Here is a 72,089-nt window from a genome sequence, read left to right on the forward strand (position 1 = left end):
GCTAGTCTGCCATTTTTGTGTGCCGAATAGAGTCATCACCGACAAAGACACACGGTTCATGAGCCACACCTTCATGCAGTATATCCAAGACCTCGGTGGCAAGGTTTGTTTTGGTTCTGTTGCTCATCCTAGAAGTAACGACCAGGATAAGAGGGCGAATGCAGAAGTGTTGCGAGGCCTCAAGACCAGAACTTTTGACAGGCTACACTGATAACCCGCAAGTATAGGGGATCGCAACAGTTTTCGAGGGTAAAGTATTCAACCCAAATTTATTAATTCGACACAAGGGGAGCCAAAGAATACTCTCAAGTATTAGCAGCTGAGTTGTCAATTCAACCACACCTGGAAACTTAGTATCTGCAACAAAGTATTTAGTAGCAAAGTAATATGATAGTAGTGGTAACGGTAGCAAAAGGTAACAGTAGTAAAAGTAATGTTTTTGGTATTTTGTAGTGATGATAGCAATAGCAACGGGAAAGTAAATAAGCGATGAACAATATATGGAAAGCTCGTAGGCAATGGATCAGTGATAGAGAATTATGTCGGATGCGGTTCATCATGTAACAGTCATAACCTAGGGTGACACAGAACTAGCTCCAGTTCATTGATATAATGTAGGCATGTATTCCGAACATAGTCATACGTGCTTATGGAAAAGAACTTGCATGACATCTTTTGTCCTACCCTCCCGTGGCAGCAGGGTCCTTATGGAAACTAAGGGATATTAAGGCCTCCTTTTAACAGAGTACCGGAACAAAGCATTAACACATAGTGAACATGAACCCCTCAAACAACGGTCATCACCGGTAAGTATCCTGATTATTGTCACTTCGGGGTTAACGGATCATAACACATAATATGTGACTATAAACTTGCAAGATAGGATCAAGAACACTCATATATTGATGAAAACATAATAGGTTCACATCTGAAATCATGGCACTCGGGCCCTAGTGACAAGCATTAAGCATAGCAAAGTCATAGCAACATCAATCTCAGAACATAGTGGATACTAGGGATCAAACCCTAACAAAACTGACTCGATTACATGATAGATTCCATCCAACCCATCACCGTCCAGCAAGCCTACGATGGAATTACTCACGCACGGCAGTGAGCATCATGAAATTGGTGATGGAGGATGGTTGATGATGACGATGGCGACGGATTCCCCTCTTCGGAGCCCCGAACGGACTCCAGATCAGCCCTCCCGAGAGGTTTTAGGGCTTGGCGGCGGCTCCGTATCGTAAAACACGATGAATTCTTCCCTCTGATTTTTTTCTCCCCGAAACACAATATATAGAGTTGGAGTTGGAGTCGGAGAGGCACGAGGGGGCCCACGAGGTAGGGGGGCGCGCCCCCCACCCTTGTGGAGAGGTGGTGGGCCCCCTGGCCTTCATCTTTTGCAGGTATTTTTTATATTTTTCAAAAAGTTGCTCCGTGAAGTTTCAGGTCATTCTGAGAACGTTTGTTTCTGCACATAAATAACACCATGGTAATTCTGCCGAAAACAACGTCAGTTCGGGTTAGTTCCATTCAAATCATGCAAGTTAGAGTCCAAAACAAGGGCAAAAGTGTTTGGAAAAGTAGATACGACGGAGACATATCAACTCCCCCAAGCTTAAACCTTTGCTTGTCCTCAAGAAATTCAGTTGACAAACTGAAAGTGATAAAGAAAAACTTTTACAAACTCTATTTACTCTTGTTGTTGTAAATATGTAAAGCCAGCATTTCAAGTTTTCAGCAAAGATTATAACTAACCACATTCGCAATAACGCTCAGGTCTCAAGTTTACTCATATCAATAGCATAATCAATTAGCAAGCAATAATAATAGATTTCGGATGACAACACTTTCTCAAAACAATCATAATATGATATAACAAGATGGTATCTCGCTAGCCCTTTCTAAGACCGCAAAACATAAATGCAGAGCACCTTTAAAGACCAAGGACTGACTAGACATTGTAATTCTTGGTAAAAGAGATCCAGTCAAGTCATACTCAATGTAAACTAATGGTAATGAATGCAAATGACAGCGGTGCTCTCCAACTGGTGCTTTTTAATAAGAGGATGATGACTTAGCATGAAAGTAAATAGATAGGCCCTTCACAGAGGGAAGCAGGGATTTGTAGAGGTGCCAGAGCTCGGTTTTAAAATAGAGATGAATAATATTTTGAGCGGTATACTTTCACTGTCAACATAACAACCAAGAGATGGTGATATCTTCCATGCTACACACATTATAGGCGGTTCCCAAACAGAATGGTAAAGTTTATACTCCCCCTTCCACCAACAAGCATCAATCCATGGCTTGCTCGAAACAACAAGTGCCTCCAACTAACAAGTGTCCCAGGGGGAGTTTTGTTTGCAATTATTTTGATTTAGTTTGCATAAAGCATGGGACTGGGCATCCCGGTGACCAGCCATTTATCTCATGAGTGAGGAGCAGAGTCCACTCCTCTTGAGAATAACCCGCCTGTCGGTGTCAAAACCGGTGGATCTCGGGTAGGGGGTCCCGAACTGTGCGTCTAAGGCGGATGGTAACAGGAGGCAGGGGACACGATGTTTTACCCAGGTTCGGGCCCTCTTGATGGAGGTAAAACCCTACGTCCTGCTTGATTTATTCTTGATGATATGGGTATTACAAGAGTTGATCTACCACGAGATCCGAGAGGTTAAACCCAAGAAGCTAGCCTACGGTATGATTGTATGTTGTCCTACGGACTAAAACCCTCCGGTTTATATAGACACCAGGGGCTAGGGTTACACAAGGTCGGTTACAAAGGAGGATATATACATATCCGTATTGCCTAGCTTGCCTTCCACGCCAAGTAGAGTCCCATCCGGACACAAGACAAAGTCTTCAATTTTGTATCTTCATAGTCCAACAGTCCGGCCAAAGGATAGAGTCTGGCTGTCCGAAGACCCCCTAATCCAGGACTCCTTCAGTAGCCCGTAAACCAGGCTTCAATGACGACGAGTCCGGCGCGCAGTGTTATCTTCGGCATTGCAAGGTGGGTTCCTCCTCCAGATATACCACAGAAGAGTTCAAATAAAGGATAGTGTCCGACCCTGCAAAATAAGTTCCACATACCACCATAGAGAGAATAATATTTCCACAAATCTAATCTGCTGACACGTTTAGGCAACATGACATCATGCCATGGCTCAGTGATTATTCGAACCATTTTTCTTTAACTAGCCCCACACATAACGTGAGGAAGTTTCTTGACACGTCTTGTCAAAGCAGAGATCGTGTTCCCCTTATTATGGGATTCTCATCAATACGGACGTGGGTAACCCAACCGCGCCATCAATTACGGCGCTTGGTGGATAAGCGAGTTTTACCAGGCTAGTGGAGGTGCATAGTTTAGTCCGCCCTTATAAAGGGACAAGGTCTCACCTTTTCTACCCTCGCCTTCTTCCTCCTCGCTCATCCATTCTTGCGCACTCGAGCTCCAATGCCCAAGTCCACATCCATCCCCTCAACCTTCTCCAATCATGTCCAGAGCGGGAGGCAAATGGATGGCTTCCTCCGTTATGGAGGGACATGATACGTCCATTCTGCATCATGCTTTTATATCGATATTTATTGCATTGTGAACTGTTATTTCACTTTATGTCACAATACTTATGGCTATTCTCTCTTATTTTACAAGGTTTACACAAGGAGGGAGAATGCCGGCAGCTGGAATTCTGGGCTAGAAAAGGAGCAAATATTAGAGACCTATTCTACGCAACTCCAAAAGTCCTGAAAATCCACGGAACATCTTAAAATAAATAAAGAAAAATCCTCGCCAAAGATGAAGGCCAGGGGGCCCACACCCTGCTCACGAGGGTGGGGGGCTCCCCCCTAGGGCGCGTCCCCCTACCTCGTGGCGCCCCTGGTGGCTCTCCGACGTCCACCTTCTCCTATATGAAGTCTTTCGATGAGAAGTGGTTTATGTTGATCTTTCTGTGAATCTTTTGCTACTTATGTTGATCTCCCCAAGGAGAAGTGGTTTAAATATCATCCTCCCATAGAAGTAAAAGTAGCTGCACCTATTAAAGTTGAAGAAAAGACTTTCACTTATAATGATCCTATTGTTCCTACTTCTTATGTTGAGAAACCACCTTTCCCTGTTAGAATAAAGGATCATGCTAAAGCTTCAACTGTTGTTCGTAAAAGCAATATTAGAACTTATACACCTCCCGAGCAAGTTAAAGTAGAACCTAATATTGCTATTGTTAAAGATCTATTATCTGATAATATTGATGGGCATGTTATTCAGTTCGAAGGTAAAACTGCTAGAATTGCTAAACCTTGTGATAAAGATAAACATAGACCTGTGGTAGGCGTGCCTGTTATTTCTGTTAAAATAGGAGATCATTGTTATCATGGCTTATGTGATATGGGTGCTAGTGCTAGTGTAATACCCATTGACTTATACGAAGAAATTAAGAATGAAATTGCACCTGCTGAGTTAGAAGATATTGTTGTCACAATTAAACTTGCCAATAGAGATACTATTTCACCAATTGGTATTGTTAGAGATGTTGAAGTCTTGTGTGGGAAAACTAAATATCCTGCTGATTTTCTTGTTCTTACTTCTCCGCAAGATAGCTTTTGCCCCATTATATTTGGTAGACCCTTCTTAAATAATGTCAATGCTACCATAGATTGCAAAAAGAATGTTGTTACTGTTGGCTTGGATGATATGGTTCATGAGTTTAATTTCTCTAAATTTAATAAACAACATCGTGAGGAAGAATTACCTAGTAAGGATGAAATTATTGGTCTTGCTTCTATTGCCGTGCCTCCTAGTGATCCTTTAGAACACTATTTGCTAGACCATGAAAATGATATGTTCATGAATGAAAGAAGGGAAATAGATGAAGTATTCTTTAAACAGGAACCTATTCCACAACATAATTTTCCTGTTGAAATTTTAGGGGATCCACCTCCACCCAAGGGTGATCCCGTGTTTGAGCTTAAACCTTTGCCTGATAATCTCAAATATGCTTATCTTGATGAAAAGAAGATATATCCTGTTATTATTAGTGCTAACCTTTCAGAGCATGAAGAAGAAAGATTATTGAGAACTCTGAAGAAGCATCGTGCTGCTATTGGATATACTCTTGATGATCTTAAGGGCATTAGTCCCACTCTATGTCAACATAAAATAAATTTGGAAGCAGATGCCAAACCAGTTCGTGATCCTCAACGACGTCTGAATCATAAAATGAAAGAAGTGGTAAGGAAAGAAATACTAAAGCTTCTGGAGGTAGGTATAATCTATCCCGTTGCTAATAGTGAGTGGGTAAGTCCTGCCCATTGTGTCCCTAAGAAGGGAGGTATTACTGTTGTTCCTAATGATAAAGATGAATTGATTCCACAAAGAATTATCACATGTTATAGGATGGTAATTGATTTCCGCAAATTAAATAAAGCTACTAAGAAAGATCATTACCCCTTACCTTTTATTGATCAAATGCTAGAAAGATTATGCAAACATACACACTATTGCTTTCTAGATGGTTATTCTGGTTTCTCTCAAATACCTGTGTCGGCTAGAGATCAATCAAAGACTACTTTTACATGCCCTTTTGGTACTTTTGCTTATAGATGTATGCCTTTTGGTTTATGTAATGCATGATGGTTATATTCTCTGACTTTTGTTAAAAGATTTGTGAGGTTTTCATGGACGACTTTTCCGTCTATGGTTCCTCTTTTGATGATTGCTTGAGCAATCTTGATCGAGTTTTGCAGAGATGTGAAGAAACTAATCTTGTCTTGAATTGGGAAAAGTGCCACTTTATGGTTAATGAAGGTATTGTCTTGGGGCACAAAGTTTCTGAAAGAGGTATCGAAGTTGATAAATCCAAGGTTGATGCTATTGAAAAGATGCCATGTCCCAAGGACATCAAGGGTATAAGAAGTTTCATTGGTCACGCCGGATTTTACAGGAGGTTCATTAAGGACTTCTCAAAAATTTCTGAGCCTCTAACTAATTTATTGCAAAAAGATATACCATTTGTCTTTGATGATGATTGTGTAGAAGCATTTGAATACTTAAGAAAGCATTAGTCACTGCACCTGTTGTTCAACCACCTGATTGGAACCTACCCTTTGAAATTATGTGTGATGCTAGTGATTATGCTGTAGGTGCTGTTCTAGGGCAAAGAGTTGATAAGAAATTAAATGTTATTCATTATGCTAGTAAGACTCTAGACAAAGCTCAAAGAAATTATGCTACTACTGAAAAGGAGCTTTTAGCAGTTTGTATTTGCTTGTGATAAGTTCAGATCTTATATTGTTGATTCTAAAGTAACTATTCAAACTGATCATGCTGCTATTAAATATCTTATGGAAAAGAAAGATGCTAAACCTAGACTTATTAGATGGGTTCTCTTGCTACAAGAATTTGATTTGCATATTGTTGATAGAAAGGGAGCTGAGAACCCCGTTGCAGACAACTTGTCTAGGTTAGAAAATATTCTTGATGACCCACTACCTATTAATGATAGCTTTCCTGATGAACAATTAAATGTTATAAGTACTTCTCGTAGTACTCCATGGTATGTTGATTATGCTAATTATATTGTTGCTAAATTTATACCACCTAGCTTCACATACCAACAAAAGAAAAAGTTTTTCTATGATTTAAGACATTACTATTGGGATGACCCACATCTTTATAAAGAAGGAGTAGATGGTGTTATTAGACATTGTGTACCTGAGCATGAACAGGAATAGATCCTACGCAAGTGTCATTCCGGGGCTTATGGAGGACACCACGCTGGAGATAGAACTGCACATAAGGTATTGCAATCTGGTTTTTATTGGCCTACTCTCTTCAAGGATGCTCGTAAGTTTGTCTTGTCTTGTGATGAATGTCAAAGAATTGGTAATATTAGTAGACGTCAAGAAATGCCTATGAATTATTCTCTTGTTATTGAACCATTTGATGTTTGGGGCTTTGATTATATGGGACCTTTTCCTGCCTCTAATGGATACACACATATTCTAGTTGCTGTTGATTATGTTACTAAGTGGGTAGAAGCTATTCCAACTAGTAGTGCTGATCATAACACTTTTTCTATTAAAATGCTTAAAGAAGTTATTTTCCCGAGGTTTGGAGTCCCTAGATATTTAATGACTGATGGTGGTTCACACTTTATTCATGGCGCTTTCCGTAAAATGCTTGCTAAATATGATGTTAATCATAGAATTGCATCTCCTTATCACCCATAGTCTAGTGGTCAAGTAGAGTTGAGCAATAGAGAGCTCAAATTAATTTTGCAAAAGACTGTTAATAGGTCTAGAAAGAATTGGTCCAAGAAACTTGATGATGCATTATGGGCTTATAGAACTGCATATAAAAATCCTATGGGTATGTCTCCGTATATAATGGTTTATGGAAAAGCATGTCACTTACCTCTCAAACTAGAACATAAGGCATATTGGGCTATTAAAGAGCTTAACTATGATTTTAAACTTGCCGGTGAGAAGAGGTTATTTGATATTAACTCACTTGATGAATGGAGAACCCAAGCTTATGAAAATGCCAAGTTGTTTAAAGAAAAAGTCAAAAGATGGCATGACAAAAGGATACAAAAGCATAAGTTTAATGTAGGTGATTATGTATTGCTATACAACTCTCATTTAAGATTTTTTGCAGACAAACTTCTCTCTAAATGGGAAGGCCCCTATGTTATCGAAGAGGTCTATCGTTCCGGTGCCATAAAAATCAACAACTTCGAGGGCACAAATCCGAAGTTGGTAAATGGTCAAAGAATCAAACACTATATCTCAGGTAATCCCATAAATGTTGAAACCAATATTATTGAAACCGTAACCCCGGAGGAATACATAAGGGACACTTTCCGGAGCGTTTCAGACAACGAAAAGGAATAGGTATGTGGTACGGTAAGTAAACCGACTCCAAAACAATTTTTAAGGCAATATTTCTCCATTTTGGAATATTTAGCAATAGAAAAATAAGTAGCAGTCCGGGAAGGACACGAGGGCCCCACGACGGTTGTGGGCGCGCCCTACCCCCTGGGCGCGCCCCCTACCTCGTGAGCACCTCGTATGCCTTCCGGACTCCGTTTTCTTGCACGATACGTATTTTGGTCGGTAAAAATTCATTATATATTCTCCCGAAGGTTTTGACTCCCGTATCACGCAAACCTCCTCTGTTCTTGTTTCGAGCTGTTTTCTGTCAGGGTTTTCCAGGCTAGGCATCATGTCGTCTCCCTCCTCCAATGATGGTGACAACGATGCTTGGCTAATGAAGATAGATCTGAAGAGGGAAGAACCCACGAGGGTCAACAAGGATGAAGGGATCAAGAAGGCCACTGAGGATCAAGCTCCAGCAGCAAAAGACACCCTCCAACTTGATCATAATCTTCTCACCCCAACTGAGATCGAAGCTTTCAAGATGATTGAGTTAGCTCGTATACAGAACAAGTATCGCACTCAAGAAAATATTTTGTTGAAGGAGCATATTGTTGCACTCAAGGGCATTATTCGCAAGCTGGAGGACCTCTTACGCTCGATGTGCGATTATCCGTCACCGCCACCTTCTTCACCAACCAAGGAGACATAATCACATGGGTATGGGCACTCCCCTTGGCAACTTCCAAGCTTGGGGGAGGTGCCCCGGTATCGTATCACAATCACAACTCCTATCTTTAACATTTTTCTTAGTTCGATCCTATTAGTAGTATCTTGATCTAGTAGAATAAAGTTTATGGCATGATCTAGTTCTGAGTTTGCTTTATGATCTCTCTATGTAATCGAGTCCATGAGCTATATATAATAAAGATTAGTGTTGAGTCAAGGGCTTGATTATTTTTCCACGATCTTGGGTGAATAAAAGAAAAGAGAAAAAGAATAACAAGAAACAAAAAGTTCATATTGATCTTATTGAGAGTAATGACTTCACATAGAAAGAGTATGATGATTAAAAGGTGTTGGGAGTTGGCAGACATAGCTTTGGTCATTGTTGCAATTAATAGGAAGTAATAAGGAAAGAGAGGTTTTCACATATAGATATATTATCATTGACATCTTTTATGATTGAGAGCACTCATTAAAATATGACATGCTAAAGAGTTGATGTTGGACAAGGAAGACAATGTAATGAGTTATGTCTTTCTTATATCTGAGATAAAGTATGTTGTCATGGATCCTCTAACTTGTTGAGCTTGCCTTTCCCCCTCATGCTAGCCAAATTCTCAGCACCAAGTAGAAATACTACTTGTGCTTCCAAACACCCTTAAACCAGTTTTGCCATGAGAGTCCACCATATCTACCTATGGATTGAATAAGATCCTTCAAGTAAGTTGTCATCGGTGCAAAGAAATAAAAATTGCTCTAAATATGTATGATTGATTGGTGTGGGAGAAATAAGCTTTATACGATCTTGTGATGTGGAAGTAATAGAAGTGACGGACTACATAATAAAGGTCCATATCACAAGGGGCAATATAAAGTGACGTTCTTTCGCATTGAGATTTTATGCATCCAACCATAAAAGCGCATGGCAACCTCTGCTTCCCTCTGCGAAGGGCCTATCCTTTATTATTATCTTCTACCTTATGCAAGAGTCATGGTGATATTCACCTTTTCTTTTTCATTTTATCCTTTGGCAAGCTCAACATGTTGGAAAGAACATGATATATATATCTAATTGGATGTAGGGGAGCATGAACCATTATTGTTGACATTACCCTTGAGGTAAAAGGTTGTGGGGCAAAACTATAAGCCCCTATCTTTCTCTGTGTCCGATTAAAACTTCGTAACCACAAGTATCGCGTGAGTGTTATCAATTATGGAGGACTAAATGATAGTTAAGTATGTGGACTTGCCTTTTAGCTATGACATAGACTCTTTCCGATGTTATGATAAATTGCAATTGCTTCAATGACTGAGATTATAGTTTGTCGGAGCCCAATAAGGTTTATGATTTATACTTTTGCATTGTGAATAGATCATCACTTGAATATAAGTAATCATATGACAAAATCTATATATGTTGCTGTTATGAGAATAATCATGATGCCTTCATGTCCGTATTTTATTTTTATCGACGCCTCTACTTCTAAACATGAGGACATATTTATTGTTATTGTCCTTTCGCTTGAGGACAAGCGAGGTCTAAGCTTGGGGGAGTTGATACGTCCATACTGCATCATGCTTTTATATCGATATTTATTGCATTATGGACTGTTATTTCACTTTATGTCACAATACTTATGGCTATTCTCTCTTATTTTACAAGGTTTACATAAGGAGGGAGAATGCCGGTAGCTGGAATTCTGGGCTGGAAAAGGAGCAAATATTAGAGACCTATTCTGCGCAACTCCAAAAGTCCTGAAACTCCACGGAACATCTTAAAATAAATAAAGAAAAATCCTCGCCAAAGATGAAGGCCAGGGGCCCACACCCTGCTCATGAGGGTGGGGGGCGCCCCCCTAGGGCGCGCCCCCTACCTCGTGGCCCCCCTGGTGGCTCTCCGGCGTCCATCTTCTCCTATATGAAGTCTTTCAATGATAAAAAAATAAGAAGGAACTTTTCGGGACGAGACTCCGCCGCCACGAGGCGGAACCTTGGCGGATCCAATCTAGAGCTCCGACAGAGCTGTTCTGCCGGGGATACTTCCCTCCGGGAGGGGGAAATCATCACAATCGTCATCACCAATGCTCCTCTCATCGGGAGAGGGCAATCTCCATCAACATCTTCACCAGCACCATCTCATCTCCGAAACCTAGTTCATCTCTTGTATCCAATTCTTGTCTCAAAGACCGGGATTGGTGCTAGTAGGTTGCTACTAGTGTTGATTACTCCTTGTAGTTGATGCTAGTTGGTTTATTTGGTGGAAGATCATATGTTCAGATCCTATATGCATATTATTACCCCTTTGATTATGAACATGAATATGCTTTGTGAGTAATTACGTTTGTTCCTGAGGACAAGGGAGAAGTCTTGCTATTAGTAGTCATGTGAATTTGGTATTCGTTTGATATTTTGATAAGATGTATGTTCTCTAGCCTCTAGTGGTGTTATGTGAACGTCGACTACATAACACTTCACCATTATTTGAGCATAGAGGAAGGCATTGGGAAGTAATAAGTAGATGATGGGTTGCTAGAGTGACAGAAGCTTAATCCCTAGTTTATGCGTTGCTTCGTAAGGGGCTGATTTGGATCCATATGTTTCATGCTATGGTTAGGTTTACCTTAATACTTTTGTTGTAGTTGCGGATGCTTGCAATAGAGGTTAATCATAAGTGGGATGCTTGTTCAAGTAAGAAAAACACCCAAGCACTGGTCCACCCACATATCAAATTATCAAAGTATCGAACGCGAATCATATGAACGTGATGAAAACTAGCTTGACGATATTCCCATGTGTCCTTGGGAGCGCTTTTCCTATTATAAGAGTTTGTTCCGGCTTGTCCTTTGCTACAAAAGGATTGGGCCGCCTTGCTGCATTTTATTTACCTTTGTTACTTGTTGCTCGCTACAATCTATATTATCACAAAACTATCTGTTACCACTTATTTCAGTACTTGCAGAGAATACCTTGCTGAAAACCGCTTATCATTTCCTTCTGCTCCTCATTGGGTTCGACACTCTTACTTATCGAAAGGACTATGATAGATCCCCTATACTTGTGGGTCATCAGGACACATCAAGAAGCTGCATGGAGCCGGATACTTAGCCGCGAACATCGCGCATCGGCTGCCCGCCGCGGGGCAGATCATTCCTACCCCTGAACCTCACGAGAGGGTTGTCTTCCTCCACCACTTCCTCCGTGGACTGGGGTTTCCCCTCCATCCATTCGTCCGTGGTCTCATGTTCTACTACGGGCTGGACTTCCATGATCTGGCTCCGAACTTCATCCTCAACATTTCAGCGTTCATCGTCGTGTGTGAGGCTTTCCTCCGCATCCGGCCCCACTTCGGCCTGTGGTTAAAGACCTTCAGTATCAAGCCGAAGGTGGTGGGAGGCCAACAAGCAGAATGCGGCGGAGCCATGGTGGGAAAGATGCCCAATGCTATATGGCTCGAAGGCTCCTTTCTGGAGACAATAAAGGGGTGGCAATCGGCGTGGTTCTACATCACCGAGCCGCGCGATGCCACATGGATGGCTGCCCCAAAGTTTTGATCCGGAATCCCCACGCGGCTGATCTCCTGGAAAAAGAAGGGCCTGTCCTGGGGTTCATCAGTAGAGCTGGACGGACTCCAGAAATGTATCCGGAATATGGCCGGCAAGAAGCTCAAGCTTGTCAACATAGTCCAGGTCATGCTCATCCGCCGGATCCTCCCGTGCCAACAATGGGACTTCAAGTTGTGGGAGTTCAACCTGGCCCAGCACCAGACTCTGAGCGAGATCTTCGACACGACGCACAAGGACGTCTGGAAGGTGCTGTTCAAGGGCGCCGAGGTCCCTCCCTCCCTCATCGAGGACCGCGGGCTAAGCGCGAAGCGCCAAGCGCATTCGGTGAGTTCTATACATCTGGTAGGATATTTATTTCCCCTAGCTTAACCATGTGCGGGGTCTGAGATGCATGCCTTTGACAAGACTGGGTGGAGACGTCGGGGCAGATTAACTGTCCGTCCCCTCTGCCCGAAGACACTGTGGACGCTCTCCTGACGGAGATGCTGACTCCAGCTCCTTACAAGGCGCCGAAGAAGACCAAGAAGGCCAAGGGAACCCGAAAGAGTTCCCGACGCCAGGTGTTATCGGACTCATCGTCCGATAACTTCGCGACGCACTCCTCCCCCGAAGACGAGGAGGAAGATGAAGATGCTCCCCCTCCAGTTGGGGGAGACAAGAAAAGGAAGGCCCCCCAACCGGGGGGGGGGGGGGGCAAAGGGTCCAAGAAGGGAAGGACTCTCCTTCCGGACTACTCCACCACCGCCGCCGAAGGCGAAGACGAGTGGCTGCTCAGGGACAAGCCCCTGGCAAGTCGTAAGTATTCGGATGCCAGAGTAACTCATAGCATACCTTTGTCGCACTGCCTCTCCTAACGCCGAATTATGACTATGCAGACCGCCACGAGGCCGTATCGACGTATCGTCGGACGGCTCCCTGGGCTCGTCGGATATGGATAGCGATCCACTTCTGACCGCTACCTCCCCTTGCCCTACGGACAACACTGAGGTATTGTCTTAAGAGGCACCGGGTCAAGGGGAGACAGTCCTGGAGGCGCCTCAAGGCGACCTTCCGGACTCCGGGAGCAGAGGGAGCAAGGCTCCCGAGGGCTCCGAGTTTGGCCCTCAGCCGAACACCGCGCCGGAACCCCCAGTGGTTCCAGACTCGGGCAGGCGGCCTCCTTCCAAAAGGGGCAAGACGCCTGTGCCGGTGACCTCTGTCCATCTAGAGGCACCGGACAATCTGCTGGGAGCGCTTTGCAGTGCTTCCATCGACGAAGAGCACCGCACTATTATGAGTGCGGTGGTCCAGAAGGTTCAGTACGCCAAGAGCGGACTGACTGAAGCCTGTGCCAGCCTTCTAACAGGCTTTGAGGTAAGTTTTTGAAATATGGGGAAAAATATTACCGCATAGACAGTAGCCCCTGATGCTCTGTTCGGTGTTCACAAAGAAAAGCCGAACGGAGGATCAAACAATATCGTAGGAGTCTAATATAAGTATATCAATATGCGTATGCAGGCTTCGCTGCTGGCCTCGACCGCACTAACTGCGGAGGTCGCCGCACTGAAGCAGGACCTTAAAGGGTCCAAGGACGAGCTCGGCGGTGCCAAGAGGTAGCTCGAGAAGAACAAAGGTAAGTAATACCTAGTCTATGGATATGTATAAAGAGAATGTGATTGCAAAATGACAGGATCATCGTAAATTTGCCAGGGGCCATGACCGAGGTGGCAACCCTGAAGCAAGCGCTATCCGAGGCCAAAAACAAAGCGGCCAAGGATCGCACTGAGCGGGAAAGGCATGAGGCACGGGTGGGCGAGGTGCAGCAAGAGCTCCACGCTCTCGTGACGAAGCACGAGGCGTTGGAGCTTGACTTGAAGACGCGAGAGTCCGAGCTTGCCGTGGCCCTTGAGAGCGCAAAGAATGCCAAGGCCGAAGCCCAAAAGGCCCTCCAAGAGATTGATGCGATGAAGAAGATAGCGGCGGGTAAGGCATTCTATATGCAAAGCAAGCATGTGAAAGTAAGTACCTGTTACTTACCCGAATCCGGAGCTCTCTAGGAGCATTCGCAGATTTGCCCCGCAGCGTGTCGGATGCCGAACAGTTTTACCAGGCCGAGGAGGGAAGCTCAACGGAGAAGCTGTTCTGGTCTCAGTATACTGGGACCGAACACCCGATGCCTCTGAGCGACCAGCTGAAGCAGCTGGTCGAGCTGCACAAGGCGGCCGAACAGGCCATGAAGGGCTTTATAGTCCGGATGTGGCCTGGCGACGCCCTTCCCAACAGCTACTTCAGCCTGGTGAGGCGGCTTGTCGATGCCTGCCCACGGCTGGAAGTCATCAAGCGGTCCGTCTGCATCGAAGGTGCACGCCGGGCCTTCGCCCGTGTGAAGGTGCAATGGGCCAAGCTGGATGCCGTGAAGCTGATTAAGGAAGGGCCGCAGGAGGGCAAGGAGCATCACCACCTCGAGATGTACTATGAGGGTGTCCTGAAGGGTGCCCGTCTCATAGCGGACGAGTGTACGAAAGATATAATATTTGAGTAAACTTGCTCGTGTAATCCTGTATTTATGAAAACTTGTTCATATGCACTATGCAACGCTTGTTTGAATTTAAAATATTACCTTATGTTCGACTGTTTATCAAATCTGAGAGATGGCTAGTCGTCAGCTTCTGCCCCCATGCCCCGAGTGCTGGAGTGTTCGGGATAAACCTGAGCACTCTTGTTCCCATTTTTGGGTCCTTCGAGGGAGGTGCTCAGCACAACGAACAAGGAAATCAGACTATGATGCGTTATCACTCTCACTTAGCCATAGAATTCTATAATTTTAAATTTCGGCGAAGGCCCTAGTATTCGGAAGGCCAAACTCGAAGCGCGATACACGCCTTAAGCCGGACAGGGCCGACTCCTCGCTCTAGGCATCACAAGTTTTTAAGGACTCGAAAACCTCTTGAACAATGACCAGTCTCTCGCCTTATCATGACGGTCAGTTTTAGATTTCTCTACTGAGGTGCTTAGCCCAGCAGAACCGGGGCACAATCGCAGTAGTTCTCCCAGTGCTACCTTAGCCAATATAGCGGAACATAAGGTACCAAAACATGGGAGCCGGGCAAACCCAACTATTAACCTAAGACATGATTCAGAGCTGATGCATATAATGCTATAAGTTCGGGGTGCCGCACTGTCAAAAGTGTTCGAACTTCTCACACCGTATTATGGGGTATGCTTAAGCCCCTAGCGTATTGGCCGTACCAGAGTGTACGGGTGCTTGATGTCATGAAGGAACATATATATAAAGAAGAATGCAATAAAAGCCTTAATGCAATGCATTGTTTATTCAAAAACGTGCGTTAAAGCAGAATGATATAGGTAGTGCGATAAGCAAAAAGTAGGACTATGTCCCCTCCAAGGGCAAGCTGAGGAATAATATTAAAGCAAGTATTTCACTCGTTATCGTAATCCACCTGGGAGTTCCGTGGTGTGATGTAGCTTTCTGCCTCCTTGGTTGCTGCATCATCTGTTCGGCAATTATGCTACCGGACAAGGTTTCCAGAGATTAATGTCCTGAAAGAGAGAAAATAACAAAGCCCGAAGCCCCTAGTGTGGTTTAAGCTGCGTCTTGGGGCGTGTCGTAGTCGTGCCCCCTTCCCCACCTGTGCCCATGGTATTTTTAATGCGTAATTATGTACGCGTGGCATGTGTTTCGCCGTTTGGCTGGGACCGGGGTGGGGGCCGCATTGCTATGCGAGCTCGGAACGTGCCAGGAGGTCCTGTTGCCGATTACTCCGGGCGCGCTTGAAGGTGTCCGGGTCCTTAAACACCCAACTAGTGGATTGCCTTAAGAGGCTGCTTTGTGCTTCTGCTACGAGGGCCGCAGTGTGCTCCTCCGTTCGGAGAGAGCTCTCTATGTTTCCATTAACTGTAATGACCCCCCGAGGTCCTGGCATCTTGAGCTTGAGGTATGCATAATACGGTACCGCATTGAATCTCGTGAATGCGGTTCGCCCAAGCAGTGCATGATAGCCACTGCGGAACGAGACTATATCAAAGATTAACTCTTCGCTTCAGAAGTTATCCGGGGATCCGAAGACCACTTCCAGTGTGACTGAGCCTATGCAGTGGGCCTCTACACCTGGTATGACGCCTTTAAAGGTCGTTTTTGTGGGTTTGATCCTTGAGAGGTCTATACCCATTTTGCGCACTGTGTCCTGATAAAGCAGGTTCAGGCTGCTGCCGCCATCCATAAGGACTCGAGTGAGGTGAAATCCATCAATGATTGGGTCTAGGACCAGTGTGGCGAATCCGCCCTGACAGATACTAGTGGGGTGGTCCCTGCGACCGAAGGTGATCGGACAGGAGAACCATGGGTTGAACTTTGGGGCGACTGGCTCCAACGCATATACGTCCTTGAGCACACGCTTCCGCTCCCTCTTGGGGATGTGGGTTGCGTATATCATGTTCGCCGTCCGCACTTGTGGGGGGAACCTCTTCTGCCCTTCGGTATTCGGCTGCCGGGGCACCTCCTCGTCATCGCTATGTGGCCCATTATCTTTGGATTCGGCAATTAACTTGCCGGCCTGCTTGAACACCCAACAATCCCTGTTGGTGTGGTTGGCTGGCTTGTCGGAGGTGCCGTGTATTTGACACGAGCGATCGAGTATATGGTCCAAACTGGACGGGCCCGGAGTGCTTCTTTTGAATGGCTTTTTCCGCTGACCGGGTTTAGAGCCTTTGAATCCGGCATTGACTGCCGTATCCTCGGTATTGTCGCTGTTAATGCGGCGCTTATGTTTGTTGCGACGTGACCTGATATTGCCGTCCTTGGTATCCAAAGTACCATGGTTCTTTGATATGTCATTACTGCGAGCCAGCCAGCTGTCTTCTCCCGCAAAAAGCGGGTCATGCGTGTCGTGAGGGCTGCCATAGATTTCGGCTTTTCCTGACCAAGGTGCCGGGCTAGCCACTCATCGCGGATGTTGTGCTTGAAAGCTGCTAGGGCCTCTACATCCGGACAGTCGACGATTTGATTTTTCTTTGTTAGGAACCATGTCCAGAATTGCCTGTCCGATTCCTATGGCTGCTGAATTATGTGGCTCAAGTCATCGGCATCTGGTGGTCGCACATAAGTGCCCTGAAAGTTGTCGAGGAATACGGCTTCCAGATCTTCCCAATAGCCAATGGACTCTGCTGGCAAGCTATTGAGCCAATGCCGAGCTGGTCCTTTGAGTTTGAGTGGGAGGTATTTAATGGCGTGTAGATCATCACCGCGTGCCATGTGGATATGCAGGAGGAAATCCTCGATCCATACCGCAGGATCTGTTGTGCCGTCGTATGATTCTATATTTATGGGTTTGAAACCCTCTGGGATTTGATGATCCATTACTTCGTCTGTGAAGCATAAGGGGTGTGCGGCGCCTTTGTACTGGGCTATATCGCGACACAACTCCAATGAGTCTTGCCTGCTGTGCTCGGCCCGGCCGGATTTACTTTTACTGTATCCAGCGTGACGATTATCGTTTCGCGTAGTGGTGCGCCCTCGTGATCCGTAGATCGATCTTGCATGTTTTGCTTTGTCCTCCAATATGTCTCGCAGGTCTGGAGTATTTCCCCATGCCTTTTTATTTGAGTGGCGTTGGGTTGTAGGCTGAGCTTTTGGCTGGAATGCCTCTCTGTTGCGGCCACGAGGTGGTCGGTCAGCCGCGTCATACGCTTCTTCCTCCAGTCAGGGTAGCAACCTACATTTTTGGTAACTCTTGGAGGGGCATTCGAGTTTATATTCCTCGGCCGCCAGGACTTCAGTCCATCTGTCAGCTAGCAGATCTTGACCAGCTTGAAGCTGGTGCTGCTTCTTCTTAAGGCTATTTGCCGTGGCTATAAGCCGGCGCTTGAAGCGCTCTTGTTCGACGGGATCCTCTGGCACGACGAATTCGTCATCGTCGAGGCTTGCCTCGTCTTCGGAGGGAGGCATGTAATTATCCTCCTCCTCATCTGCCACTTTCTCAGGAGGGCTGGCCTCTCCATCCTCCTGCCCTAAATCGTGCTAGAGGGGATTGTTGCCATCTTCGGCACTATCCGGAGTGCTATTATCTCCTGTGCTGGTATCACCACTTTTGCTTTGGCGGGACTTGGAGCGGCGCCGCTGACATCAGCGCTTGGGTTGCTTCTTGGAGGAGTCATCCTCCGCTGTCTCGTTGCCATTGCCTTCTTTGGGTGTGTCCACCATGTATATATCGTATGATGAGGTGGCTGTCCAGTGCCCTGTGGGCAGTGGTTCCTCTTCGTCTCCTGCATCGTCGTCCATACCATCGATGTCTTCGGAGTCGAAGTCGAGCATGTCGGTTAAGTCGTCGACAGTGGCTACTAAGTGGGTGGTGGGTGGGCGGCGAATTTCTTTGTCATCCGCATCCCAGTCCTGTCGGTCATAATCCGACCAAGACTCTCCTGACAAAGAGAGAGACCTTAGTGAATTCAGTATGTCACCGAAGGGCAAGTGCTGAAAGATATCCGTGGCAGTGAACTCCATGATCGGCGCTCAATCGGATTTGATTGGCAGGGGCGCGGATGGTTCAGAATTTGGAGGAGAGTCCGACAATGTGGAGTCACGGCCCTCTCGAAGGATAAGGTTGGTGTTCGGCTCGATCGCCGTTGAGGCTGCAGCCTCCGCGGCGGGGTCTAGCCACCCGCCCTCGGTCGGCGCAGTTGGCTCCGAATTAAAGGTCAGAGAGGATGCGGGTGCGGCCTCCAGGACACTGTTCAGCGGCAGAGCTAAATCATGCCCATCATGATAGTGTGGCGCACTCGGCAGGGGCTCGAATCCGTCAAAGATCAAGTCTCCGCGGATATCGACCATGTAGTTTAAGCTTCCAAACCTGACCTGATGGCCAGGGGTGTAGCTTTCAATCTTCTCCAGATGGCCAAGCGAATTGGCCCGTAGTGCAAAGCCGCCAAATACAAAAATCTGTCCGGGGAGAAAAGTCTCACCCTGGACTGGATCGCTATCGATGATCGTAGGAGCCATCAAGCCTAACGGCGATGACACAGAGGAACTCTCAATGAAAGCACCAATGTCGATGTCAAAACCGACGGATCTCGGGTAGGGGGTCCTGCTGTGCGTCTAAGGTGGATGGTAACAAGAGGCAGGGGACACGATGTTTTACCCAGGTTCGGGCCCTCTTGATGGAGGTAAAACCCTACGTCCTGCTTGATTTATTCTTGATGATATGGGTATTACAAGAGTTGATCTACCACGAGATCGGAGAGGCTAAACCCTAGAAGCTAGCCTATGGTATGATTGTATGTTGTCCTACAGACTAAAACCCTCTGGTTTATATAGACACCAGAGGGGGCTAGGGTTACACAAGGTCGGTTACAAAGGAGGAGATATACATATCCGTATTGCCTAGCTTGCCTTCCACGCCAAGTAGAGTCCCATCCGGACACAAGACGAAGTCTTCAATTTTGTATCTTCATAGTCCAACAGTCCGGCCAAAGGATAGAGTTCGGGTGTCCGGAGACCCCCTAATCCAGGCCTCCCTCACCGCCTAACATGGAAGATATAGACAACACTAGTTGATACATGAGCTATTCGAGCATACAAAACAGGATATTTATTTGAACGTTTAGAGTTTGGCACATACAAATTTACTTGGAACGGCAGGTAGATACCGTATATAGGTAGGTATAGTGGACTCATGTGGTATAACTTTGGGGTTTAAGGGATTGGATGCACAAGCAGTATTCCCGCTTAGTACAGGTGAAGGCTAGCAAAAGACTGGGAAGCGACCAGCTAGAGAGCGACAACAATCATGAACATGCATTAAAATTAATCAACACCGAATGCAAGCATGAGTAGGATATAATCCACCATGAACATAAATATCGTGAAGGCTATGTTGATTTTGTTTCAACTACATGCGTGAACATGCGCCATGTCAAGTCACTTAAATCATTCAGAGGAGGATACCACCCTATCATACCACATTATAATGATCTCAATAGCATGTTGGCACGCAAGGTAAACCATCATAACTCATAGCTAATCAAGCATGGCACAAGAAACTATGATCTCCAGTTGTCATTGCAAACATGTTTATTCATAATAGGCTGAATCAGGAAAGATGAACTAATCATATTTACAAAAACAAAAGAGGTCGAGTTCATACCAGCTTTTCTCATCTCAGTCAGTCCATCATATATCATCATAATTGCCTTTCACTTGCACGACCGAATAATGTGAATAATAATAATAGTGCGCGTGCATTGGACTAAGCTGGAATCTGCAAGCATTCAATAAACAGGAGAAGACAAGGCAATATGGGCTCTTTTGTCAGATCAATAATTATGCATATAAGAGCCACTTCAACAATTTAATCATGGTCTTCTCCTATCGACCCCCAAAGAAAAGAAATGAAACTATTTACACGGGAGAGCTCCCAACAAGTAAAAGAAGAACATGAAATCTTTTTGGGTTTTCTTTTTAATTACTACTACAAGCATGGAAAGTAAACTAATTAAAAGCTACAACTAATTTTTTTGGTTTTCATTAAGGTTTATCAAACACACAAGAAGAAATCATAAAAAAGGAAAGTAAACTAGCATGGATGGTACAATGAAAAAGTATGAGCACCGACATCTAGCAATGAGTGTGTGAACATAAATGTAATGTCGGTGGGAAATACAAACTCCCCCAAGCTTAGGCTTTTGGCCTAAGTTGGTCTATGGCCATGGCTGACCTGGCGGATATCCATAATAGTAGTTGGGGTCGTACTGAGAGGAAGAAGAGGACTTCGATTGCCACTGGCTGACAATCATCTCCGGATCCCAGTGGTAGTTAGACTGTCGTGAAGGATCAACTTGTGGTTCCGGCTCTGGCACCATAGCTGGGCAGGGTTCCGGTAGGCGTGAATAGCCTTCAACGGAACAAGGTACCGGCCTGCAGATAAATTTAAACAAACAAGGAGCAGGCAGGGTAATAGTCTTAGGATGATGTTTATCAAAGAACAATTTATATTTAAGCTCTCCTTCCCTATTCTTAACAATAAAATCATGTGCCACCATACTTTTATAATCTAAATAAACACGAGGCAACACCTTTTCTTCCTTTTCATAATGCCTAATAGGTATGTTAAAATGTGCAGCTAGGCGTGAAGCATAGATGCCTCCAAAGATGGGGCCCTTTGTACGGTTCAGACTTAACCGTTTAGCAATAACGTCGCCCATACTAACAGAGTTATCACTGTATAAACCATGGAGAAAAATAATAATATCAGGGATACTAAGGTTTCCATAGTTTCCGCGACCAATTAAACAACGACTAGCAAATAATGCAAAATAGCGTAAAACAGGAAAATGTATGCTAGTGATTCGTGCATCAGAAACCTTCCTTGTTTCCCCTACAGTGATAGTATCAATAAACCCGTCCACATCATCATGATGTGGTTCCTCTATCTTGCCCGCAAAAGGGACTAAACAAACCCGACAAAAATCATAAAGTGACATCTCCTTATGCTCATCATATAAATGAAACTCCACCGTAGGTGGTGAGCTCCTAGAATGGAAATGAAAGTTTTGCACAAAGGTATTTGTGAGTAAGAGATACTGATCGCATTGGTCGTGGAGGAAAGCGGTGAGGCCTGCATTCTTAGCCAATTCATGAAAATCTTCATAAATCCCGGCTGCTCTCAAGAAATCATCGGAAGGCCATTCACACGCCTGAACCTCCGCGGTGCAAGGAAGATTATACTTAGGCTTTGGTGCCTTTTCCTTCGAGCTTTGGCTCGATGAGCCCCTCAAAAGTCTCTTCATCATTTTCTGAAAAATTCTGAATTTTTTAGTAACTTCAAAATAAAAGTGAACCAAACTCAATAATATTGATAGCAAGTACTCCTACAAGTGCCTAGGGCCTATATCGTGCATCAAAACTACTTTTGACCATATAAATTTGACATGCAAGCTCAAGAATAGGGTCACCTAAGCAGCAAAAATTTGCAATGAATAAAGCACTAGAACAAAAACTAATTGGACCAATGGAGGAGTCACATACCAAGGAACAATCTCCCCAAGCAGTTTTGTGAGAGGTGCTTTGAGCAGGAAGATCAAAAATGGCAGCAAGATGAGCTAGAACTCGTGCTTGAGCTGGTTATTCGTGTTTGGGGGAGGAAGAAGGAGTGTGTGGGTGAAAGGATAAGTGGAGGAGGGCCACCGTGGGCCCACGAGGCAGGGGGTGCGCCCAGGGGGTAGGGTGCGCCCTCCACCCTTGTGGGCAGGTGGTTGACCCCCCTGCTGTGTTCTCAGTGCCAAATATTCTCAAATATTCTAGAAAAAATCATATTTAAATTTCAGGGCATTTGGAGAACTTTTATTTTCGGGGTATTTTTATATTGCACGGATGATCAGATAACAGATAGAAAAATATTTATTTTTATTTTATTTAATATAAATAACATAAAGTAAAAGTGGGGTACAGAAGGTTGTGCTTTCTAGTTTCATCCATCTCATGCTCATCAAAAGGAATCCACTAACAAGGTTGACCAAGTCTTGTTAACGAACTCATTCCGAATAACATGGAACCAGAGAAATTTCGAATAACACTATGTTACCTCAACGGGGATACGCACATCCCCAATAATAAGAATATCATATTTCTTCTTGACAGTAGGAAGAGGAAATTCAAAACCTGAAAATATAATCGATGGTTTTTTTCCAATAGAGTTGATACTATGAACTTGAGGTTGTTTCCTCAGAAAGTGTACCGTATGCTCATTACCATTAACATGAAAAGTGACATTGCCTTTAGTGCAATCAATAACAGCCCCTGCAGTATTAAAAAGGGTCTTCCAAGAATAATAGACATACTATCGTCCTTGGGAATATCAAGAATAACAAAGTCCATTAAAATAGTAACGTTTGCAACTACAACAGGCATGTCCTCACAAATACCGACAGGTATAGCAGTTGATTTATCAGCCATTTGCAAAGATATTCCAGTAGGTGTCAACTTATTCAAATCAAGTCTATGATATAAAGAGAGAGGCATAACACTAACACCGGCTCCAAGATCACGTAAAGCAGTTTTAACATAGTTTCTTTTACTGGAGCATGGTATAGTGGGTACATCGGGATCTGCAAGTTTCTTAGGTATTCCACCCTTAAAAGTATAATTAGCAAGCATGGTGGAAATTTCAGCTTCCTGTATCTTTCTTTTATTTGTAACGATTTCTTTCATATACTTAGCATAAGGATTCATTTTGAGCATATCAGTTAATCGCATATGCAAAAAGATAGGTCTAATCATTTCAGCAAAGCGCTCAAAATCCTCATCATCCTTTTTCTTGGATGGTTTGGGAGGAAAAGGCATGGGTTTCTGAACCCAAGGCTCTCTTTCTTTACCATGTTTCCTAGCAACAAAGTCTTTCTTATCATAATGTTGATTCTTTGATTGTGGGTTATCACGATCAAGAACATGTTCAATTTCTATATCATTATCATTACTAGGTTGAGCATCATCATGAACATTATCATTAAAATTATCACTAGTTTCAGGTTCATTACCAGATTGAGCTTCAGCATCAGAAATAGAAATATCATTTGGATTCTCAGGTGTTTCAGTAATAGGTTCACTAGAAGCATGCAAAGTCCTATCATTTTTCTTTTTCTTCCTTTTAGAAGGACTAGGTGCATCTATATTATTTCTCTAAGAATCTTGCTCAATTCTCCTAGGATGGCCTTCAGGATACAAAGGTTCCTGAGTCATTTTACCACCTCTAGTCATAACTTTAACAACATTATCATTATTCTTACTATTCAATTCATTGAGAAAATCATTTTGAGCTGTAAGTACTTGTTCTACTTGAGTGGTAACCATAGAAGCATATTTACTAATAAGTTTAAGTTCACCTTTGACATTAGCCATATAATCACCCAAGTGTTCAAGCATATTTGAACTGTATTTCAATTGTCTACCAAAATAAGCATTAAAGTATTCTTGGTTAGCCATAAATTTATCAAACTCATCTAAGCATGGGCTAGCAAACTTAGTAAATGGGATTTCATCTTTATCATATCTATAGAGAGAATTTACCTTTACTACCTGTGTCGGGTTATCAAGACCATGAGTTTCTTCAATAAGTGATGGATCAAGATCATATGTTTCTTCAATAGGCGGTAAATTAAGACCGTGTATTTCTTCAATAGGAGGTAAATTCTTAACATCTTCAACTTTAATACCTTTTTCTTTCATAGATTTCTTTGCCTCTTGCATATCTTCAGGACTGAGAAATAGAATACCCCTCTTCTTCGGAGTTGGTTTAGGAATAGGCTCAGGAATTGGCTCCGGAGGTGTCCAATTATTTTCATTTGTCAACATATTATTCAATAGAATTTCAGCTTCATCCGGTGTTCTTTCCCTGAAAACAGAACCATCACAACTATCCAGGTAATCTCTGGAGGCATCGGTTAGTCCATTATAAAAGATATCAAGTATTTCATTTTTATTAAGAGGACGATCAGGCAAAGCATTAAGTAATTGGAGAAGCCTCCCCCAAGCTTGTGGGAGACTCTCTTCTTCAATTTGCACAAAATTATATATATCCCTTAAAGCAGCTTGTTTCTTATGAGCAGGGAAATATTTAGCAGAGAAGTAATAAATTATATCCTGGGGACTACGCACACAACCAGGATCAAGAGAATTAAACCATATCTTAGCATCACCTTTTAATGAGAACTGAAATATTTTAAGGATATAAAAGTAGCGAGTTCTCTCATCACTAGTGAACAGGGTGGCTATATCATTTAATTTAGTAAGATGTGCCACAACAGTTTCAGATTCATAGCCATGAAAAGGATCAGATTGAACTAAAGTAATTATATCAGGATCAACAGAGAATTCATAATCCTTATCGGTAACACAAATAGGTGAAGTAGCAAAAGTAGGGTCAGGTTTCATTCTAGCCTTTAGAGATTGCTTATTCCATTTAGCTAATAACCTCTTAAGTTTGTATCTATCTTTGCAAGCTAAAATAGCTAAAGAGGCTTCTTGATCAAAAACATAACCCTCAGGAATAACAAGTGATTCTTCATCATCACTTTCATCAGTATTATCAGATTCAATATTTTCAATCTCTCTAGCCCTAGCAAGTTGTTCATCAAGAAATTCACCAAGTGGCACGGTAGTATCAAGCATAGAAGTAGTTTCATCATAAGTATCATTTATAGCAAAAGTAGCATCTTCAATAACATGCGACATATCAGAACGAATAGCAGAAGTAGGTTTAGGTGTCGCAAGCTTACTCAAAACAGAAGGTGAATCAAGTGCGGAGCTAGATGGCAGTTCCTTACCTCACCTCGTAGTTGAGGGATAAATCTTGGTTCTTGGATCTTTCAAGTTCTTCATAATGATAAGCAGATATAAATCCCAAGTGACTCAAAGAATAGAGCTATGCTCCCCGGCAACGGCGCGAGAAAATAGTCTTGATAACCCGCAAGTATAGGGGATCGCAACAGTTTTCGAGGGTAAAGTATTCAACCCAAATTTATTGATTCGACACAAGGGGAGCCAAAGAATACTCTCAAGTATTAGCAGCTGAGTTGTCAATTCAACCACACCTGGAAACTTAGTATCTGCAGCAAAGTATTTAGTAGCAAAGTAATATGATAGTAGTGGTAACGGTAGCAAAAGGTAACAGTAGTAAAAGTAATGTTTTTGGTATTTTGTAGTGATGATAGCAATAGCAACGGGAAAGTAAATAAGAAAAGAACAATATATGGAAAGCTCATAGGCAATGGATCAATGATAGAGAATTATGCCGGATGCGGTTCATCATGTAACATTCATAACCTAGGGTGACATAGAACTAGCTCCAGTTCATTGATATAATGTAGGCATGTATTCCGAACATAGTTATACGTGCTTATGGAAAAGAACTTGCATGACATGTTTTGTCCTACCCTCCCGTGGCAGCGGGGTCCTTACGGAAACTAAGGGATATTAAGGCCTCCTTTTAATAGAGTACCGGAACAAAGCATTAACACATAGTGAATACATGAACTCCTCAAACTACGGTCATCACCGGTAAGTATCCCGATTATTGTCACTTCGGGGTTAACGGATCATAACACATAATAGGTGACTATAGACTTGCAAGATCGGATCAAGAACACTCATATATTGATGAAAACATAATAGGTTCAAATCTGAAATCATGGCACTCGGGCCCTAATGACAAGCATTAAGCATAGGAAATTCATAGCAACATTAATCTCAGAACATAGTGGATACTAGGGATCAAACCCTAACAAAACTAACTCGATTACATGATAGATCCCATCCAACCCATCACCGTTCAGCAAGCCTACGATGGAATTACTCACGCACGGCGGTGAGCATCATGAAATTGGTGATAGAGGATGGTTAATGATGACGATGGCGATGGATTCCCCTCTCCGGAGCCCCGAACGGACTCCAGATCAGCCCTCCCGAGAGGTTTTAGGGCTTGGCGGCGGCTCCATATCGTAAAACGTGATGAATTCTTCCCTCTTATTTTTTTCCTCCCCGAAACACAATATGTAGAGTTGGAGTCGAAGAGGCACCAGGGGGCCCACGAGGTAGAGGGGCGCGCCCTAGGGGGGCAGGCGCGCCCCCACCCTCGTGGAGAGGTGGTGGGCCCCCTGGCCTTCATCTTTTGCAGGTATTTTTTATATTTTCCAAAAAGTTTCTCTGTGAAGTTTCAGGTCATTCCGAGAACGTTTGTTTCTGCACATAAATAACACCATGGTAATTCTACTGAAAACAGCATTAGTCCGGGTTAGTTCCATTCAAATCATGCAATTTAGAGTCCAAAACAAGGGCAAAAGTGTTTGGAAAAGTAGATATGACGGAGATGTATCATACACAAGTGCGGAAGGCGCTGGATTGATGAGTTGCCAACGGTTCTTTGATCGATCAGAATGACACTAAATCGAGCCACTGGCTAGACACCCTTTGCCCTGGTATACGGGACAGAAGCAGTTCTTCCCACGGAACTCATATACGGGTCACCTTGAGTGCTCACTTATGATGAGCTTGAGCAAGAGCAGTTGCACCAAGATGATGCGATGCTCGTTGAGAAAGATCGTCTACGGGCTGCTGTGCGATCCGCTCGCTACCAGCAAGCCTTGTGCCGCTATCATAGCCGAAAGTTTCACGGCTGAAGCCTTGAGGAAGGCGACCTTGTTCTTCGGTGAATCCAATCCGACAAGAGTTCAAATAAGTTGACGCCAAAGTGGGAAGGCCCTTATCGGGTAATACGAGTCACCAGTCCCAGCGCAATCCGCCTGGAGACTGAAGATGGCATTCCGGTGAGCAATTCCTGGAATATTGAGCATCCTCACAAGTTTTACCACTAAGGCACGGTTGTCGCGAGCCCGGCAACCCCCCTTTGTACTAGCCTTGCCGGCAAGGCATGTACCCTATATACAAAGCCAGGTGCAGACCCTATGCACAGTCAGGGAAAGAAAACCCTTAGTATGTACGGTTTCCCGTTGATTTCCATGTTTATGTGTATACATATATGCATGCTTGTCCAAGATATTGTACTACTTTTTTGATTCCAACAAATCTTAATGGACCGCCAAGGTTCCATGCTCCTGCCCTCTCTTCTTTCCAGCCGTGGCAAGGACGCTCGATCCCGCCAAGGACCCAGCTCCGACAAGAAGTTGAGAAGACTGCCTGGCGCGACGATTCCCGACAAACTAGACAGATAAAGTTCACCTCTTGTGCATTCCTGTTCGTAACCTATGACTTGTGCATTAGAAAGCCTCGCAACTCTCTTTTAAACTTAGGTGCTCCCATCCCTGACCCGAACGCTGGTTTGCTCAAAATGGTCGCAGTAGCCTTTGCTAAAAGGAGGTTGACGAGGGGCTGGACCCTTTGTCCGTAACCCGGCAGATGTGATTCTCCAGCAGGCACAGAGGGCACCGACAGGATAGCTTGCCGGGAGAACTCGTTTATTTGCATTAAAGAGGCATTTCGCCTCTGCATGGACGTGTACGTGCCCGGGTGCCCGACAAGGCTGGTCTTTTTCATTAACATGCTGATACAAGTACGAATGTTACAGGACACATGCATGGGCTCGAGAGATTACATTACTTAGAAATTAAGATTTGGCAAGTGCCTACAAGCTAAAAGAAAGATAAGTGCCTCGCCATCTCCGTTCTTGCCACTTTCCTCCCAGGTGCGGCAGGTGAAGGCAAAGAAGGGGCGACAGGGAACGCGCCGATGGAGAGCATGGCGGGGATGACCCTCGGTAAGGTGCATAGCTGAGGGAGGAGGGCAATGCAGATGATGGTGCTGCCGTCGGTGGTCAGCCGGAGTCAGAATCGGTGTCCTCCCGCCCGCTACCCTCGTTGTCGCTGTCGGTGTCCTACTCGTCACTGTCGCCCGAGGAAGAAGTTTCGTTGTCGGTGGAGCTCTTCGTGTAGCACCCTAAGCGAGTTCCCAAGTGCCCGAAGACCTTGACGGAGAGCAGGCCGTTCTCCATTAATTTGAATTGGAGAACGTGCCCCTCCGACAGGCTATGGGCGCGAGCAAAGGTCTTCCACCAACGGCGGAGATACATGTCGTGAGGGGCGGGGAAGTCGACGTCGACCCACATGCCGCCGTTCCCCTCCGAGTCCACTTTGTAAATGAGCCGCGCCCCTGGGGCTTCCTCTTTTTTATGGGGAAGACGCGAGCCGCCTCTTTACTATTCACCGTGGGGGTGACGCAAGCGTGTTGCGACCATTCCATGCACGACCCCCACGTCACACACTCAATGCGGGTTGTGGGGAGGCGCAACTGGCGATCGAGGAAGATAAAACTCTACCATGCGTACCCACGCACCATTCTGGGCCTGGCCCAACAACGCTTCGCGCTTATGTGTGGCCTAGGCCTGGGGGCTCCTGTTGGTGTACAAAAGTAGGGGCCTTTCTATACCCCTTTACTTGTGCATGGGAAGTCGTAGCCACACCTGCGCCCATGCTTGGCGGGGCATAGGAAGGAAAGGTACAAGACTGCCAATGGCAGCACTCGAGCCAGAGGCACGAAGAGCGAAGGGGCAAGATGCCCCCCCCGACAAGGCCCTTGCCAGGGCGGCCTACGTGGCCCCAGCAAGAGCCTTGCCGGGGAAACTTGCCCAACACCAGTGAGGCCACCACCCTTGAGCCTGAGAGCTCTGACACCATTGACAACGTCAAGACCTGGACTCAGGGGTGCCTGCATGGTGGCATGCAGATCTCCATGAAGACCAAGGGTCTGCGAGTCTAGATAAAAACTAGAAGACAAAGACCCCTGGCAAGATCCTTGCCGAGGACGGCCGAAGACCCCCGACAGGATCCTTGGCGGGACACCCGCGAGACCCCGACAAGACCCTTGTCAGGGGCATCTGCGGGGCCACGGCCAAGCCTGCACCTATCAACGTTTCGCCGCCTCGCGGCCGTTCCAACGCGGCAACCAACCTGCCAACTTGGCACGCACCTGCTGGCAGCATGCAACTTCTAGGCCAACTATTCAAGCACCTACGTTGTGGCATGCAGATCTTTGTGAAGACCCTGTCACCGCACTAGCACAGCAGCCAGCCAGCCAGCATGGTGTTGCATGCCTCGTCAGCCTGGACGCGGGTCGAAGCAAGGCGAGGCGGCGACGGACGAGACGAGCTCTGTTGCCGCCCTCGATAAAGCAAGAGGGCACGTAGGCAGCACATTAAATGTGTTTGTCCTACGGTGCCAGATGATAAACTTGTACACTGTAGATGCTTTCCACCTCCTATGTGCCACTGTGGTGACCCCTTTGACATATAAAAGGAGGCCCGAGGCGTACTGGGGAAGGATTCAGACTTTTTGGACTGGGCATGCACCGCAGCTAGTTCAAGAGCTCAAGAACACCAAATATACACAAAAGCAGGACTAGGGTTTTATGCATCGTTTGCGGCCCGAACCGGGGTAAAAATCACCTCGCGCTGATCGCTAGACCTGCTTTTTGCGCAGCCCCACGCCCCGCCAGCCGTAGAAGGGATCCCCTGGGATCCCATAGGTGCCATTTCCCCCGACAGGGGGCTTGCCTGGAAGCTCTGCTGAAAAGTACTAATCGTCAGGGCGTAGTCTTACTTGATGACAACGTCAATATCGAGGTCTATCAGAGAGAAGAGGGGGAAGAAACAGTAAATATAAGGCACACTAATGTAACACATATGCACGACATGACATCACATAGTAATAGGGGTGTTCTAACATGGTGTTACACAATACAGGCGAAGGGGGAAAACATCCAGGAATGTTTTCCCGACGTTTGGCATATTTCAGACGGGTGAAACGAAGGGGGACGGTTGCATGTTCGCTATTCTAGGGACGTGTGGCAGACGAACAGACTACGTATTCAGATTCGTCTCGCTTGTCTGAGCAACTTTCATGTGCAAAGTATTTTCATCCGACATACAGTTTATTTTAAATCAATTTTCTAAAGTTTTAAATCATTTTTTTGGAATTAACAAATTTAATTTAAATGAAAAATAGGGCTATGACATCATCATCATGACATCAGCATGATGACAGCAGTCAACAAGGTGTTGACTCGTTCAAACTAACTTGTGGGGTCGTTCTGTCATAGACTGATAACTAATCTAATAGTTTAATTAGACTAATTATGTAATTAGGGTAATTAAGTTTTAATTAGTTTAACTAAACCAAATTACTTAAGTTAACTAATTTACTAATTAATTAATTAAATTATTTATTTATTTACATTAGTATTTCTTTAAACATTTTTATTTTCCTTTTAGGAGCTGGGCCTCATCGGTCATTGCCTCAGGTGCCTTAGCAGGCAAATGGGCGCGGGCGTGAGTGCCGCCCGAACGGGTGTGGGCGCTGCCCCAGACGCAAGCGGGCTCGGGCGACCGTGGTCCGGCCCGGCGGTCGTGGCCGCTGCTGGAGCAGCAACAACAAGGGGGGGACGGCACGGCGAGCGGCAGCTCGTGGGCGTGCGCGCGTGTGAGGGCCGTGGCAGGGGCGACCCGAGGAGAGGAAGGGTGAGGGTTCGCGAGGGGGGGGGGTGGTGCGTGCTGATTACCCACAAGTATAGGGGATCATTTGTAGCCTTCTTCGATAAATAAGAGTGTCGAACCCAACGAGGAGCTAAAGGCAGAACAAATATTCCCTCAAGTTCTATCGACCACCGATACAACTGTATGCACACTTTACATTTGCTTTACCTAGAACAAGTATGAAACTATTTGGCAAGAATAAATCTATGAGTACTTTGTGAGAATAAAACTACGGATAAATTGCAAGGCAATAGAAGTGGATAGCTTTTGTCAACAAGAAATTCATTTGTCCCTAGGCAATCGATAACAAGTACCGGTAATCATTCTTGCAATCTTACATGAGGGAGGGGCATGAGCTAACATACTTTCTCTACTTGGATCATATGCACTCATGATTGGACCCCTAGCAAGCATCCGCAACTACTAAAGATCATTAAGGTCGTGAAACCCAACCATAGCATTAAGTATCAAGTCCTCTTTATCCCATACACAACAACCCACCTACTCGGGTTTAAGCTTCTGTCACTCTCGCAACCCACCATAAGAAAATCATGAATGTATTGCAACACCCTATAGCGGGGACCCCTCACGTTTGCATGAGACAGAGGCACCGTAGGACAGCACCATAAATAATATATACAATCATACCAACCAAGATCACGATTAACCCACACGACAAAACAGATCTACTCAAACATCATAGGATAACCATAGGTTGTTGGGAAATAATATATGGATTTGAGCACCATGTTGAAGTAGAGATTACAGTGGGGAGAAGGGGTGTTACACCACTACATTGAGGGGAGAAAGTTGGTGATGACGGTAGCAAGATTGTTGATGTAGATCGCCGTCACGATCCTAGCCCCGGCGGCACTCCGACGCCACCGGGAGAGACGGGGAGAGACCCCCCTCCTTCTTATTCCTTGGCCTCCCCCCTAGATGGGAGGAGAGTTCCCCCTCTGGTCCATGGCCTCCATGGTAGCGGAGGGGCGGGAGCCCCTCGGCGATTGGATCTCCCTCTATGTTCTGTTCTGTTTCGCGTTCCCCAGATCTGGCTGAGAACCGTTTCTTATATTCTGGGAGATCCATAACTCCGATTGCGCTGAGATTTTAACACAATTTTTTTTCCGGATATAAGCTTTCTTGCGCCCAAAGTAGAGCTTCCACCGATGTATGAGGTGAGCACAACCCACCACCACTCACCTGGCTCCTCTGGCGCGCCTTGGTGTCTTGTGGGCTGTGTGGGCCTCCGTCTGCGGTGATTCCAACTCCCAAAAATCACATATATTCCAAAATAATTCTCCGTAAAATTTTATTGCATTTGGACTTCATTTGATATGGATTTTCTGCGATACAAAAAACAGGAACTGGGACTGGGCACTGGATCAATAGGTTAGTCCAATAAATCATATAAAAAGTTGCCAAAAATTTGTGGAAGTTGTATAATATTGGCATGAAACAATAAAAAATTATAGATACAACGGAGATGTATCATGTGCGCGAGAATGCGCGACAACAGCAGCGAGCATCAGCAGGGGGAGGCGAGCGGGGCTAGGCGAGCGCACGCTGGGCGGAGCCAAACCAGGTCGGGCACACATCAGCGGTGTCGGATTTTGGGTTATGGCAAACCCCTGAGGTTCGAACTCGGGGGTGCGCACGAAGATCTCTCTCTCTCCCTAGCTCGCACTCGCAACGATCTCTAGGCCTAGCTCGCCGAGCCCAAGGAACAAGTGACAATAGAGTTTATACTGGTTCGGGCCACCGTTGTGGTGTAATACCCTACTCTAGTGTGGTGTGGTGGATTGCCTTGTGGGCTAAGGATGGACTAGTACAATGGATGAACAGCCTCCTGAGGAGAGGTGTTCTTGAGCTCGATGAGCTGGTGTGTCTGAGGATTGTCTGAATGATCCGTCCCTCGATGAGCCGATCCTTGACTACGGTGGTGGCTTGCCCTATTTATAGAGGCTCGAGTCCTCTTCCCAAATGTTTAGGCGGGAAGGGATCCCACAACGGCCAATTTTGAAGGGAGATAACTAGTACAAGTTATTCTGACAAAAGGTGGTCTTCGCCTGCCAAAGGCTCTAGTGGTGATGTCACCGCAGGCTCCATGGTGACCCCCGTCCTGCCGTCCTGTTGTTCTTGGTCTTGTTGCACCGATATGGCAACCTTTGCCCGATGCCTCGGGACTCCTCGCCTGCGCCTGCCCCTTTAGCACCAAAGAGGAAACTGGCACCCTGCGCCCGTTGGCGCCCACCTGGCCTTGGTCGTCATGGCTCACGTCATGCGGACCTCGCAAGGTGCCCCTTGCATAGATATCTCCGCTCCTCGGGAGCCAGCCTAGTGAGGCCGCCCCTAAGGAGGTCTTGGTGTCATCCGCCTCGCCAGGCTTGGCCCCTCGCGAGGGTCTTGAGTGATTGCTGATGTAGATGGGCTGTACCAAGCCATTGGTGGAGCCACGCCCTGGGCCACAGGCAGGCAAGTCTGGGTACCCTCGTTCCCAGGACGCCAACAGTAGCCCCCGGTCCCAAGGCATGCTTAGACTTGGCTTCGAGGCGAAGCCAAAGGGCAAGTGCGGAGTGCCGCGGGCCCCAACCGCCCGCGACCTTGATTGACGCATGGCGATTGATAGGTCATGGGAGTCTCCACTTCCCCATGCTCCCTCGGCAACTGTCCTTGGCTGACAAAAGGCTGGCGCGCGCCGCAGGGCTTTCATTACCTTCCTTCTCCTTGCTCCAGATCCCCTTTCTATTTCTCCCCCTGAGAGACTCCAGATCTACACAAACCCCTCTCCGAGCTTGCAGCCAATGGTGTCCGGCAAGGCGAAGGCCGCAGACTCGGCTTCCTGGTACGAGCCGGCCTTGAGTGCGCCTAGTGTCTTGGAGAAGAACCTTGCTGCCACGCTCCTGATGACGGCGGACAACACCAACAAGGGGGGAAGACCATGCTTCGGGCTGGCTCCGATGAGGCGGAGCCCTCAGGCAGTACCTTCTATCCCTTCTTCATGAATAGCGTCGTTGCAGTCTATGGCGTCCTCAGCCACTACAAGCTGCATGCCCTTCATCTCCATCCCAACTCCATCCTCCTCCTGTCGATCTTTGCCTTCTATTGCGAGGCATTTGTGGGGTTGATGCCGTCCGTGGCATTGCTTCGCCACTTCTTCTACCTCTGGCTCAAGGAGGGCCACTTCTCAGGGTGCGCCAACTTCGTTGCGGCCAACGGGACTAACGCGATCTCGAAGGCTGGGAAGAAGGCCAAGGGCTTCAGGAGCAAGTGGGTCATGATGGACGCCAAGTGCGTCCACCCGCGGTTGGTGCTGCCGATGGGGATGCCCTCGCCTCACGACAGTTGGCTCCGCACAAAGCTTACCGACCCTCGGGCGAAGCAGGTGCTGGAGAAGATGATCGGTGACCTGAAGCCTGATGACCAAGGACAGAGAAGTTGATGGGGGCCATGCTCGTGAAGGAGTTCCTGGCGCAGCGTGTCGGTCCTATCTAGGCGTGCTTACGCCCCCTGTGGAAGCTTGGGGGTGAGGGGGACGATCTCCGTCTGTGCCCGGATGCCTTGTCCGAAGAGGGACCGGAAGCGGCCATCCGTCTCCTGGTCGGGGACGACCTGAGCTACCCGCTAGACTCCCATCTTCCTCTGTACCATCACCCATACGGGGAGAAGATAGCTGCCGCCATGCCTATCTTCGATGGGCGTGGGCTCATGCCGCCGGCGCCTTCTGAGGCCACGGAGGAGGCGACCCCGGTATTGGTGTCTTCTGATGATTCTGGCGAGGAGGAGAGGCCTGACTCGGAGGCAACCCTAGAGGGGGAAGGGGAGACTTCTCCCCTTGCCGCGGACCTCCTCCGCGCCCTCCCCGACGATGACGAGGCCGGTGACCATCCAGTGAGGGAGACACAGGCCCCTAACGGAGTTACTACGAGGTCCAGGGGCACCCCCCGAAGAAGCCTTCGACCGGGGTCCCGACGAAGAGCAGGACGGCGCTGGTCTCCCGAGGTGGCGCCCCTATTCTGACGTTGTCCGGCATTGCTGTGGGGCCGGCTGCGGCGACCTCGTCTGCTCTGGGGACTCGCGGGCCGGTGGCCTGGGCTGCGAGGCCTTCGGGCTCCGTGCTTCTAAAGAGGCCGAGGGACTATGGCGCCATGGACCAGTAAGTACCTTGCCTTGATTTCGTTCCTGCTCCTGCCGCTGCTTCTTGACGCTCTTCTTTTGCGCCATCAGGCCGATGCTGGCGGCGAAGAAGAAGAGAGAGGGAGTGACCGCACCCCCTCTGGTGCGGAAAGGCAATGACGGTGCCCGTGCCTCTCTGGCTCGGTCATCCTCGCGAGGCGCGGAGGACCGTCCTCAGGAGAAAACAGCCTCACCAGCCCAGCCAACTCCAGAGTTGTCCGCCCGCAACTCACTTGCCGAGGTCCCAAAGTCTCAGGAGCCCCCGGCCCCTTCTTCTGCCGCCGCCGACTTGCAGGCGGTGATTCTGCCTCCTCCTCCTCCCGTCATAGCGCCGGTCCGCGATTCAATAGCTTCACTAGACGTTCTGGAGGAGGCTCTTGTCATGATGACCCAGCTTCGGGGTGACCTTCAAGGCACCGACCCTCGTTTAGCATCAGGGCACTTGGAGTTGATCTCGGGGTGGCTGCGGTCCGGCACGTCTGTGAGGGCGGCCTGGGGTCAGGCCATGGCGGCTTTCGAGGAGGGTAAGAGGGTCGTCGACCAGGCCGTGGCTGCCCGCGAGGCGGCGTTGAAGGATGCCGAAGCTGCCAAGGAGCGTTGCCGGGTGATGGAGGCCGAGGTGGAGACCATGCACAATGGGTGCATGGCCGTCGCCATCGCAAAGTGGAGGAGGAGAAGATAAAGTCCCGAGAGGACATAGTCGCCGGTCGTGATGCCGAGTTGGAGCAACTAGCGAGGGTGCAGACCACATAACGCAGCCGCCTAGAGGAACTGGAGAAAAAGGTGGAGGCGGAGAAGGTCCAGCTGGAGGCCAAGGCAAAGGTTCTTGCCGAGGATCGCGAGGCCTTCAAGTCTCTTGAGGAGAGGTCCCGCAAGGCGCTGCAGGGGCTCTACGAGAAGGGTTTGGAGAAGCCTTTGGTGACTGATGACGACGGCCCCACCCAACTGCTTCCTTAGCTCATCACGACGCTCGAGGACGTTGCCGACGGGATTGGCCCCATGGTGGAGGGGGAAGTGCACGCACTTTCCTCATCAGCCCTGATGCGCGTCCTCAGCCACCTTCACCTTCGCGACCCCAATGCCGACCTTGGTGTCCTGCTCGAGCCTGTGGATGAGGGGCGCTGCAAAGACACTGCAAAGGCCGTGAAGGGCCAGGTGAAGGCCTTGCTGAAGAAGTTCATTGCCATCGACTCTGCGCCTCCAGCTGATGGCGCCACGGATCCCCCGACCAAGGCCGACGTCATGGGTGACGGCGATGCTTCCGACGAGCGGGCGCTTCCAGACGACGGCGTCCAAGGCTGAAGAGGAGGCTCGCTGGTAGATGATGGTGCTCCTTCCTACTTTTACTTTCCTGCGAACATGCGACGTGCCTCGTTGAGGCGTTAAAACTCTTGTTTGGTGTTTAAGGAACAACATGTTTAGTATTATCTCGTTAAGATTCCGCGACTTCCTTCTCGTTTGCTTGATGTTCTACGTCGGCAGGGTCCGATCGCGCGTATACCTCAGCCACCGTTGGACCATACGGATCACCAGGATGGACCAAGGGGTGAGGGGCTGTTGGGGAACGTAGTATTTCAAAAAATTTCCTATGCACACGCAGGATCATGGTGATGCATAGCAACGGGAGGGGAGAGTGTTGTCTACGTACCCTCGTAGACCGTAAGCGGAAGCGTTTATCAACGCAGTTGATGTAGTCATACACCTTCACAATCCGTCCCGATCAAGTACTAAACATATGGCACCTCCGCGTTCAGCACACGTTCAACTCGATGACGTCCTCGCCTTCTCGATCCAGCAAGAGGGGCGAAGTAGTAGATGAGTTCTGGCAGCACGACGGTGTGGTGACGGTGTTGGTGAAGAACAATCTTCGTAGGGCTTCGCCTAAGCACTACGAAAACTGTGATGAGGGATAAACTAGAGGGGACGGGGTTGCCGGCACACGGCTTGGTGTTTCTTGATGTGTCTTGGGTGCTAGCCCTACCCCTCTATTTATATGTTGAGCCTTGGGGTTGCAACTTGGAGTAAAAGCCTCCACAAAGTCGGTTTCACCTGAAAGGCAAGAGTCCTTCTCGAACTCCAGGGCCAGACGCCAGGGTTCCCGGTGTCTGGACCCAGACGCCAAGGACCCTGGCGTCTGGCCCCTGGACTCCGCAAAACTTCCTTTTGCACTTTCCAAAATCCTTGTGGACTTTCCCCTTTGGCCCAAATAAAGTGTTCTCATACCCAAACATTTTGGGGAACATCCGGAACCCCTTCCGGAGACCAAACACTATTATCCCATATATCAAACTTTATCTCCTGACCATTCCGGAGTTCCTCGTCATGTCCATGATCTTATCCAGAACTCCGAACAACATTCGGTTACCAACATACATAACTCATAAATACTATATCGTCAACGAACGTTAAGCGTGCGGACCCTACAGGTTCGAGAACTATGTAGACATGACCGAGACACTTCTCTGGTCAATAACTAATAGCGGAATGTGGATGCCCATATCGGCTCCTACATATTCTACGAAGATATTTATCGGTCAAACCGCATAACAACATACGTTGTTCCCTTGGTCATCGGTATGTTACTTGCCCGAGATTCGATCGTCAGTATCTCAATACCTAGTTCAATCTTGTTATCGGCAAGTCTCTTTACTCATTACGTAATACATCATCCCGCAACTAACTCATTAGTTACAATGCTTGCAAGGCTTATGGTGATGTGCATTATCGAGTGGGCCCAGAGATACCTCTCCGACAATCGGAGTGACAAATCCTAATCTCGAAATACGCCAACTCAACAAGTACCTTCGGAGACACCTGTAGAGCACCTTTATAATCACCCAGTTACGTTGTGACGTTTGGTATCACACAAAGTGTTCCTCCGGTAAACGGGTGTTGCGTAATCTCATAGTCATAGGAACATGTATAAGTCATGAAGAAAGCGATAGAAACATACTAAACGATCAAGTGCTAAGCTAACGGAATGGGTCAAGTCAATCACATCATTATCCTAATGATGTGATCCCGTTAATCAAATGACAACTCATGTCTATGGTTAGGAAACTTAACCATCTTTGATTAACGAGCTAGTCAAGTAGAGGCATACTAGTGAAACTATGTTGGTTTATGTATTCACACATGTATTATGTTTCCGGTTAATACAATTCTAGCATGAATAATAAACATTTATCATGAAATAAGGAAATAAATAATAACTTTATTATTGCCTCTAGGGCATATTTCCTTCAGTCTCCCACTTGCACTAGAGTCAATAATCTAGTTCACATCGCCATGTGATTTAACACCAACAGTTCACATCGCCATGTGATTAACACCCATAGTTCACATCGTCATGTGACCAACACCCAAAGGGTTTACTAGAGTCAATAATCTAGTTCACATCGCTATGTGATTAACACCCAAAGAGTACTAAGGTGTGATCATGTTTTTCTTGTGAGAGAAGTTTAGTCTACGGGTCTTCCACATTTAGATCCGTATGTATTTTGCAAATTTCTATGTCAAGAATGCTCTGCACGGAGCTACTCGAGCTAATTGCTCCCACTTTCAAAATGTATCCAGATTGAGACTTAGAGTCATCTGGATCAGTTACAAAATTTGCATCGACGTAACCCTTTACAACGAACCTTTTGTCACCTCCATAATCGAGAAACATATCCTTATTCCACTAAAGATAATTTTGACCAATGTCCAGTGATCTACTCCTAGATCACTATTGTACTCCCTTGTTAAACTCAGTGTAGGGTATACAATAGATCTGGAACACAGCATGGCATACTTTATATAAACTATGGCTGAGGCATAGGGAATGACTTTCATTCTCTTTCTATCTTCTGCCGTGGTCGGGCTTTGAGTCTTACTCAATTTCACACCTTGTAACACAGGTGAGAACTCTTTCTTTAACTGTTCCATTTTGAACTACTTCAAAATCTTGTCAAGGTATGTACTCATTGAAAAAACTTATCAAGTGTCTTGATCTATCTCTATAGATTTTGCGACAATTCGAGCTTTGTAGATAGCAACACTACTATCAACGTCGGTCTTCCTCTTGAAGATCCATTTATTTTCTATGGCTTGCCGATCATCGGGCAAGTCAACCAAAGTCCACACTTTGTTCTCATACATGGATCCCATCTCAAATTTTATGGCCTCAAGCCATTTCGCAGAATCTGGGCTCATCATCGCTTCCTCATAGTTCGTAGGTTCGTCATGGTCAATTAACATGACCTCCAGAACAGGATTACCTTACCACTCTAGTGCGGATCTCACTTTGGTTGACCAACAAGGTTCGGTAGTAACTTGATCTGAAGTTACATGATCATCATCATTAGCTTCCTCAGTAATTGGTGTAGGAGTCACAGAAATAGATTTCTGTGACGAGCTACTTTCCAATAAGGGAGCAGGTACAGTTATCTCATCAAGTTCTACTTTCCTCCCACTCACTTCTTTCGAGAGAAACCCCTTCTCTAGAAAAGATCCATTCTCAGCAACAAATATCTTGCCTTCGGATCTGTGATAGAAGGTGTACCCAATAGTTACTTTTGGGTATCCTATGAAGACGCACTTCTCCGACTTGGGTTTGAGCTTATCAAGATGAAACTTTTTCACATAAGCATCGCAACCCCAAACTTTAAGAAATGACAGCTTAGGTTTCTTGCTAAACCACAGTTCATACGTTGTCGTCTCAACGGATTTAGATGGTGCACTTTTTAATGTGAATGCAGCTGTCTCTAATGCATAACCCCAGAACGATAGTGGTAAATCGGCAAGAGACATCATATATTGCACTATATCAAATAAAGTACGGTTATGATGTTTGGATACACCATTACGCTATGGTGTTCCAAGTGGCATGAGTTTGTGAAACTATTCCACATTGTTTTAATTCAAGACCAAACTCGTAACTCAAATATTCGCCTCTGCAATCAGATTGTAGAAACTTTATTTTCTTGTTACGATGATTTTCCACTTCACTCTGAAATTCTCTGAACTTTTCAAATGTTTCAGACTTATGTTTCTTCAAGTAGATATACCCATATCTGCTCAAACCATCTGTGAAGGTCAGAAAATAACGATACCCGCCGCGAGCCTCAACACTCATCGGACTGCATACATCAGTATGTATTATTTCCAACAAGTTTGTTGCTCGCTCCATTGTTCCGGAGAATGGAGTCTTAGTCATCTTGCCCATGAGGCATGATTCGCAAGCATCAACTAATTCATAATCAAGTGATTCCAAAAGCCCATCAACATGGAGTTTCTTCATGCGCTTTACACCAATATGACCCAAACGGTAGTGCCACAAATAAGTTGCACTATCTTATTAACTTTGCATCTTTTGGCTTCAATATTATGAATATGTGTATCATTACGATCGAGATCCAACAAACCAATTTCATTGGGTGTATAACCATAGAAGGTTTTATTCATGTAAATAGAACAATAATTATTCTCTAACTTAAATGAATAATAGTATTGCAATAAACATGATCAAATCATATTCATGCTCAACACAAACACCAAATAACATTTATTTAGGTTCATCACTAATCCCAAAAGTATAGGGAGTGCGATGATGATCATATCATTCTTGGAACTACTTCCAACACACATTGTCACTTTACCCTTAACTAGTTTCCATTCATTCTGCAACTCCCATTTCGAGTTACTACTCTTAGCAACTGAACCAGTATCAAATACCGAGGGGTTTGCTATAAACACTAGTAAAGTACACATCAATAACATGTATATCAAATATACCTTTGTTCACTATGCCATCCTTCTTATCCGCCAAGAATCTAGGGCAGTTCCACTTCCAGTGACCATTTCCTTTGTAGTAGTAACACTCAGTTCCAGGCTTGGGTCTAGCTTTGGGCTTCTTCATGGGAGCATCAACTTGCTTGCTATTCTTCTTTGAAGTTCCCTTTCTTTCCCTTTGCCCTTTTCTTGAAACTAGTGGTCTTGTTAACCATCAACACTTGATGCATTAATTTCGTCATCCCTTGCATATTATAGTTCATCACGAAGTTCCAGTAACTTGGTGATAGTGACTAGAGAACTCTGTCAATCACCTTTTTATCTGGAAGATTAACTCCCACTTGATTCAAGCGATTGTAGTACTCAGACAATCTGAGCACATGCTCACTGGTTGAGCTATTCTCCTCCATCTTGTAGGCAAAGTACTGTCAGAGGTCTCATACCTCTCGACACAGGCATGAGTATGAAATACCAATTTCAACTCTTAGAACATCTTATACATTCCGTGGCATTCAAAACGTTTTTGAAGTCCCGGTTCTAAGCCGTAAAGCATGGTGCACTAAACTATTAAGTAGTCATCATACCGAGATTTGTCAAACGTTCATAACGTGTGCATCTGCTCCTGCAATAGGTCTGTCACCTAGCGGTGCATCAATGACATAATTCTTCTGTGCAGCAATGAGGATAATCCTCATATCACGGACCCAATCCGTATCATTGCTACTAACATCTTTCAACTTTATTTTCTCTAGGAACATATCAAAAATAAATGGGGGGCTACATCGCAAGCTATTGATCTACAACATAGATATGCAAATACTATCAGGACTAAGTTCATGATAAATTAAAGTTCAATTAATCATATTACTTAAGAACTCCCACTTAGATAGACATCCCTCTAGTCATCTAAATAATCACGTGATCCAAATCAACTAAACCATGTCCGATCATCACGTGAGATGGAGTAGTTTTCAATGGTGAACATCACTATGTTGATCATATCTACTATATGATTCACGCTCGACCTTTCGGTCTCCAGTGTTCCGAGGCCATATCTGCATATGCTAGGCTCGTCAAGTTTAACCCGAGTATTATGCGTGTGCAAAACTGGCTTGCACCCGTTGTAGATGAACGTAGAGCTTATCACACCCGACATCATGTGGTGTCTCGGCACGACGAACTTTGGCAACGGTGCATACTCAGGGAGAACACTTTTATCTTGAAATTTAGTGAGAGATCATCTTATAATGCTACCGTCAATCATAGAAAAATAAGATGCATACAAGATAAACATCACATGCAATCAATATAAGTGATATGATATGGCCATCATCATCTTGTGCTTGTGATCTCCATCTCCGAAGCACTGTCATGATCACCATCGTCACCGGCGCGACACCTTGATATCCATCGTAGCATCGTTGTCGTCTCGCCAACTAATGCTTCTACGACTATCGCTACCGCTTAGTGATAAAGTAAAGCAACTACAGGGCGATTGTATTGCATACAATAAAGCGACAACCATATGGCTCCTGCCAGTTGCCGATAACTCTGTTACAAAACATGATCATCTCATACAATATATATAGCATCATGTCTTGACCATATCACATCACAACATGCCCTGCAAAAACAAGTTAGACGTCCTCTACTTTGTTGTTGCAAGTTTTACATGGTTGCTACGGGCTGAGCAAGAACCGTTCTTACCTACGCATCAAAACCACAATGATAGTTCGTGAAGTTAGTGCTATTTTAACCTTCGCAAGGACCGGGCGTAGCCACACTTGGTTCAACTAAAGATGGAGAAACTGACACCCGCGAGCCACCTGTGTGCAAAGCACGTGGGTAGAACTAGTCTCACGTAAGCGTACACGTAATGTCGGTCTGGGCCGCTTCATCCAACAATACCGCCGAACCAAAGTATGACATGCTGGTAAGCAGTATGACTTGTATCGCCCACAACTCACTTGTGTTTTACTCGTGCATATAACACCTACACATAAAACCTGGCTCAGATGCCACTGTTGGGGAACGTAGTAATTTCAAATTTTTTCCTATGCACACGCAGGATCATGGTTATGCATAGCAATGAGAGGGGAGAGTTTTGTCTACCTACCCTCGTAGACCGTAAGCGGAAGCGTTTATCAACGCGGTTGATGTAGTCGTACACCTTCACGATCCGTCCCGATCAAGTACCGAACGTACGGCACCTCCGCGTTCAGCACACGTTCTGCTCGATGACGTCCTCGCCTTCTCGATCCAGCAAGAGGGGCGAAGTAGTAGATGAGTTCCGGCAGCACGATGGCGTGTGACGGTGTTGGTGAAGAACAATCTTCGCAGGGCTTCGCCTAAGCACTACGAAAACTATGACGGAGGATAAACTAGAGGGACGTGGTTGCTGGCACACGGCTTGGTGTTTCTTGATGTGTCTTGGGTGCTAGCCCTACCCCTCTATTTATATGTTGAGCCTTGGGGTCGAAACTTGGAGTAAAAGCCTCCACAAAGTCGGTTTCACCCGAAAGGCTAGAGTCCTTCTCGGACTCCAGGGCCAGACGCCAGGGACCCTAGAGTCTGGCCCCTGGACTCCGCAAAACTTTCTTTTGCGCTTTCCAAAAACCTTGTGGGCTTTCCCCTTTGGCCCAAATAAAGTGTTCTCGTACCCAAACATTTCGAGAAACATCCGGAACCCTTCCGGAGACTAAACACTAGTATCCCATATGTCAAACTTTATCTCCAGACCATTTCGGAGTTCCTCGTCATGTCCGTGATCTTATCCAAAACTCTGAACAACATTCGGTTACCAACATACATAACCCATAAATACTATATCATCAACGAACATTAAGCGTGCGGACCCTACGGGTTCGAGTACTATGTAGACATGACCGAGACACTTCTCTGGTCAATAACCAATAGCAGAACCTGGATGCCCATATTGGCTCCTACATATTCTACGAAGATCTTTATCGGTCGAACCGCATAACAACATAAGTTGTTCCCTTTGTCATCGGTATGTTACTTTCCTGAGATTCGATCTTCGGTATCTCAATACCTAGTTCAATCTCGTTACCGGCAAGTCTCTTTACTCGTTACCGGCAAGAAAGATCAATCTAGTAGGCCAAACCAAACTGATAATTCGAAGAGACTTGCAAAGATAACCAATCATACATAAAAGTATTCAGAGAAGATTCAAATATTATTCATAGATAGACTTGATCATAAACCCGCAATTCATCGGTCTAAACAAACACACCGCAAAAACAAGATTACATCGAATAGTTCTCCACAAGAGAGGGGGAGAACATTGTATTGAGATCCAAAAAGAGAGAAGAAGTCATCTAGCTAATAACTATGGACCCGTAGGTCTGAGGTAAACTACTCACACTTCATCGGAGAGGCTATGGTGTTGATGTAGAAGCCCTCCGTGATCGATGCCCCCTCCGGCGGAGCTTTGGAACAGGCTCCAAGATGGGATCTCGTGGATACAAAAAGTTGCGGTGGTGGAATTAGGTTTTTGGCTCCCTATCTGATCGTTTGGTGGTATGTAGGTATATATAGGAGGAAGGAGTACGTCGGTGGAGCAACAGGGGGCCCACGAGGGTAGAGGGCGTGCCTGGGGGGGGGAGGCGCGCCCCCTACCTCGTGGCCTCCTCTTTTGTGTCTTGACGTAGGGTCCAAGTCTCTCGGGTCTTGTTTGTTTAGAAAATCACATTCCTGAAGGTTTCATTCTGTTTGGACTCTGTTTGATATTCCTTTTCTTCGAAACCCTAAAACAGGCAAAAAAACAGCAATTCTGGGCCGGGACTCCGGTTAATAGGTTAGTCCCAAAAATAATATAAAAGTGGATAATAAAGCCCAATAATGTGCAAAACAGTAGATAATATAGCATGGAGCAATCAAAAATTATAGATACGTTGGAGACGTATCAAGTATCCCCAAGCTTAATTCCTGCTCGTCCTCGAGTAGGTAAATGATAAAAACAGAATTTTTGATGCGGAGTGCTACTTGGCATAATTTTAATGTAATTCTTCTTAATTGTGGTATGAATATTCAGATCCGAAAGATTCAAGACAAAAGTTTAATATTGACATAAAAATAATAATACTTCAAGCATACTAACAAAGCAATTATGTCTTCTCAAAATAACATGGCCAAAGAAAGTTATCCCTACAAAATCATATAGTCTGGCTATGCTCCATCTTCAGCACACAAAATATTTAAATCATGCACAACCCCGATGACAAGCCAAGCAATTGTTTCATACTTTTGACATTCTCAAAACTTTTTCAATTTTCACGCAATACATGAGCGTGAGCCATGGACATAGGACTATAGGTGGAATAGAACGGTGGTTGTGGAGAAGACAAAAAGGGAGAAGATAGTCTCACATCAACTAGGCGTATCAACGGGCTTTGGAGATGCCCATCAATAGATATCAATGTGAGTGAGTAGGAATTGCCATGCAACAGATGCACTAGAGCTATAAGTGTATGAAAGCTCAAAAAGAAACTAAGTGGGTGTACATCCAACTTGCTTGCTCATGAAGACCTAGGGCAATTTGAGGAAGCCTATCATTGGAATATAGAAGCCAAGTTCTATAATGAAAAATTCCCACTAGTATATGAAAGTGACAACATAGGAGACTCTCTATATGAAGAACATGGTGCTACTTTGAAGCACAAGTGTGGTAGAAGGATAGTAGCATTGCCCCTTCTCTCTTTTTCTCTCATTTTTTTCTTCTTTTTTTAATTTGGGCCTTTTCTCTTTTTATGGCCTCTTTTCTTTCTCTTTTTTTATTTTTCGTCCGGAGTCTCATCCCGACTTGTGGGGGAATCATGGTCTCCATCATCCTTTCCTCACTGGGAAAATGCTCTAATAATGATGATCATCACACTTTTATTTTTCTTACAACTCAATAATTACAACTCGATACTTATAACAAAATATGACCCTATATGAATGCCTCCGGCGGTGTGCCGGGATATGCAATGACTCATGAGTGACATGTATGAAAAAATTATGAATGGTGGCTTTGCCACAAATACGATGTCAACTACATGATCATGCTAAGCAATATGACAATGATGGAGTGTGTCATAATAAATGGAACGGTGGGAAGTTGCATGGCAATATATCTCGGAATGGCTATGGAAATGCCATAATAGGTAGGTATGGTGGCTGTTTTGAGGAAGGTATATGGTGGGTGTATGATACTGGCGAAAGGTGCGCGATATTAGAGAGGCTAGCAAAGGTGGAAGGGTGAGAGTGCGTATAATCCATGGACTCAACATTAGTCATAAAGAAATCATATACTTATTGCAAAAATGTACAAGTTATCAAAGCAAAGTATTACGCGCATGCTCCTAGGGGGATATATTGGTAGGAAAAGACCATCGCTCGTCCTCGACCGCCACTCATAAGGAAGACAATCAAAAAAATAAATCATGCTCCGACTTCATCACATAACGGTTCACCATACGTGCATGCTACGGGAATCACAAACTTTAACACAAGTATTTCTCAAATTCACAACTACTCAACTAGCACAACTTTAATATCACCATCTTCATATCTCAAAACAATTATCAAGCATCGAACTTCTCATAGTATTCAACACACTCGTAAGAAAGTTTTATTGTTAATCTTGTATACCAAGCATATTAGGATTTTAATTAAATTACCATGCTATTTAAGAATCTCAAAATAATCTAAGTGAAGCATGAGAGATCAATAGTTTCTATAAAACAAATCCACCACCGTGCTCTAAAAGATATAAGTGAAGTACTAGAGCAAAACTATATAACTCAAAAGATATAAGCGAAGCACATAGAGTATTCTAACAAATTCCAAATCATATATGGATCTCTCAAAAGGTGTGTACAGAAAGGATGATTGTGGTAAACTAAAAAGTAAAGACTCAAATCATACAAGACGCTCCAAGCAAAACACACATCATGTGGCGAATAAAAATATAGCTCCAAGTAAAGTTACCGATAGAAGTAGACGAAAGAGGGGATGCCTTTCGGGGCATCCCCAAGCTTTGGCTTTTAGGTGTCCTTACATTATCTTGGGGGTGCCATGGGCATCCCCAAGCTTAGGCTCTTGCCACTCCTTGTTCCATAATCCATCAAATCTTTAACCAAAACTTGAAAACTTCACAACACAAAACTTAAAGTAGAAAATCTCGTGAGCTCTGTTAGCGAAAGAAAATAAAAGACCACTTCAAGGTACTGTAATGAACTCATTATTTATTTATATTGGTGTTATACCTACTGTATTCCAACTTCTTTATGGTTTATAAACTATTTTACTAGCCATATATTCATCAAAATAAGCAAACAACACATGAAAAACAGAATCTGTCAAAAACAGAACAGTCTGTAGTAATCTGTAGCTAGCGCAAGATCTGGAACCCAAAAAATTCTAAAATAAATTTCTGGACGTGAGTAATTTGTCTATTAATCATATTCAAAAATAATTAACTAAATATCACTCTCCAAATAAAAATGGCAGCAGTTCTCGTGAGCGCTAAAGTTTCTATTTTTTACAGCAAGTGTAACAAGACTTTCCCCAAGTCTTCCCAACGGTTCTACTTGGCACAAACACTAATTAAACACAAAAACACAACCAAAACAGAGGCTAGATAAATTATTTATTACTAAACAGGATCAAGAAGCAAGGAACAAAAATAAAATTGGGTTGCCTCCCAACAAGCGCTATCGTTTAACGCCCCTAGCCAGGCATAACAAGCAAGGATAGATCTAGGTATTGCCATCTTTGGTAGGTAATTCTTCAATGAGGCATCTACCATCTTTAGGAATTTCTTTCTTTTTATTAATTATCAAACTTTTAGGCACAAGATCGAAACATTCATTTGTAACAAATGGTTCCTTAATGATAGCAAAAAGATTGGGATGAATACTTATAGATTTGAGATCTGCATTTTCCTTACTAGAGGATTCACCCTTATTTTTAGGAACATACATAAGATTGGTAATTTTAGTGGGAGGACTTGGAGTATTCTTTACGGAAGAAAAAGCGGTTCCTAGGTTGGTAATAATATCTTCAAGTTTATCGATCCTAGTGGAATCGTGATTTATTTTGTCATTAACTATGAGTTCCTTTTCTTTAATATTTTTCACAGTAACTCCTACTTTAGATCCATATTGAGAGATTCGGCTGTGGATCTTTTTATCCAAATTTTCAATTAACTCTAAGGTAGCAACCTTATTTTCAATAATTTCAAGCCTTTGCATTACATGCTCTAAAGTTAATACAGTTCCATTAACCAAAAGAGGGGGTGAGCCAAATAAATCTATCATAGCATTATAAGAATCAAAAGTATGGCTACCCAAGAAGTTCCCTCCGGTAATTGTATCAAGAACATATCTGTCCCAAGGAGTAATGCCTACATAAAAATTGCGAAGAAGAACGGAACTAGATTGCTTCCTAGTAGATCTATTTTGAGCATTGCAAATTCTATATCAAGCATCTTTTAAGATTTTCTCCCTCCCTTTGCTTAAAATTTAGAATTTCACTCTCAGGAGACAACAGAGAAGATAAGGGACTAGCCATAACGACAAGCAAACGAACTAACACACAAGCAAGCAAAAAGCAAGCGGGCAAAAAGAGGCAAATAGAGAAAGAGAGGGAGGATAGAGAGAGAGAGGGCGAATAAAACGGCAAGGGTGAAGTGGGGGAGAGGAAAACGAGAGGCAAATGGCAAATAATGTAATGCGGGAGATAAGAGTATGTGATGGGTACTTGGTATGTTGACTTTTGCGTAGACCTCCCCGGTAACGGCACTAGAAATCCTTCTTGCTACCTCTTGAGCACTGCGTTGGTTTTCCCCGAAGAGGAAGGGATGATGAATCAAAGTAGTGTAAGTATTTCCCTCGGTTTTTGAGAACCAAGGTATCAATCCAGTAGGAGGCTACGAGCGAGTCCCTCGTACCTGCACAAAATAGATAAATCCTCGCAACCAACGCGAATAGGGGTTGTCAATCCCTACACGGCCACTTACGAGAGTGAGATCTGATAGATATGATAAGATAATATTTTTGGTATTTTTGTGATAAAGATGCAAAGTAAAATAAAGGCAAAGTAAAAAGCAAAGGAAATAACTAAGTAGTAGGAGATTGATATGATAAAGATAGACCCGGGGGCCATAGGTTTCACTAGTGGCTTCTCTCGAGCGCATAAGTATTCTACGGTGGGTGAACAAATTACTGTTGAGAAATTGACAGAATTGAGCATAGTTATGAGAATATCTAGGTATGATCATGTATATAGGCATCACTTCCGAGACAAGTAGACCGACTCCTGCCTGCATCTACTACTATTATGTAACACCCACGATGCGGCTATATCTCCCACATGTCGGAGCACGACTTAGAGGCATAACCGCATAGTAGGCATGTCGCAAGAGGGGTAATCTTTACACATCCCATGTACTGAAGAAGAAAGGGATAAAGAGATGGCTTACAATCGCCACTTCACACAATACATAAATATAGCATTACATCATCCAGATACAATCAAGGTCCGACTATGGAACCAAAATAAAGACAATCCCAAATGCACAGGTCCCCGATCATCCCTACTGGGCTCCACTACTTATCAGAAGGAAAATGGAACAAAACAACGAACACGATCTTCATCAAGCTCCCACTTGAGCTTGATTGTGTCACCTGCACTGGTATCATCGGCACCTGCAACTGTTTGGAAGTATCTGTGAGTCACGAGGACTCAGCAATCTCACACCCGCGAGATCAAGACTTTTTAAGCTTATGGGTATGTAACGCCCACGATGCGGCTATATCTCCCACGTGTCGAAGCACGACTTAGAGGCATAACCACATTGTAAGCAATGTCGCAAGTGAGGTAATCTTCACAACAACCCATGTAATAAATAAGGGAAAGAGATACATAGTTGGCTTACACTCGCCACGTCACACAATGCATAAATATCATTACATTCATCCAGGTACACTGAAGGTCCGACTACGGAACCAAAATAAAGAACAACCCCAAATGCGACAAAGTTCCCGATCGCCCCAACTGGGCACCACTACTGATCGTCTGGAAAAGAAACGTAGTATCATCCTAAGTCCTCATCGAGCTCCCACTAGAGCTCAGTCGAATCACCTGGAGCGGTATCATTGGTCCCTGCATCTGGTTTTGGAAGTAATCTGTGAGTCACAGGGACTCAGCAATCTCACACCCTCACGATCAAGACTAATTAAGCTTATAGGAAGGGTAAAAGGTATGATGGTGGAGCTGCAGCAAGCGACTAGCATATTTGGTAGCTAACATACGCAAAAGAGAGCGAGAAGAGGATGCAAAGGCACGAACGATGAACTATGATCAAGAAGTGATCCTAGAACAACCTACGTTCAAGCATAACATGAGACCGTGTTCTCTTCCTGGACTCCGCCGAAAAGAGACCATCACGGCCACACACTCAGTTGATTCATTTTAATTAAGGTAATTGTCGGTGTCAAAACCGGCAGATCTCGGGTAGGGGGTCCCGAACTGTGCGTCTAAGGCGGATGGTAACAGGAGGCAGGGGACACAATGTTTTACCCATGTTCGGGCCCTCTTGATGGAGGTAAAACCCTACGTCCTGCTTGATTAATATTGATGATATGGGTAGTACAAGAGTAGATCTACCACAAGATCGGAGAGGCTAAACCCTAGAGGCTAGCCTATGGTATGATTGTATGTTGTCCTACGGACTAAAACCCTCCGGTTTATATAGACACCAGAGAGGTTAGGGTTACACAAGGTCGGTTACAAAGGAGGAGATATCCATATCCGTATTGCCTAGCTTGCCTTCCACGCCAAGTAGAGTCCCATCCGGACACGAGACGAAGTCTTCAATCTTGTATCTTCATAGTCCAATAGTCCAGCCAAAGTATATAATCCGACTGTCTGGAGACCCCTAATCCAGGACTCCCTCAGTAGCCCCTGAACCAGGCTTTCAATAACGATGAGTCTGGCGCGCAGTATTGTCTTCGGCATTGCAAGGCGGGTTCCTCCTCCGTATACATCACAGAAGAATTTGAATACAAGGATAGTGTCCGACCCTGCAAAATAAGTTCCACATACCACCGTAGAGAGAATAATATTTCCGCAAATCCAATTTGCTAACTTGTTTTGGCAACACGACATTATGTCATGGCCCGGTGATTATTCGAACCGTTTCCTTTAACTAGCCCCGCACATAACGCAAGGCGGTTTTTTTGACACGTCTTGTCAAAGCAGAGATCGTGTCCCCTTATCACGGGATTCTCATCAATACGGGCGTGGGTAACCCAACCGCGCCATCGATTATGGCGCTCGGGGGATAAGCGAGTTTTACCAGGCTAGTGGGGACGCATAGTTTCGTCCGCCCATATAAAGGGATAAGGATTCACCTTTTCATCCAGGCCTTCTTCCTCCTTTGCTCATCCATTTTCGCGCACTCGAGCTCCAACACCCAAGTCCACATCCCTTCCTTCAACCTTCTCCAAACATGTCCGGAGCGGGAGGCAAATGGATGGCTTCCTCCGTTATGGAGGGACATATCAAGAAGCTGCGCGGAGCTGGATACTTAGCCGCGAATATCACGCATCGGCTGCCCGCTGCGGGGCAGATCGTTCCTACCCCGGAACCTCACGAGAGGGTAGTTTTCCTCCACCTCTTCCTCCGCGGACTGGGGTTTCCCCTCCATCCATTCGTCCGTGGTCTCATGTTCTACTACGGGCTGGACTTTCATGATCTGGCCCTGAACTTCGTCCTCAACATTTTGGCGTTCATCGTCGTGTGTGAGGCTTTCCTCCGCATCCGGCCCCACTTTGGCCTGTGGTTAAAGACCTTCAATATCAAGCCGAAGGTGGTAGGAGGCCAACAAGCAGAATGCGACGGAGCCATGGTGGGCAAGATGGCCAACGTTATATGGCTTGAAGGCTCCTTTGTGGAGACAATAAAGGGATGGCAATCGGCGTGGTTCTACATCACCGAGCCGCGCGACGCCAAATGGGCGGCGGCCCCCGAGTTTCGATCCGGATTCCCTACACGGCTCACTTCCTGGAAAGAGAAGGGCTTGTCATGGGGTTCATCGGTGGAGCTGGATGGACTCCAAAAATGTATCTGGAGTATGGCAAGCAAGAAGCTCAAGCTTGTCAACATAGTCTAGGTTATGCTCATCCGCCGGATCCTCCCGTGTCAACAACGGGATTTTAACTTGTGGGAGTTCGACCCGGCCCAGCACCAGACTCAGAGCGAGCTCTTTGATACGACGCACAAGGACGTCTGGAAGGTACTATTCAAGGGCGCCGAGGTCCCTCCTTCTCTCGTCGAGGACCGCGGACTAAGCACAAAGCGCCTAGCGTGTTTGGTGAGTTCAATGCATCCCGTAGGACATTTATTTCCCCTAGCTTAATCATGTGCGGGGTCTAATCTCCATGCCTTTGACAGGACTGGGTGGAGACGTCGGGGCAGATTAACTGTCCGGCCCCTTTGCCCGAAGACACTGCGAGCGCTCTCCTGACGGAGATGCTGACTCCGGTTCCTTACAAGGTGCCGGAGAAGACCAAGAAGGCCATGGGAACCCGAAAGAGTTCCTGACGCTAGGCGTCGTCGGACTCACCGTCTGATGACTTTGCGGTGCACTCCTCCCCCGGAGACGAGGAAGAAGAAGAAGATGCTCCCCCTACAGTCGAGGGAGATAACAAAAGGAAGGCCGCCCCAACTAGGGGGGCCGAAGGGTCCAAGAAGGGAAGGACTCTCCTTCTGGACAGTTCCACCGCCACCGACGAAGGCGAAGACGAGTGGTTGCCCAGGGCCAAGCCCGTGGGGAGATCGTAAAGTATTCGGATACCAGAGTAACTCATAGCATTCCTTTGTCGCATTGCTTTCCCTAACACCGAACATGATTATGCAGGCCGCCACGAGCCAGTATCGACGTATCATCGGATGGCTCCCTGGGCTCATCGGACATAGATAGCAATCCCGTCCCGACCGCCACCTCCCCTCATCCTGCGGACAACGTCGAGGTGCTGTCTCACGAGGCACCGGGTCAAGGGGAGACAGTCCCGGAGGCGCCTCAAGGTGGCCTCCCTGACTCTGGGAGTCAAGGGGACAAGGCCCCTGAGAGCTCCGAGTTCGGCCCTCAGCCGAACACCGCGCCGGAACCTCCAGTGGTTCTGGGCTCGGGCAGGCAGCCTCCTTCTAAGAGGGGCGAGACGCCTGTGCCGGTGACCTCTGTCCATCAGAGGCGCCGGACAATTTGCTGGGAGCGCTTTGCAACGCTTCCATTGACGAGGAGCACCGCACTATCATGAGTGCGGTGATCTAGAAGGTTCAGTCCGCCAAGAGCGGATTGACTGAAGCCTGTGCTAGCCTTCTAACAGGCTTTGAGGTAAGTGTTAAAATATAGGAAAAATATTACCGCATAGATAGTAGCCCCTGATGCTCTGTTCGGTGTTCACAAAGAAAAGTCGAACAGAGGATCAAACAATATCGCAGGAGTCTAATTTAAGTATGTCAATATGCGTATGCTGGCTTTGCTGCTGGCCTCAGCCGCACTGACTGTGGAGGTTGCCTCACTGAAGCAGGACCTCGAGGGGTCCAAGAAAGAGCTCGGCCTTGCCAAGAGGCAGCTCGAGGAGAACAAGGTTAAGTAATACCCTGTCTATAGATATGTATATATAAAAGAAGACGCGATTGCAAAATGACAAGATCATCGTATATTTGCCAGGGGCCACGACCGAGGTGGCGACCCTGAAGCAAGTGCTAACCAAGGCCGAAGATAAAGCGGCCAAGGAGCGCACCGAGCGGTAAAAGCAAGAGGCTTGTGTGGGCGAGGTGCGGCAAGAGCTCCAGGCTCTCGTGACGAAGCACGAGGCGTTGGAGCTTGACTTGAAGACGCGAGAGTCTGAGCTTGCCGCGGCCCTCGAGAGCGCAAAGAGTGCCAAGGCCGAGGCCCAAAAGGCCCTCCAGGAGATTGATGCGATGAAGAAAATAGCGGCGGGTAAGGAATTCTATATGCAAAGCAAGCATGTGAAAGTAAATTACCGATTACTTACCCGAATTCGGAGCTCTCTAGGAGCATTCGCAGATTTGCCCCGCAGCGTGTCAGATGCCGCACAATTTTACCAGGCCGAGGAGGGAAGCTCAACGGAGAAGCTATTCTGGTCTTAGTATACTGAGACCGAACACCCGATGCCTCTGAGCGACCAGCTAAAGCAGCTGGTAGAGCTGCACAAGGCGGCCGAACAGGCCATGAAGGGCCTTATAGTCCGGCTGTGGCCTGGCGACGCCCTTCCGAACAGCTACTTTGGCCTGGTGAGGCAGCTTGTGGATGTCTGCCCACGGCTGGAGGTCGTCAAACGGTCCGTCTGCATCGAAGGTGCACGCCGGGCTTTCGCCCGTGTGAAGGTGCAGTGGGCCAAGCTAGACGCTGTGAAGCTGATCAAGGAAGGGCCGCCGCAGGGCAAGGAGCATCGCACCCCCGAAATTTATTATGAGGGTGTCCTGAAGGGTGCCCGTCTTGTAGCGGACGAATATTCAAAGGATGTAATATTTGAGTAAACTTGCTCGTGTGATCCTGTATGATGAAAACTTGTTTCATATGCGCTATGCAACGCTTGTGTGAATTTAAAATATTACCTTCTGTTTGGCTGTTTATCCAATCTGAGAGATGGCTAGTCCTCGGCTTCTGCCCCCATGCCACGAGTGCTGGGGTGTTCAGGATAAACCTGAGCACTCTTGTTCCCATGTTTGGGTCCTTCAAGGGAGGTGCTCAGCACAACAAACAAGGCAACCGGACTAATAATGCTTTATCACTCTCACTTAGCCACAGAATTCTATAATTTTAAATTTTTGCGAAGCCCCTGGTATTCGGAAGGCCAAATTCGGGGCGTGATACACGCCTTTAAGCCGGACAGGGCCGGCCCTTCGCTCTAAGCGGCATAAGTCTTTAGGGACTCGAAAACCTCGCCGAACAGCGACCAGTCTCTCGCCTTATCATGACAGTCAGTTTTAGCTTTCTCTACTAAGGTGCTAAGCCCAGCAGAACCGGGCCACAATCATAGTAGTTCTCCTAGCGCTACCTTAGCCGATAGAGCGGAACGTAAGGTACCAAAACATAGGAGCCGGGCAAACCCAACATTTGACCAAATACATGATTCGGAGCTGATGCATATAATGCTATAAGTTCGGGGTGCCGCACTTGTGAAAGTGTTCATACTTTTCACACCATATTGTGGGGTATGTAAGCCCCTGTTGTATTGGCCATACCAAAGTGTACGGTTGCAAGGCGTCGTTAATGAACACACACACACACACAAACACACACACACACACACACACATATATATATAACAAGAATGCAATAATAGTCGTGATGTTATGCATTGTTTATTCAAAAAGGTGCGTTTAAAGCAGAATGATACAAATGGTGCGATAAGCAAAGAGTAGGACTATGTCCCTTCAAAGGGCAAGCTGAGGAACATTATTAAATCAAATATTTCACTCGTTATTGTAATCCACCTAGGAATTCCATGGTGTGACGTAGCTTTCTGCCTCCTTGGTTGCTGCATCATGTGTTCGGCGATAGTGCTGCCGGACAGTGTTTCCAAAGATTAAGGTCCTGAAAAAGAGAAAAATAACCAAACGGGAAGCCCCTAGTGCGGTTTAAGCTGCGCCTTGGGGCGTGCCGCAGTCGTGCCCCCTTCCCCACCTGTGCCCATGGTATTTTTAATGCGTAATTATGTACGCATGGCACGAGTTTTGCCGTTTAGCTAGGACTGGGTGGGGGCCGCATTGCTACGTGAGCTCAGATCGCGCTAGGCGGTCTAGTTGCCGATTGCTCCGAGCGCGCTTGAAGGTGTCCGGGTCTTGACACGCCGAACTGGTGGATTTCCTTGAGAGGCTGCTTTGCGCTTCTGCTGCGAGGGCCGCGGTGTGCTCCTCTGTTCGGAGGGAGCGCTCTATGTTTCCATTGACTGTAATAACCCCGCGAGGTCCTGGCATCTCGAGCTTGAGGTATGCATAATGCGGTACCGCATTGAATCTCGCAAATGCGGTTCGCCCGAGCAGTGCATGATAACCACTGTGGAACGGGACTATATCAAAGATTAACTCTTCGCTTCGGAAGTTATCCGGGGATCCAAAGACCACTTCCAGTGTAATTGAGCCTGTGCAATGGGCCTCTACGCCTGGAATGACGCCCTTAAAGGTCATTTTTGTGGGTTTGATCCTTGAGGGGTCTATGCCCATTTTGCACACTGTGTCCTGATAAAGCAGGTTCAGGCTGCTGTCGCCATCCATAAGGACTCGAGTGAGGTGAAATCCGTCAATGATTGGGTCCAGAACCAGTGCGGTGAATCCGCCATGACGGATACTAGTGGGATGGTCCCTGCGATCGAAAGTGATCGTATAGGAGGACCATGGGTTGAACTTTGGGGCGACGGGCTCCAACGCATATACATCCCTGAGCGCACGCTCCCGCTCCCTCTTGGGGATGTGGGTTGTGTATATCATGTTCACCGTCCGCACTTGTGGGGGAAACCTCTTCTGTCCTCCGGTGTGTGGCTGCCGGGGCTCCTCCCCGTCATCGCTATGTGGCCCCTTGTCCTTGTTTTCGGCAATTAACTTGTCGGCCTGCTTGAACACCCAACAATCCCTGTTGGTGTGATTGGCTGGCTTTTCTGGGGTGCCGTGTATTTGACACGAGTGATCGAGTATACGGTCCAAGTTGGACAGACCCAGCGTACTTTGTTTGAATGGCTTTTTCCGCTGATCGGGTTTAGAGCCTTTGAATCCGGCATTGACTGCCGTATCCTCGTTATTATCGTTGTTAATGCTGCGCTTATGTTTGTTGCGACGTGACCTGCTATTGCCGTCCTTGGTATCTGAAGTACCATGGTTCTTTGATATGTTATTACTGCGAGCCAGCCAGCTGTCTTCTCCCGCACAAAAGCGGGTCATGAGTGTCGTGAGGGCTGCCATAGATTTCGGCTTTTCCTGTCCAAGGTGCCGGGCTAGCCATTCGCCGCGGATGTTGTGTTTGAAAGCCGCTAGGGCCTCTGCATCCGGACAGTCGCCAATTTGATTTTTCTTTGTTAGGAACTGAGTCCAGAATTGCCTGGCCGATTCTTCTGGCTGCTGAATTATGTGGCTCAAGTCATCGGCATCTGGTGGCCGCACATAAGTGCCCTGAAAGTTGTCGAGGAATGTGGCTTCCAGATCTTCCCAACAACTGATGGACTATGCTGGCAAGCTATTAAGCCAGTGCCGTGCTGGTCCCTTGAGCTTTAGTGGGAGGTATTTGATGGCGTGTAAGTCATCACCGCGGGCCATGTGGATGTGGAGGAGGAAATCCTCGATCCATACTGCGGGATCTGTTGTGCCGTCGTATGATTCAATATTTACAGGTTTGAAACCTTCTAGGATTTGATGATCCATTACTTCGTCTGTGAAGCATAAGGGGTGTGCGGCGCCTCTGTATTGGGCTATATCACGACACAGCTCGAATGGGTCTTGCCCGCTGTGTTCGGCCCGGCCGGATTTATTTTTACTGTGTGACATTTATCGTCTCGCATAGTGGCGCGCCCTCGTGATCCGTAGATCGATCTTGCATGCTTTGCTTTGTCCTCCAATATGTCTCGCACGTCTAGCGTATCTCCCTATGCCTTTTTATTTGAATGGCGTCAGGGTGCAGGCTGAGGTTTTGGCTGGAATGCCTCTCTATCACGGCCACGAGGTGGTCGATCAGCCGCGTCATACGCTTCTTCCTCCAGTCGAGGTAGCAACCCGCATTTTGGGTAACTCTTGGAGGGGCGCTCGATTTTATATTCCTCGGCTGCGAGGACTTCAGTCCATCTGTCAGCTAGCAGATCTTGATCAGCTTGAAGCTGCTGCTGCTTTTTCTTAAGGCTATTTGTCATGGCTATAAGCCAGTGTTTGAAGCACTCTTGTTTGACGGGATCCTCTGGCATGGCAAATTCATTGTCGTCGAGGCTTGTGTAATCTTTGGAGGGGGGCATGTAATTATCATCCTCTGCCTCTCCATCTGCCGCTCCCTTGGGAGGGCTGGCTCTTCCATCCTCCTGCTCTAAATCTTGCTGGAGGGGATTGTTGTTGTCTTCGGCACTATCTGGAGTGTTATTATCTCCTGTGCCAGTATCACCACTTTTGCTTTGGCGGGACTTAGAGCGGCGCCGTTGACGTCGGCGCTTGGGTTGCTTCTTGGATGGGTCATCCTCCGCTATCTCGTCGCCATTGCCTTCTTTGGGTGTATCCACCATGTATATATCGTATGATGAGGTGGCTGTCCAGTGCCCTGTGGGCAGTGGTTCCTTCCCGTCTCCCGCATCGTCGTCCATACCGTCGATGTCTTCGGAGTCAAAGTCGAGCATGTCGGTTAAGTCATCGATAGTGGCTACTAAGTGGGTGGTGGGTGGGCCGCGAATTTCTTCATCATCCGCATCCCAGTCCTGCCGGACATAGTTCGGCCAGGATCCTCCTGACATGGAGAGAGACCTTAATGAGTTCAGTATGTCGCCAAAGGGCGAGTGCTAAAAAATATCCGTGGAGGTAAACTCCATGATCGGCGCCCAATCGGATTCGATAGGAACAGGCGCGGGCGGTTCGGAGTCCATGGCCAGAGAGGGATCTGGCAGTTTATCAACACGGCTCTCATGCAAGGTAAGGTCAATGTTTCGCTCGATCGCCGCTGAGGATAAGGCCTCCGTGGCAGGGTCCATCCACCCGTCCACGGACGGCGCAACTGGCTCCGAATTGAGGGTCGGGGCAGCTGCCTGTGCGATCTCCAGAACACTGTCCGACGGTAGAGCTAAATCGTACTCATCGTGACCACGTGACGCACAAGGCAGAGGCTTGAATCCGTTGAAGATCAAGTTTCCATGGATATCGGCCGTGTAGTTTAAGCTTCCAAACCTGACCTGGTGGCCAGGGGCGTAACTTTCAATCTTCTCCAGATGGCCAAGCGAATTGGACCGCATTGCAAAGCCGCCAAACACGAAGATCTGTCCGGGGAGAAAAGTCTCACCCTGGACTGCATCGCTATCGATGATAGTAGGAGCCATCAAGCCTAACGGCGACGACATAGAGGAACTCTCAATGAAAGCACCAATGTTGGTGCCAAAACTGGCGGATCTCGAGTAGGGGGTCCCGAACTGTGCGTCTAAGGAGGATGGTAACAGGAGGCAGGGGACACAATGTTTTACCCAGGTTCGGGCCCTCTTGATTGAGGTAAAACCCTACATCCTGTTTGATTAATATTGTTGATATGGGTAGTACAAGAGTAGATCTACCACGAGATCGGAGAGGCTAAACCCTAGAGGCTAGCCTATGGTATGATTGTATGATGTCCTATGGGCTAAAACCCTCCGCTTTATATAGACACCGGAGAGGTTAGGGTTACACAAGGTCGGTTACAAAGGAGGAGATATCCATATCCGTATTGCCTAGCTTGCCTTCCACGCCAAGTAGAGTCCCATCCAGACACGAGACGAAGTCTTCAATCTTGCATCTTCATAGTCCAACAATCCGGCCAAAGTATATAATCCGGCTGTCCAGAGACCCCCTAATCCAGGACTCCCTCAGTAATCTTTAGGTTCTCTACAACCGGACATTAACAAATTCCCATCTGCCCATAACCGCGGGCACGGCTTTCAAAAGATCAAATCCCTGCAGGGGTGTCCCAACTTAGCCCATCACAAGCTCTCACGGTCAACGAAGGATATTCCTTCTCCCAAGACAATCCGATCAGACTCGGAATCCCGGTTACAAGACATCTCAACAATGGTAAAACTAAACCAGCAAAGCCGCCCGAATGTGCCGACAAATCCCGATAGGAGCTGCACATATCTCGTTCTCAGGGCACACTCAGATGAGACTAGCTACGAGTAAAACCAACCCTCAAGTTTCCCCGAGGTGGCCCCGCAGGCAGCTTAGTTTGGACCAACACTTAGAGGAGCACTGGCCCGAGGGGGGGGGTTAAATAAAGATGACCCTTGGGCTCCGGAAACCCAAGGGAAAAGAGGCTAGGTGGCAAATGGTCAAACCAAGGTTGGGCATTGCTGGAAGAGTTTTATTCAAGGCGAACTGTCAAGGGGTTCCCATTATAACCCAACCGTGTAAGGAACGCAAAATCAAGGAACATAACACCAGTATGACGGAAACTAGGGCGGCAAGAGTGGAACAAAACACTAGGCATAAGGCCGAGCCTTCCACCCTTTACCAAGTATATAGATGCATTAAAGTAGACAAGATATAATAATGATATCCCAAGAATAAACATGTTCCAACAAGGAACAAACTCCAATCTTCACCTGCAACTAGCAACACTATAAGAGGGGCTGAGCAAAGCGGTAACATAGCCAAACAACGGTTTGCTAGGACAAGGTGGGTTAGAGGTTTGACATGGCAATATGGTAGGCATGATAAGAAAGTGGTAGGTATCATAGCATAGGTATAGCAAAAGAGCAAGCATCTAGCAAGCAAAGATAGAAGTGATTTCGAGGGTATGGTCATCTTGCCTGCAAAGTTCTCCGAGTTGACGTTAGCTGGATCCTCGTAAACGTACTCAACAGGCACATCGATCACGTACTCGTCTCCTGACTCTAACCAAGCAAGAACAACAAGTAAAGGGATACACAATCAACCACGTGCAATGCACAAGCAACATGATGCAAAACATGGTATGACAAGCGGGATGCGTATGCGATGTATATGCATGTTTCAGAAAGGAATGATTGAAACTGGACTCAACTTGAAAAACCAGGAGTGCCACTGGAAAGATGAGTTGATTTCGGTCGAAATTGATATAAAGATCACCGGAATCGGATACACGGTTTGGAAATGACAAGCAAAACACATATGGCACCGATCTACGATTAACATCACGAGGCCATCTAAATGCATCAAGAACAACATGCTACAGCACTCTAACCCAGCAACAAAATATATGGCAGGGCTCCACTCAAGATGCTTGACAAAAGATGAACACTAAGATACGGCTAATTCACTCAATAGCAGGTTCAAACAAGCATGGCAAAAGTGCAAAAGATTACAGGTTACAGACTTGGTGAAATTAACATGAAGTCAGGAATTGAACATCAGGAAGCAAAGTTTAGAGCAAGGTAACAACATGCTACAGGAACATATCATGGCAAAGCAATACATGGCATGAAGCTACTCAAAGCATACAACAAAAGTCCCTTACTGACCATAAGCCAAAAGGGATCAGAAAATACAACGACAACCATGTGAACATAGCAATTAACGTTAACAGATTCAGACTTAGCAGAAAACTGGAACATGGCAAAATAGATATCAAGTAGGCATGTTTACAAGCTCGATGCACTCACTACAAGGCATTGCATGAAAAACTAAGCATACACCCAGCAAGTAGACATGGCATAGAAGCTAGACATGGCAAGAACAACAACATAGCATGCATGGATCAACTACAACAAGCTCGGCAAAAATGCTTAACACGTAAACATTCTGCCAGGAACATTTTATAGCAAAAGTAGAGCTTGATTGACTCAAGCTGGGGTGCTCCATAATTGCAAACAAAGACATGGATGGATAGAGCACCACAATATCTACAAAACATCCTTACTGATCATGCTCAAAAGAGGCATGGATCACTCTGTATCAACATGAACACATGGCATAAAAATAATGACATGGCAAAGACTTAGAATGTTTCTAAGTCCTTGAAATCAGCAACACTAGTAAGCTACTTTGCATGCTTGTGCTAGCCACCACAAAGATCACAAAAATACAAGGCATACACCCCTGTAAAGATGGCATGGCATACTTCAAAACTCATGTAGAGCTCAAGTTCATAGGAGGCACACATCAATCATGGCAAAAATGACAAATGTCCAATTACTGATATGAAACTGAAACTAATAGAAACTAGCACTCTTCCAACAGCATTTAGGGCATCAAGATGAGCTCAAATGAACATGATGCAATGAGATGAAATGAAGTACTCGTCGAGGCGAACATTTTGATATGCTACACGCACGAATCGGAGCCACGGTGATGACGTTATGATGCTGCGAAGAATGCACAAAATTACTGGAAGAGGGGGAAAAAGTCAACCCGATCTAGGGTTTACTGTAGATCTAGATCGAGATCTCGCCAGAGCACGGACTTCGAGGATGGCCGGAAATGGAGCCGCAGTGGCCGGACTTGCGGGGCCGGCCGGAGTTGCGGCGAGGAGCGCGTGGAGGCGGCGGCGTCTGGCGGCGGCCGTCGGCGCACGTCCACGGCGGCGCAGGGCAGAGATCCGAGTGGCGAGGTGGGCACCGGCGACCGGCGACGAGGCAGCGTCGGCCCGGCGAGCGGCGAGGCAGGCGGGCGGCGCTGGGTCGTCGGGGGCTCCCAGGCGGCGGGGAGAGGTGATGGGCTCCGGGGGCTCGCGGTGGGCCAAGTGGGCCGGCGTGGCTGCGGGTGGCGGCGCGCCACATGGAGGCCCCCGTTTGGCTGCGGGCGTCAGCGGGGAGGTGTCCGGCGCGGGCCGGACACGTCCGGTGCGCGGAGGAGCAGATTTGCTAGGGTTAGGGGTGGAAGATTCAAAAATATCGAGGATGAGCTATATTTATAGGTAGGAGGAGCTTGGAGGCTCCAAATTGAGCATGGTTTGCGGCCACGCAATTGTGATCGAACGGCCTAGATGATGGAGGAGGTTTAGGTGGGTTTTGGGCCACTTTGGAGAGGTGTTGGGCTGCAACACACACGAGGCCTTTTCGGTCCCTCGGTTAACCGTTGGAGTAACAAACGAAGTCCAAATGGCACGAAACTTGACAGGCAGTCTACCGGTAGTAAACCAAGGCTGCATGGCAAGTCTCGGTCCAATCCGAAAACGTTTAACACCCGCACACGAAAAGAGGTAGAAAGGGACACCGGATGACATAGGAGCGCCGGAATGCAATACGGACAACGAGGAAAATGCTCGGATGCAAGAGATGAACACGTATGCAAATGCAATGCACATGATGACATGATATGATATGCATGACAAAGACAAAAACACACGAAGACAAAACCCGACAACGAGGAAACAACATAACTTAGTGCCGGAAATGGCAAGAGTTAGAAAACAATTATGGCATGTTACATACGGGGTGTTACAACACTCCACCACTACGAAAGGATCTCGTCCCGATATCTAGGACTGGAAAAACTCCAGGTACTCAGAACGGAGGTGGTCCTCGCGTTCCCATGTGGCTTCACGGTCGAAATGATGTGACCACTTGACTTCCAGGAATTTGATAGACTTGTTGCGAGTCTTGCGCTCAATTTCTTCAAGAATAGCAACGGGGTGCTCATGATAAGACAAGTCTTCTTAGAGATCAATCTCTTCGAAGTTGATGGTGCGGTCAGGAGTCTTGAAACACTTGCGGAGTTGAGAGACATGAAACACGCCGTGCACATTTGCAAAATGGGATGGAAGTTCAAGTTGATAGGCTAGATCGCCTCTTTTGCTGATGATCTTGAAAGGACCCACGTATCTAGGGGCAAGCTTCCCTTTAATACCGAAGCGACGAGTACCTTTCATTGGAGAGACGCGGAGGTAGACATGGTCTCTGATCTCGAAAGCCAAGTCACGATGCTTGCTATCATAGTAACTCTTCTGGCGCGATTGCGCGGCTTTAAGATTATCACGAATGACTTTGCACATTTCTTCTGCCTCTATGATCAAGTCATTTCCAAGAAGTTAACGTTCACCAGTCTCTGACCAGTTTAAAGGAGTACGACACTTCCTGCCATAGAGAATCTCGAATGGGGCCTTGCCCGAACTCGCTTGGAAGCTGTTGTTGTAGGAGAACTCGACATATGGAAGACAATATTCCCACTTCATACCGAAAGAGATGACACAAGCCCTGAGCATATCTTCAAGAATCTGATTTACTCGCTCGACTTGGCCACTGGTTTGAGGATGAAAAGCTGTGCTGAAGCGAATGTTGGTGCCCATGGCCTTCTGAAAAGAATCCCAGAACTTGGAGGTGAAGATGCTGGCACGATCTAAAGATATCAACTATGGAATGCCGTGCAGAGAGACAATCCTGGAGGTATCACTACAGGAATCCAGTATTTTGCCATCTGCCACGGCGGACGGCAAAGAGCTTTGCCGTCAGCGGCGGACGGCAAACAGTGACGACAAAGACAGGGTCGGCAAATAGGTCCTTTGTCGTCTGCTTCTTATGGCGGACGGCAAAGAGGAGGGACGGCAAAAAACTAGACGTCCTCCAGCGTTAGTCCGTTAGGCGGCTAACGGCGGCCTTTGCCGTCCACCAGCGGACGGCAAATTTTAGCGCCTCTTTGCCATCCGCTAGTTGATGTCAGCAATGCGTCAGCGCCCGCTGTGTTTTGCCGTCTGCCACGGCGGACAGCAAAGGCAAAGTCTTTGCCATCAACTTAGCTTTGTCGTCCGCCACGGTAGGCAAATTTGCCAAATGGCCCATCCCTCAGGAAGCACAGGTGGGCGCCACGTGCCCCCTTTGCCGTCTGCCACCGATGGCAAAGGCGTCTTTGCCGTCAGCCGCGGATGGCAAAGAGCCTGCAGTGCCTCTTTTTTATTCTGTTTTTCTTATATCTAACAGTTATGACAGCAAATATATTACAACACATATATATCCATCACATAAATATCCAGCACATATATATCCAACATAATAAATATCCAGCACATATATATCCATCCATACATACATAGTAGGTTGCACATAGTTCCATCGATCCATACATATTACAATATGCAAAGTTTCATCATAGCAATCTAGTTTCATCATAGCAAGCGAGCAGAATACAAGAAGTGCATCAAAGGAAAAAACAAGCAATCCATCATAGGAAGCTGGCTTTCGTGAAGTGAATGAAACCTGCAAAATGACAAATAAGAAAGTTAGAAAAAGAAGACTAGAAGAAGAATTAGACTAGAAGAAAAAGAATAGAAGAAGAATAAGAAGACTAGAAGAAGAAGTATATGCCATTTATTAGCTAACTTAGGTGAACTGGATCATTTATGAGCTAAATTAGTTGAAATGGATCGTTTATGAGCTAACTTAGGTGAAATGGATCGTTTATTAGCTAACCTAGGTGAAATGGATCGTTTATGAGCTATCTTAGGTGAAATGGGTTGTTTATGAGCTAACCTAGGTGAAATGGGTCGTTTATGAGCTAACCTAGGTGAAATTGATCATTTTGGAGCTAACTTAGTTGAAATGGGTCGTTTATGAGCTAACTAAGGTGAAATGCCACGTTTCTGAGCTAATTAAGGTGAAATGGATCGTTTTTGAGCTAACGTAGGTGAAATGGGTCATTTTGGAGCTAACCTAGGTGAAATGGGTCATTTTGGAGCTAACATAGGTGAAATGGGTCATTTTAAAGCTAACGTAGGTAAAATGGATCATTTAGGAGCTAATCTACGTAAAATGGGTCATTTTAGAGCTAACTTGGATAAATTGGATCACTTGTAAGCTAACTAAGGTAAAATGAGTCATTTTAGAGCTAACTTAGGTAAAATGGATCGTTTATGAGCTAACTAAGCTAATTATGCAATTTTTGACATAAGTAAGCTAAGTACATATCGTTTTAGAGCTAACTTAGGTAAAATGGATGGTTTATGAGGTCAGTAAGCTTATTAAGTCATTTTGGAGGAAAAGAAGCTAACTCTAGGTCATTATGGTAAGCATATTGGAGGAAATAAAGCTAAGTCTAGGTCTTTATGCATTTGGTAAGCAAAACACTAGAGAAACTTACCGTGATCAGGGAGGTGTAGGAGCGGGCTGGCTCACGCCTGTAGCTGGAGAAGGATCGTGCGATGCGTTTCTGGAGTTAAGCTGCACCAAAGATCATTTCCAATGTCTCGTTAGCATTATGACACTCAAATGTTAAGACTAGCAAGTAATGTCCATTCAAATTAAACTCACCGTGCTCCCAGGAGCAATCACTAGCATCGGCGGAGCGGTCTGACTGGACTTCTCGCACACAGACTGCACATTTGGTTTTCACAACAGAGTCATACTAGTTAGTAATGAGACTCAAATGTTAAGACTAGCAAGTAATCTGCAGAAGAAACTTACCACAAGGAGCTCGTACATGGCCCTTGCCTGCATGTCATTCCGTGCCCTCTCCTCCTCCAACATCTTTGTCGTCCTCTCCTCCAACTCCCGCTGCCTCTCCGCCGCCTCCGCCAGAAGTTTCTCCGTTCTATCTCTCTCACTCTGTATAGCAGCCTGCAACACCACTCACATGACCATTTGTAATCATTGATGGAAGCACACACAATGTAATGGAGAAAGATAGCTGAGTACGTATAACTAACCTTGAAGGCGAGTTGGACCGGCCGTTCACGAGGCCTTATCTCAGGAGCGGAGCTCAACTGGCGCGCCTTGATCTCCGGGAGAGTGCTAGGACAACGGATAAGTCCATCTCCCATGGCTATGGAGCCATGGGACCTCCCGCCACCAGATATCATCAGCAGCTCTGTATCAATGGGACCCTGGCTCGGGTTAAAGTCCTCCCCTTTCCTCGCCTTCCCCTGATCTCTATATTGCACGAGCTTGTCGTGGGCGGAGATGTTGGTGAAGTTCTTTGGATCATCGAGGTCAGACGCAGAGAATGCCTTGACTTTCTTGTAAGGGCCAGTGTGGGCCATGGCATACAGGTCGTACACCTCTGGCACCTTATCCGCCTTATTGTAGCGTGCCTGAAAGAGAGAAACAAAGTAAATTAGTAATTAAAGGGCTAAAGCTAGCATGATGAATGAATTGCATGAATCATGAAGCAAACCACATACCCAGTTCCACCCGTACTGAAATAAGTTGGAGCTGCCTTGGTGGTGTGGCACACCTTCCATTTGGGCACGTTTGTCCTTGGCCTCTTTGTGGGTGGCCCGCCATTCTTTTGAGCACCACGCATTGACCAACACCTCCCAACAATCCATCCGATCTGCACACCATCTCGGAGGGGCCTAAGTTAGCAAATAGAAACTTGAGCGCTACGGCTATGAATTACTAAATGAAGGAAGTAAGTACAAGGCCTTAAGAATTACCTTCATGTACTGCTCCTTACTCAAGAACTTATCGCGGCACTCCTGCTTGGGCTTCTTGATACCACACCCGGTGTAGTAGTCTCGAATTGCCTGCACCCGAACCTCATGCCGTAAGTTCTGAAGTAGGCGCTTGCCTTCCTTGTGGATAACATCTGCCGCCTCCTCCTCGTATCCCTCCTCACACCTGTAGAATGTCTGCAATCAAATGAGACAATATTGATTAGTACAATTAGTAACTAGCTAGTTGAAGATTTTTAATTGTGTAAAGGAGAAATTACCCAGAACTTTCTGATCACCACGTCTGCCCTTGTCTTGCACAAGACACCATCGATAATCTCACCCGGCGGGGCCGGGGCAGCCAAGTAGTGCTCCCAACTCAATCCAACCTCTGGAAGCTGACCCTCACCAGGCAACGTGACAAACCCTGGGAAGTTTTGCCGAATCAGAACTCCAAGGACGGAGTTGGGCCAGCGGACACTTTCATGGTGGTCCCAACCCCTGCAGCATGACAAGGCCAACACATCAGTTATTTGATGAAACATGAATGCAGAAGGTACAAAAAGATTAAATGCACTCACCTCTCCCCATCAGGGAAAATCAACCACCTCTCCTCGTGGGTCACCGGCACGGACGGGAGCCGTGTAGCACCACGCTGGTAGACGTTGCCCCCCTCCTCCCCCTCCTCCTCAAAATCAGTCGGCTTCGTGCCATCATCAGCATGGCCACTCGGCTCCCCGCCATCATCAGCATGGCCACTTGGCTCCTCAGGCTGACCCAACCAGGTACCCCATCCAGACGTGTGCTCCTCCGGGGTCTCGTGGGCCGAAGGCCCGTCGACCCGAGGCTCGTGGGCCGAAGACCTGTGGACTGGAGGCTCATGGACCGGAGTCCGTGCAGCCTCCTCCTCAGACGAGTCCACCCTAGCAGTCACGTGCTCGGGTGAAACAGCTGGGGGCGGCGGCGAGGAAGGCGCCGTAAGAGTCACCCTACCTCCTCTCCCGCGACCACGTGCTCCACCTCCTCTCTTCTTCTTACCTCGTCCCCTGCTGGGCACCGCGGTCGACGAAGAAGGGCCCGACGGTGTCGCCATACTGTCCAGCAATGCTCGGCGGAGAGGTGCGTGTGGAATGGAAGACCTCGCACCACGCGCCGACGAAGAAGGGGCCTTGGCACGCTCCCGACCAACGCCCACCATCTTTCAATACCTGCCATGACAAAGAATAAACGAAATTAGTACAACATAAAAAAAGTACCGACATGAATAATAATATGTATATCACTTAAGTGTATCATCATCAAGTACAACATAAAAAAATTGAATACCTGACACTACTAATAATCTCGATCAGTATCATCAATAAATGCATAATCATCATCATCACTATAATCAAAGATGGGCTCATAGGGTTCATTGGCATCAACATGTGCAAGGCCACCTTGACGTAATCGGTCAAGCATTGACAGGTCATCCGCAGCAGTAACCTCTTCTTGTTCCGGCTCTTCTTGTTCCTCCTCTGGGGTGACGTCGGATTCATTGTCGCTATCTACTTTAATGTTTTGGGGTGAAGTATAGCGGTTCTTGAAACGCTTTTTGGAAAGACGTGTCTCTTGGAAGAATTCTCCTTCATATGTGTCTGGGTTAATGTGAGGTTCATAATCCTCTTCCTTTGGGGGAGAAAGTCTAGCACATGGCGGCACTTCATAAACGACATCCCAACCTTTCAGATTTGGATTAGTTTGGCAGGCCCACGGTAGATAGAATACTTGGGTCACCTATTGAGCCGTAATATAGACATCAGGAACATCTAAATGGGTGCTTTGGTTGATTTCAACTAGCCCCATATGTTCATGAGTCCTTCTAGTCTCCTTCGGCTGAAACCAATAACATTTGAAGACTACGACATTCGGTGGGTTTTCACCATAGAACAGAAGTTCATAAATTGCTTCAACTCTCCCATAATACTCGGTACCTCCTTCGCCGATAGCAGATACAAAACAATTTGTAGACTTTCGGTCGGCCATAGATAGCTCTTTGCCATAGGTACGAAAGCCATACCCGTTGATGTCGTACTTGTGAAATGAACGGACCTTATAGTCAAAACCATTAGCGACTTGTCTCAATTCGGCGTCCATAGACTCTGAATTAGCCTACAAGTTTAATATGAAAGGATTGTTTGTCGCGACCCCGATTCCAAATCACATCGATCTAGCCGGTAACACCTCATATCACTTTGCAGCCTCATGCACGGTATCCCCACAGGTGTCACCTTACCCTGGCCAAGGACCGTTTGCGCCTTTTGGCTCGCGTATATGATTGTGTCGCTAGCATCCATATGACAGAGAACCCGGGCCGACATGGCTAGTCGTGAACCCAAAGCGGCACTAAACTATGGGAACATGCATAAATGATTCACATCAAGCGTGTCGGTCAGCAACGTGTGAATCCGGGCTATAGCCCTGGGCTAACAGGACTCCGGGGATCCCGGGCTGTAGCAGCCTAGGCAGGACTCCGGATGTCATCACTGACATTTCCCCGAAGGGACAGACACAGGAACGAAGTGAAACACATGCCGGCCAGTCAAGTGTCCTGAGCAGTAGTGCTGGGCTAGCAGGACTCCGGTGAACCGGGCTGTAGCGGACTACTATGGCTCAAGGAAGCACTAGACTACATTTCCCCATAAGAGAGACTGCCAAGGATAAACAACTAGATTGTCGGATCCCACACATAGCAATACACGTCACACATACGCATAACATGCAAGTATGTGCTGTACAACATGGCACCACAACATAATGCAAACTCATATAAATAAAGGCCCAGAAGAGCCACATAGCATTAAATACAAACAGGGGTCACATGACCCATCATTCAGAGCATACATGCAACGGAAGCATTACATGTCTGAGTACAGACAACTACAAAAGGAAAAAGGCTCAGAAGCCTGACTATCTACAAGTCCCTCCCAAGGGTACAAGATCGTAGCTGAGGTAACAAGCTACTCGTCGAAGTCCAAGCGGTACTACTAGTGAGACAGATGTCTCATCTGCAAAACAGAAATAAAGCAAACGTGAGTACAAAGGTACTCAGCAAGACTTACATCAGATCCTATCATACATGCATTTGTATCAAGAAGGTAAGGTGGGGTTTAGTTGCAGCAAGCTAGCTTTGACTCAGTGGCTATCCTGTTCTACAACAACGAGAAACTTCTTTGAGATGAGGCAGCGCACACGAGTCCACTAATCACCACATCAATACACTACTATGGATTCATCCCGTCTCTCCTACGAGAAGGCCATCCATAGCACTCACACTTGTCTTGAGCATTTTAGAGTATCCACTTAAGTTGTCTATGTACCACGTAAGCATCCAAGAAGTCCATAACCGAGGACACGGCTATTCGAATAGATCATGATAACCCTGCAGGGGTGTACTTCTTCACACACGCTCTCACCACTTATCACCATATACACTTCATGTATCTCGGCAACCTTCAAGCGGAAGCCTGGCGAGGGTGTCGGCCACGACCTGACTAACCAAACAAGACTCTAGTCCAGGTTTATCGCCTATTCGGGTTCCATCCGCAAGGAGATCCGGCCTGGGTTTCGCTCACGGCCCCAAACGATGTGTACAGGGTTCCCGAGCCCACCATCTGGGTGCCACTCGGTACACCGGCCACGTGTGCCTAGTCTGTCCCAAGTCCACCCTGCCGGGTGCCACTTGGTAGAAAAATAGCACTACCTACAAACACCAGAAACTATTTGCAATTCCTGGACAGAGTTCAAGGTGGTTAATAAGTCGAGAGAGCTTGGAGCGCCTGGAGCCCAATGTGTGGTAGTAGCTAGTCATTGGACAACTTACACAAAACTCAGTTCTTAAGGACGGTCCCAATGAGACAACCCACCATGTACTCCTACATGGCCTCTCACCGCTACTTTACGAAATCGTGTTCACATGCTTAAATCTCAACATCAGAACATAGCACTGTACTCCAATTCATTCCTAATGAATCAGACCTGACATACTCTAAGCAATAGCAGGCATGGCATTGCAAGAACACAACATGGCTCAAGCAATTCCTACACATGCTAGTGGGTTTCAACTATTTACTGTGGCAATGACAGGTCATGCAGAGGGATGGGTTCAACTACCGCAGCATAAAGTAGCAGTTGAATCGTTGTTGTCCTAATGCAGTAAAAGGAAGCAGGAGCGAGAGAGTGGGATTGTATCGGAATGAACAAGGGGGTTTTCTTGCCTAGTAGATCAACAGGGGGGCACTGCTCCTCTGACAGGTACTCTGGATCGATCTCCAGAGCAGAACCTATCGAGAAGGAACGGTGTCGAAAATCAAACGCAAGTATATGCAACAATATGATGCATGATCATGGCATGAATATGTGATATTGTTTGAGTTAAAGCATCTAGCAATTATTTGGTTGAAGTCCATTTGAGCCAAGGGTTCAAATACAACTCCAGATTAAGCTCTTAAATATGCCATAAGTGTGTTTTCATATATACAGCATGTATAGGTTGGTTTTTCATGCATGAAAATGGTAGAAATGGATAGATTGAATTTTTCTGATCATTTTTCATATATAAATTATTTCAATCTGAGCTACGGTTGAATTTCTATGAATTTTTGAAGTTTATATCAATTTCTGGAATTCTCTGAATTATTTAAAATCCAGAAAAAATCATTATTGCGTCAGCATGACATCACAGAGGCGTCAGCAGGGCTGACCAGGTCAAACCTAACATGTGGGGTCCACACGTCAGTGACCGGTTAGTTAACAGGGGGTTAGTTTATCCTAATTATAGGATTAGTGGCGCTGGGGCCCACTATCAGTGTCAGGTTTAGTTAAATG

Source organism: Triticum aestivum, chromosome 6A (genome assembly GCF_018294505.1).
Source record: "Triticum aestivum cultivar Chinese Spring chromosome 6A, IWGSC CS RefSeq v2.1, whole genome shotgun sequence".
In the NCBI taxonomy this organism is placed as follows: Eukaryota; Viridiplantae; Streptophyta; class Magnoliopsida; order Poales; family Poaceae; genus Triticum; species Triticum aestivum.